Source organism: Netta rufina, assembly GCF_964035555.1.
Source record: "Netta rufina genome assembly, chromosome: 18".
Lineage (NCBI taxonomy): Eukaryota > Metazoa > Chordata > Aves > Anseriformes > Anatidae > Netta > Netta rufina.
The window spans coordinates 9,745,715-9,816,702 of record NC_140142.1 but is presented as its reverse complement, the minus strand read 5'-3'; the positions used below and the strand labels follow the sequence as shown (position 1 = coordinate 9,816,702).

General features: G+C 51.5%; 3 protein-coding genes across 3 annotated transcripts; all 3 read right to left on the bottom strand.

Moving 5' to 3' along the window:
• Positions 1-493: 493 nt before the first annotated feature.
• On the bottom strand, positions 494-1,462 carry LOC311216434 (olfactory receptor 14C36-like; the record flags this gene model as incomplete). Its single annotated transcript, XM_084297969.1, has 1 exon — positions 494-1,462. The coding sequence occupies one exon, from the start codon at positions 1,460-1,462 to the stop codon at positions 494-496; it is 969 nt and encodes a 322-aa protein (XP_084154095.1).
• A 17,132-nt stretch (positions 1,463-18,594) lies between these two features.
• Positions 18,595-31,738, bottom strand: LOC311216431 (scavenger receptor cysteine-rich type 1 protein M130-like; the record flags this gene model as incomplete). The annotated part of the gene is made up of 10 exons (XM_084297967.1): positions 18,595-18,708; positions 21,595-21,788; positions 22,449-22,544; positions 27,836-27,976; positions 28,645-29,000; positions 29,521-29,878; positions 30,004-30,318; positions 30,399-30,725; positions 30,834-31,146; positions 31,574-31,738. 10 exons carry the CDS (start codon positions 31,736-31,738, stop codon positions 18,595-18,597), a joined length of 2,379 nt encoding a protein of 792 aa, XP_084154093.1.
• Positions 31,739-31,964: 226 nt separating this feature from the next.
• LOC311216430 (scavenger receptor cysteine-rich type 1 protein M130-like) lies at positions 31,965-66,517 on the bottom strand (the record flags this gene model as incomplete). Its single annotated transcript, XM_084297966.1, has 7 exons — positions 31,965-32,062; positions 33,044-33,237; positions 33,546-34,134; positions 34,260-34,574; positions 34,655-34,975; positions 35,090-35,395; positions 66,391-66,517. 7 exons carry the CDS (start codon positions 66,515-66,517, stop codon positions 31,965-31,967), a joined length of 1,950 nt encoding a protein of 649 aa, XP_084154092.1.
• Positions 66,518-70,988: the final 4,471 nt, after the last annotated feature.

Below are 70,988 nucleotides of genomic sequence, written 5' to 3'. Positions count from 1 at the left end.
CAGCCCTGGTTATGTAATGCAGTGACCATTCACTGCCTCTGTTGTCAGTAGACATCCATGGGTAAGTCTTAAATCTAGCCCTTGGTCTCTGAAAGATCACAAATGTGATAATGATCCATTCTCTCCTGAACCAAAAGAGGAACAGACCCTTATGAGCAGCAATTACTTGGGCCTTGGCATTGGTTTGGTAAAGACAGCTCAGGCTCAGGCTTTGAGCATAGCATTGGGCTGTTTCCATTTTAGTACAGCAATGTTATGAGAGTCTTCACTGACTCCCTCATGTGTTAAATGCACATTTATACAGCTTTCATATGTGAGCAAACAGGTTCGTGGATTCATAGCAATTTGGGGAATCTAAATATTTAAATATTTATGCAGGGATGCAAGGAGCACAAACAGCCATAATGACTAGATATATATATGTGTGTGTGTGTGTGTGTATAATGAGAACAACAAAAACACAAAAACATGCCTGGAAGAGGATTACTGACGTTCATTTGTGGAGAGTGAAGGGATCTTTATAAGAACTGAAAAACATCCACCAAATCACTTTCCTAACTGCAACCTTCAGCTCCTGGTTCCTCATGCTGTAGATGAGGGGGTTCACTGCTGGAGGCACCACCGAGTACAAAACTGCTAGCAAAAGGTCGAGGGATGGGGAAGAAATGGAGGAGGGCTTCAGGTAGGTAAAAGTGGCAGTACTAAGAAACAAGGAGACCACGGCCAGGTGAGGGAGGCATGTGGAAAAAGCTTTGTGCCGTCCTTGATGGGAGGGCATCCTAATCACAGCCCTGAAGATCTGCACATAAGACACCACAAGGAAAACAAAACACCCAGATGCTACAGTGACACTAATAATAAGAAGCCCAACTTCTGTGAGGAAGGCATCAGAGCAAGACAGCTTGAGGATCTGGGGAATTTCACAGAAGAACTGGCCCAGGGCATTGCCTTGGCAGAGGGGAAGGGAAAAGGTATTGGCAGTGTGCAGCACAGCATAGAGAAAAGTACTGCCCCAGGCAGCTGCTGCCATGTTGACACAAGTTCTGTTGTCCATTATTGTCCCATAGTGCAGGGGTTTGCAGATGGCAATGTAGCGGTCATAGGCCATGATGGTGAGAAGATAAAACTCTGCTGTGACAAAGACAACAAACATAAAGACCTGGGTAGCACAGCCTGCATAGGAAATGGCCCTGGTGTCCCATAGGGAATTGGCCATGGATTTGGGGACAGTCGTGGTAATAGTTCCAAGGTCAATCAAGGAGAGGTTGAGGAGGAAGAAGTACATGGGGGTGTGGAGGCGGTGGTTGCAGGCTATGGCTGTGAGGATGAGGCCGTTGCCCAGGAGGGCAGCCAGGTAGATGCCCAGGAAGAGCCCGAAGTGCAGGAGCTGCAGCTGGCGTGTGTCTGCAAATGGCAGGAGGAGGAACTCTGTTGGGAAGGTTCTGTTGGACATTTGCTGCATCTGGCCATGTGCACCTGTCACTAGAGGAAAAGACAATGACAAGGCAGAATTCTCTGAGCAAAACTCACACCTTCTCTCACAAAAATCACCATTCCCTGAGTTGAATGAGTCAGCTTGTTATCCAACCCACCCAACTGAATGACAGCATTCCTGACAGGTTATAATGGAGTTTGGACACCTTGTTCCCAAGAAGAAATGCTCAGAGCAGTACCCAGCACTCCGTGTCAGAACAGATGTTTACACGCACTTGCTTCCCAGACAAAGGAAGTAGGAGAGCCACGTACAGGTGGAGAAATGAGAATGAATACCACAATGCTCCAACCAGCTGACAGAGAGAAAAGCAGATGGGCATGCAGTGAAACCTACACCCTACCAAGCTTGCATGCCACCTAGAGACATGACACTGCAGGGCAGGTACTCTTAGCCTCATCATTGTGTATCACCTTGCAGGACACAGGCTCCTTTCTTCCTCCGGAGGTCCAGCTGAGGAGATGGTGGTTCATGCACTAAATCCCCAGGCGCTGAGACTGGCTGATGTACTGGGTGGCAGAGGAGAGCAGGGGGTTGCTGCAGAGAAGGTGCCTGCACTGCAGGCCTGGCAGGAAGTGCCTGTATCCCCCCTCTCTTGGTGTTTCAGGCAGCAGCTCCCTCTCCCTCCCTACACAGATCACTGCTGCCTGGAACTGTCCCTACTGGCAGCTCCTTCCCTGTCCCCACATCTCTTCCCTGCCATTGCTCACAGACCCTGTCCCACCTGCAGTGTGCTCAGCTCTGCCCTGCAGACACATCCTTTCCCAAGGCAATTTCCAGGGACATATTCATTGTGTCCAGTGGCTAAGGAGCTGCTGTGACTTGTCCAGAGAGCCCTTCAGGGCAGAAAAGTGAAAGAACAGACCCCATGGAGCTTCTTCCCTTCTGGCAGTGTAGCTGTTTCTCTTCTTTTTCAAGAATCTTCCCCAAAGATGCCCTGGGAGTGCTGTGGAGCTCTGAGCAGCCTGCTCCAGGCATCAGCCCCTGGGCTCCAGCAGGGCCCTGCCCTGCCTTGCCCTTGTTTGAGGGCTACTTCTAAACATGGCTTCTCCCTGCAGTGGCCTGGGCAGCTCCCCAGGCAGGCTGAGTACTGAGCCTCCCAGGCAGCAGAGGCCTCTCCTGGCACACAGCCCCTGGGGCACAGCAGGGACCCTGCTCTGCACCACAGCCATGGCCACCCCTGCCCGCAACCCAGCTGCACAGCCTGGAGCCAGCCCTGTGAGAAGGAACCCTCATCTCCTGTAACTCTGACAGCTTTGGCAGGTAATTCCTGCTCTAGATCTTGTCATTCTCCTCTTATCCAAAAAAACAAAACAAAAAAAAAAAAAAAAAACAACTCCTGAGTCCTCCTGAAAGATCCCATAGGATGTGGGATTTGCCAGCAAATCTGGAGATGGCACCAGGAACAACAGCTGTGTTGCCCTGCAGCCACAGACTTACCCTGTTCAGGGCTGTGAAGATTTCTCCTGCAGTCAGCTCTCAGCATCCCCACTCCACACTGCCTTTAACATCTCCCTCCCTTCTCTCAGCTACCCTTGTCCCCTGCAGGCAGTGCCCCCAGCCCTGCTGCTGTGCTGTGCAGAGGAGCTGCTCCTGGGCAGAGCCGTCTCTCTGCAGTACTGCCTGCTTTCCAGGAGCTCCCCTTGTGCCCAGGATCCCGGCCCAGCTCAGCAGCACAGGGAGCTCTTGACAAGTCCCTGGGCCTCCAGGGGAATCAACTCGGAATCAAACCAATGCAATCACTGTTCTTCCTGCTGTCAGCTAGGGAGAGACACCTATTTCCAGTGCTATCTTTTCTCTTAAATCAAAATAAATGTTTGATATGGGAATCATCTTTTCTTGTCCTTTTATTAGTTAGGACACCCACAAATTTTATTCCATTTCTTTCAAGCACCTGTTAATATTCCGGAGAACAAATCTTTTTCACTGCAAATGAAATCCCTCTGTCTACACAGACTACACAACCCAGCAAGCTCATAGAATCATAGAATATTTGGGGTTGGAAGGAACCTTAAGGTCTAGTTCCAGTCCCCGTGAAATGGGCAGAGTCTCATCCCACTAGACCAGTTTGCCCAAGGTCCCATCCAACCTGACCTTAGACATTACCAGCGATGAGGCACGCACCACTTCTCTGGGCAACCTGTTCTAGAGCCTCACCACCCGCTGCGTGAAGAATTTCTTCTTTAGATCTGATCTAAATCTGCTCTCTTTTAGCTTAAAAGCACTGCCCCTTGTCCTATCACTATACTCCCTGATACAGTCTCTCCAGATATTTATCCTATGTGTCTCCCCCTGTTCTCTTAAGAGTAGGGAGGGAGAGAGTGTCTGTGCGGTGCTTGGCTACCTCCTGGGGATAAAGCACAACACATCTGGGGACACAAACCTGACAAACAAGTGATAAAGGAGGCAGTGAGGGAGCCAGACCTGGTCAGTCACACTGACTGGTGAGAATATGAGAGGATGTTTCTTCCAGCGAGTTTATCTGACCAGGTTTCTTGTCAGTTGAGAAACCAAGGAAAAACAGGGAATACTGGTAAAAGGGGATGTCCTATAAGGAGAGGCTGAGGACACTTGGGTTGTCTAGTCTGGAGAAAAGAAAGCTGAGGAGCAACCTCATTTTTCTCAGCCACTGTCTTAGGAGGGCAAGTGGAGAGGGAGGTGATGACCTCTTCTCACCGGTAAATGATCAGAGAAAGTGTGCAATGGCACATAGATGCACCAGGGAGGTCCAGACTGGAGAGTGGGAAAGTTGTCTGCACTGTGAGGGTGGTCAGACACTGGAATAGGCTTCCTTGAGACCTGCTTTTTTTTTTTTTTTTTTTTTTTTTTCCCAGCCTGTCAGTGTTCAAGAAGCATTTGGACATTGCCCTCATCGATATGCTGTAACTTTTGTTTAGCCCTGGAGAGATCAGGTAGTTGGACCAGACAACCTTTGAAGGTCTCTTCCAACTGAACTATTCTGTTGTAGTCTAGTCTTGTCTAGTCTAGTCACTACACACGTGCGTAGGCCCATTTGTGTATTGGAAGACCACAATAATGCTTCCTGGAGTCTTCTTTTCTTCAGGCTAATCCCAACTCTCTCAGCTGCTCTTCACAGGACATGTATTTGGTGTGCATGGCATGCTTTTGGTAGTCAGGTGGTAGGCTGCAAGGGGTGCTGGATGATGAGGAACATCAATTTGATCACTCTGGGTTAGCTCTCCTGGCTGTGTCCCATCGCAATGTCCTGCACACTTCCAACCTACATGTCATGAGGGGCAGTATTAGAATCAGAAACCCTTGATGCTGTGTAGACACACTCCATGACTGTTTCTAAACCTTCTCAAAGCCAGTTACCCCCTGCACTAAAACACCTCATCCCTGGAGAACCCTGTGCAACAGCTGTCTTGAAGAGTGTTTGTTTTGTTTTCATCTTTCCTTTAACATGTGACCGAGTCTTGGAAGTAAGCAGATGTTACAGAAGTCTTTCTTTGGAAGACAAAGTTGAGGCTGAGCTGAGAAATAAGTACAAAGTATGCGTTTATTGAGTTAATTAAGGAACACTGGGAAAAAAAAAAAAAAAAAGAAAAAAAAAAGATTTTTATTTTATTGGAGGTGTGCAGAATGTTAGGAAATATGGCATTTGTCTTTGCAAGTAATGCTTCTTGCAGCTAGGAGAGGCCTTGTAAGGACATCAGCCAGCTCCCTCTGCTCTCATGGGTAATTCTCATCATGTCCAATAGGCTTGTATATCCCATTAGGTCAAGTATGCCCTGACCTGACCCACTCCCACCATCTTCCTTGCCCCTGTCCTTCCCCCATTCTCTGTGGCCTGGTTTTCCCAAATGCCATTCTTGCCTATACTGACTGACGTGAAGAAGGAATTCAGCACTTCAGCCTTTTCCCTGTCCTGTGTCAACAGATCCTGAGCTTCATTCAACAGTGGGTCCACATAGTCCCATGTGTTTCTTTTGCCACCTGTATACTTCTAGAGGCCCTTCTTACTGCCTGTGACATCCTTGGCCAAATTCCATCAGAGTTGGGCTTTAGCTTTCCAATACTCATCACTACGTGCTTGGGCAAAGCCTCTGTATTCCTCTCAGGTTATCTGTTCTTGTTTCCACTGTCGCTGTGCTTCTTTTCTGTGTTGGAGTTTTGCCAGGACCTCCTGATTCATCCATGCAGGCCTCTTGTAATTTTACCTGACTTCCTCTCTCTTAGAATGGACTGCTCTTGATGTTGGAGGAGGTGATCCTGGAATATTAACCACCTTTCTTGGACTGCTCTTCTCTCCAGAGCCTTATCCCGTAGGACCCTTCCAAGCAGATGGCTGAAGATGCCAAAGACCAGGGATGCGGGCTTGCTATTTGTTTTGTTTCTCATTGTCAATGGAGACACCAAGCATAGTTTGACATGATCCCACAGCTGAGGTATGACAACCCAAAAATGTATCGACGCCCTCAACCAGGAGCACAGATCAGAAGAAGCTGCAGTCTGTGCTTTTTGATGTTCATGAAGTCACTGCCAAGGCATGGTGGGACAAGTCATGCAGCTTGGAATGCTGCAATGGGTGGATACAGACTTTAGGACAGTCAGACTGGAATGATCCAGAGTTAGATTTCCTCATGGAAGCTGCTTGGATATACGGAGCTCCTCTATGTGACCTGTGAAAAGTTCTCTGAGCACTTGTGGGTGCCAATCAGAGAAGGGGTCACTAAGGGTGCTATCATGGTGGGAGAAAATAACCTGCAGCCAGGGCAAGGAAGTGGACATAGTCATTGTTAAGAACCCCGAAGAAGTCTCTTAGAGTAAGAGTCTGGGTCTCCTTGAGGGTTTTTTATTGTCCCTGCCATTTTCCAGAAGGGGAACAGAGCTGCGTGCAAACAGTCCAGGTGGTTTCTGGAGTGTCTTGGGATAGCTTCCTTGTCTAGCTTCCAGATAGTCCAACAGAGGTAATACAAAACTGGATCTGATACCTGCATGCCAGAAAGAGCTGGTCAGGGATGTGATGATCTGTGTCAGCCCTGGCTGTCATGACCCTGAAATTGATGGGTCCCAGATCCCAAGGGGTGTGAGAAAGGAAATAAAAGACTTTTAGTAGGGATCCCAGGTGAGCAGCACACAAGTGCAGAACAGTGGTTGGATGCCTCACAAGTTCTGTGCAGGGGTGAGGAGGCAATAAAGCCCTGGGCTGGTGTCCTCTTGTGGTCCTCAGTGGAAGGGATGGCAGCCCTAGATAGCTGAGAGGACAAGGACCTCAGTTCTGTTGGTGGAGGTCCCAACTGTGATTGTTCATCTGATTTGTGTCAGTATGGAACAGTGCTAGGGCCGCATGGTATGATGAATGTGACCTTCTGTCTTACATACCCTTGTATAACCACAAGTCTAAGAAAAACTGAATGGTTAATGTATAGAGTTCTTGTACCTTGCAAAGGAATTCGTGTCACTAGGGAGCAGTTCTGTCTGTCTCTGGGTCCTGCACTGGCAATTTAATTCTTCCACATATGTGGTTTCTTCCCCTTCCTCCCAGTGTCCCAGTCTCCCCCTCATTATAGTCAAATTAGCAAATCTTCAGAAATATTCCTCAAATCCATGAGCCTATTTGCTTTTGTTATTCTGAACTCTTATTCCTAACAGTTACAGCCTTTTTTGTCTTTGTGGTTGATTTAGCACTGCTATAGATGTGACTGTCCCTGTGAATGGCCTGTGAGGAATGTTTTAACTACTCGTGAAGCATCAATAAGAGAGCTATTTGTGTTTGTATGTTCTTTCTTTGAAGTCTCTGATGTCTGGGGGTTTCAGAACAACTGCTAACAACTAGTGACTGTTATGGCTTCTGAATGGGACACTATGCAAGCCCCTGATATCTGGCCAGGTGGCCAGGAGATTAAGGAGAAGAAAAAAGAAGCTGAAGGATGGCTAGGAGACAAAACTTGCAGAGGACGCTGTGTAAGCTTTTGACATGCTGCCAAGGAGCACAAAGGGGAAGGACAAGAAAAAAAACCTGAGCGGAAGACTACGAGCCTTCAGCATGAAAGACCCCCAGAGAGCCCCGGGGAACCAGCGGAGACTGATGCGCATGCTCCAGTAGGAGGGACTGAATCCCGGAAGCTAATTATAATAACCCAGGTTTTTTAAAAGTAGTAATGAATATGTATTAGTCTAGGAGCATAAAAATCAGCTGCTTGATGTAACTGGGGTGCGTCCTGGTGGAGCAAAGACTCCCGGTGCACCCAGCGCTGTTTGCTTACCTCTATTCCTTTAATAAATTGTAAACTTTGATTATAATCCTATTTTGAAGACTGAGCCATTTATAACACAACCATGCCAGAGACCTCAGCTATTCCCACCACAATCTGTCCAATGCTTTTGCATGTCTGTGCTTGTTTCTCTGCAGATAACTCTTATGTCACTTCAAAATAAGTGATAATAAATCTTTCTCCATTAATTTTCTCCCAGTTTTGGGGAGGAGAGAGAGATGATATAGGGGAGTTTTATAAGATTTAGCTAACTGCCAAGGGACTGCTCCCAGGTTAGTGACAAGGCACAAAGGAAGGCAACAATTTTAGGCAGTATACACTGACAAAATGCCAATACCTATATTCCCAATCTCTGAAGTCCTAATGACAGAGGTGAGAGAAATCACATCACCCATGTGTGCATCTGTTGCTGATAAGGTAGGTTCTGGGCCCTGTTTCAGGCCTGGGATATCAAACAGAGAATGAGATGCATGAATTGACTCACTGTGCTCACTGCCCTCAGCTTGGGAGAATGTGATTCCTGACAGCCACAGTCTGGGTGTCCTACCTAAAAGTGGAAGAGGACAAAGTAATTTTTTGATGAAACTTCTCATGATAGGAGAAATGACATTGCTGGCACTAAGTGTTGCTCCTCAGCTAAGGGAGGGAACATCAGGGATTGCATCAGTCTGATTCAAAGTTGATTCCCCTGGAGGCCCAGGGACTTGTCAAGAGCTCCCTGTGCTGCTGAGCTGGGCCGGGATCCTGGGCACAAGGGGAGCTCCTGGAAAGCAGGCAGTACTGCAGAGAGACGGCTCTGCCCAGGAGCAGCTCCTCTGCACAGCAGCAGGGCTGGGGGCACTGCCTACAGGGGACAAGGGCAGCTGAGAGAAGGGAGGGAGATGTTAAAGGCAGTGTGGAAGGGGGGATGCTGAGAGCTGACTGCAGGAGAAATCTTCAGAGCCCTGAACAGGGTAAGTCTGTGGCTGCAGGGCAACATAGCAGTTGTTCCTGTGCCATCTCCAGATTTGCTGGCAAATCCCACATCCTATGGGATCTTTCAGGAGAACTCTTTGGATATTTATCTTTGGAGAATTCTCTTTGGATAACTCTCAGAGTTTCTTTGGATAACAGAAGAATGACAAGCTCCAGAGCAGGGATTACCTACCAAAGCTATCAGTGGGACAGGACATGAGGGTTCCTTCTCACAGGACTGGCTGCAGGCTGTACAAACAGGGTGCAAGCAAGGGTGCCCAGGGCTGTGGTGCAGAGCAGGGTCCCTGCTGTGCCCCAGGGGCTGTGTTCCGGGGCAGAGCCTCTCCCACCTGCGAGGCTCTGCACTCAGCCTGCCTGGGGAGCTACCCAGGACACTGTGGGGAGAAGCTGTGGCTGGAAGGACCAGAAGGCCAGGGCCGGACAGGTTCCTGCTGCTGGCATGGGGCTGCTACATGGGCCAGGCTCCTCATATCTCCCCAGCACCCCCAGGGCATTTCTGGGGAAGATTCTTGAAAGGGAAGAACAACACCTGCCATAACTGAAGGGATGGCACTCTCTGAGGTCTCATTTTTCAACTTCCTGCTTTGGACGGCAGTCAGGGAGATGATAATGGTGTTGTTAGGATTGTAGAAGGGACCTAAACTCATAGAGCATTATGGTTAAAACAGATTTGTAGGTCTTTGAGGAAACTCATATATTCACTCCACACCATTTAACCTACAGGCAGCACCAGCGCAACCTTCTTTGTTTCTTGTGGGATTGGTGGATGTCCCTTTCATCACTTGTAAATAGGGAGATGCCTCTGGCCAGTGGATACCTGAGATGGACCCCTGGTGTTCTTTACCAGCAGCACTGATTACTGCTGAGATTACAGAGGATCTTCATGGTCTCTGTGGCATCCTTAGGCAGAGAGATGCAGAAATCCAGGCAGGAGCAAGTCTTCTTCAGATGAAGATGCAGTGAGGATACAGCCTTGGTGAGGATGTTTTCTATGAAATAAGGTTTAGTTTTTGCTCAGAAAAGTCTCTCTAACATGTCACTGTCTATTATTCCATGGACAGGCAACCATGCCCTGAGGCAGCAAATGTCCAACAGCAGCTTCCCCACAGAGTTCCTCCTCCTGCCATTCGCAGACACACGTGAGCTGCAGCTCCTGCACTTCGGGCTCTTCCTGGGCATCTACCTGGCTGCCCTCCTGGGCAATGGCCTCATCCTCACAGCCATAGCCTGCGACCACCGCCCCCACACCCCCATGTACTTCTTCCTCCTCAACCTTGCCCTCCTTGATCTGGGCTGCACCTCCACCACTGTTCCCAAAGCCACGGTCAATTCCCTGTGGGACACCAGGACCATTTCCTCCTATGGATGTGCTGCTCAGATTTCTTTTTCTTTTTCTTTTTCATTTCAGCAGAGTTTTCTCTTCTCACCATCATGGCCTATGACCGCTACATTGCCATCTGCAACCCCCTGCACTACGGGACCATAATGGATAGCAGAACTTGTGTCAACATGGCAGAAGCTGCCTGGGGTAGTACTTTTCTCTACGCTCTGTTGCACACTGCCAATACCTTTTCCCTCCCCCTCTGCCAAGGCAATGCCCTGGACCAGTTCTTCTGTGAACTTCCCCAGATCCTCAAGCTCTGCTGCTCAGATGCCTACCTCAGAGAAGTTGGGCTTCTTGTGGTTAGTGCCTGCTTAGCATTTGGATATTTTATTTATGTTGTGCTTTCTTATGTGCAGATCTTCAGGGCAGTGCTGAGGATCCCCTCACAGCAAGGACGACACAAAGCCTTTTCCACATGCCTTCCTCACCTGGCTGTTGTCTCCCTGTTTCTCAGCACTGCCACATTTGCCTATCTGAAGCCCCCCTCTGTATCCTCCTCCTCCCTGAATCTTTTGCTAGCAGTTTTATATTCAGTGGTGCCTCCAGCAGTGAACCCCCTCATCTACAGCATGAGGAACAAGGAGCTCAAGGATGCAGTGTGCGAATTGGTAACTGGATATTTTCAGAACCAATAAACTGCTGTTCTGCCTCTGCATATCACTTATAATGTAGCTCATTACAGGCCTAGAAGTTGGAAATTTGTGTGTGGTTGTGTTGCATTAACTTATATTTGATTTATTTGTGATAGTGTTGAACACAGAAAATGTCATTATTCATTCCCTTCCATTTCAGTATCTACCTGTCCATGTGATTCTGAGACATGGAGTAAACGAGAAGCCAGGCTCTCTGTGTATTTCAATAAAAGAAAGAACCCTGCTGTGATTTGCTTGCCTGAGATCCTTCCTCAGAGACCTGTGGTGGAGCTGCAGGGGCACTTGGATGTGTGGAAAGGTGGAGGGAAAATGAGCCCTGGCACAGCATCACTGCCAGGGAGCCCCAGGAGTTATTTATTTTATTTTATTTTATTTTATTTTATTTTATTTTATTTTATTTTATTTTATTTTAATTTTATTTTATTTTATTCATTTTTTTTTCCAAACTACTCTCTTTCACCTCCCACATTTTTTTCGGAGTCCTTGTGTTACTGTGAGGACTGATTCTTCTTGTTGCTGAAGAGAGTAAGCAGAGCATGGAACATACAGAACGAGTCTGTCCAATGTGGAGGCACCCGGGTGCTAAAGCATTCAAGATGCTAAATCAGGGAAAGGAGAGCTCTGCAACTCCAGGAAACACAGCAGGCATAGGGAAAACAATCTGTTGGATTAGTTGTTATACCTCTGGTAAAATTTCATAGACTGAATACAGTGAACCACCCTGTTATAAATGAAGTCTCAACTCTGAATTTAGTAACATAAAAGAATATTTATAAAAGGCAAGTAAATAGCGCTGGGTGCGCAGGGAGTCTATGCTCTACCAACACACACACGCACCCGTCGAACTTTCCAAATATATATAGGACATTGTTGTTACATATTTACAAGAAACCCGAGTACACCTATACATATGGATATCCTATCCCCGCTTCATGTTATAATTCTCTTTGTGGTGGTCTTTGTGGGTGAAAGGCTCACAGTTTCCCCATCACCATTAGCAACCTTTTGTTCCAGAATGCAGGAGCGGCTTCGACTGTCTCCCTTTTCTTCTGCACATGCTCTGCCCACCACAAGGTTCCCGAAAGCAACAAAACGTGATTGCTTTTCCCGCGTTTCGTTAACCCTTGAAATCACACTAATAATATTATTATCGTATAACATTAAACAATAAATGTTAACAGTTCTAACCAGCAACCCCCCCAGCAACTTCCGTGCCTTAACAGAGGGGAAAACAAGCAATCCCAGATGGCAGGGTGTCACCTCAATCACCCTTCTTTGTTTCCTCTAAACTCTTTCCATTCCTGATGACCTCATCATTAAGAGTCTGATGTTATCACCAACCACTAGGCTTTCCAACCCCCATTGCTACATTCCCAAATCTCCCCCTTCTTTATTAATATCAATCATTTTTCTGACATGAATTACCACTCCATATATAACAACCCCAAAACATCTAATGACATTGGAAATGAGTTGGACTTGATGATCCTTGTGGGTTCCTCCTTGTCAGGCTATTCCATTAGTCTCTGACTCTGAAGAAGGTGATCTGTCTGTGTGCACCCTCCACGGCCAAAATCCACTTGTGTGGGAGGCAGTCAGTGGCAGTGCCCCCCATCAGCTGGCTCTGCCTTCACAGCCTGATCAGCACAGCCCTGCAGAGTGCCCCCATGGCCCCACACACCACAGCCCCCTCGCTCTGCAGAGCAACACCGCCAGCTGGGGGGGCTGTGGGCAGCATGGGCAGAGGCTGCAGGAATGGCTGCTCAGGCCAGCCCAGACGTACTGGACTGGGACAAGGCTGTGCGGGACATGGGGTGTCCCGGGAGCAGAGCAGGGTGCTGTGTGTTTACAGTGGTTCTGCCTGAGGAGCCCCAAGGGCAGCAGTGTGGTGCTGTGCTGTGCTGGGGAGTGGGGCTGGCCTAGGGGGCTGCAGGCTGTCTGAGAAGGTGGTGCAGTGGGGTTTACATCCTGCAGATGGCAGCAGCAGGGACACTGCTAGTGACGTCCTCTTCTCCATTTCCTGTTTGTGTGCCATCCCAGCCTAGGCTGTTCTGCTGGTCTGGTCTGGGATGGGCTGGGGAGAGGACAGGGAGGTGTGGAGAGCTGGGGAGGGTTTGGGCTGGGGTGGCCTCCTGAGAGGACAGCAAATGTCCAATAGCAGCTTCCCCAACGAGTTCCTCCTCCTGTTGTTATATATGGAGTGGTAATTCGTGTTGAGAAAATGGTTGATATTAATAAAGAAGGGGGAGATTTGGGAATGTGGCCATGGGGGTTGGAAAGCCCCATGGTTGAGATAACATTAGACTCTTAATGACGAGGCCATCAAGAATATAAAAGAGTATAGAGGGAACAAAGGAGGGTGGTTCAGGAGACTCCATGCAGTCTCCGGTTTCTTGTTCTCCAGATGGTTCTCTTGTTCTCCAGCCCTTAAGGCATGGATGTTTCTGGGTGTTTGCTGTTGTTGTTACATTCAAAGTTGTTTGACCAATGAAAAGTTGTTTTGAAAAGAACTGCTGTGGAGAGAAGGGTATAAGAGGGGAGCCTGCCCTCAAGATAAAAAAAAAAAAAAAAAAAGGCAACACAATGAAGTTACATCATCAATAAAGAAGCAGAAAAAGAAGTGAAGAGGAACAGGCTGGCAGAATGGAGACCAGGATGGGAACAGGCATTTTGATTGCCTCATGAAGATAGGTTTGGCCAGACTCAGCAAACCGCTCAGAGAAGCTCGTCGCTGGACATAGGCGCACTGGAGCTGGAGAGAAGCTCGAGCTGAGAGAAGTGGACCTGTGCACACAACTGCCTCTCGCTGGTAAGCCGTTGCGCATTATGGGGAATCATACGTCCTTAGGAACAAAGACTGTCCTGGTAAACTTACAGCTTATTCTCCTTATTAACAATTGGACAGTTTATGAGCCTGAAATATGGGACCAAACTGCGGTCAAGGTGTGGGACTCTGCAACTAAAAATGACAACGTTGCGGTGGGATTGCTTGGCACCTGGCGAGCAATCTCTGAGGCCTTAAAGAGCCATGTGGAGCCACAATCACAAACGTGTGGCTTGCCAGATAGTGAGGGAGCTGTAGGCTCCTTTACTGATCTGACTGCTATGCCACAGGCCACTCTGCTGCTACAGCCATCGAAGGCCTTTGCTATTACGCCCCCTGCTGACCTGGACGTGCCTTTTGACCCAGGCCTCATTGGCCTTGCAAAGGAGATGAATATGTTTTTCTTCGATCTGGGAAGAACGGGATACAAAAGGCCTGAAGACCGAGTTGCTTGACAACTTAACGCGAGACATATTGTTCAGAAGCAATGGAAAATGGAGCCTTGTTAGTAATCAAGTAAAGGAATGGAAAATGGAGACTGTTAAGTCATGGAACTTAAAGCATTGTTTGTTACCTTTCCTGAGTGTACGTATGTATAGGCATACTCAGGTTTAGTATGTAAAGCAATGTTCTGTATATTTAGAATGTTTGATGTTCGTGTGTGAATGTTGGTGGAGCGTAGACTCCCCGCACACCCAGTGCTGCTTACTTGCCTTTTATACCTTTTAGAAATATTTGTTTTATAAATATTACAAAATTCAGATTGAGTTGAGACCTCATTTATAACACTGCCATTCACAGACACACGCGAGCTGCAGCTCCTGCACTTTGGGCTCTTCCTAGGCATCCACCTGGCTGCCCTCCTGGGCAACAGCCTCATCCTCACAGCCGTAGCCTGCAACCACCGCCCCCACACCCCCATGTACTTCTTCCTCCTCAACCTCTCACTCCTCGACCTGGGCTGCATCTCCACCACTGCCCCCAAAGCCGTGGCTAATTCCCTGTGGGACACCAGGATCATTTCCTATGCAGGTTGTGCTACCCAGGTCTTTTTCTTTGTTATGTTTGTAGCAGCAGTTTTCTCTTCTCACCATCATGGCCTATGACTGCTACATTGCCATCTGCAAACCCCTGCACTATAGGACAATAATGGACAGCAAAGCTTGTGTCAACATGGCAGCAGCTGCCTGGGGCAGTACTATTCTCTGTGCTGTGCTGCACACTGCCAATACCTTTTCCCTTCCCCTCTGCCAAGGCAATGCCCATGGCCAGATCTTCTGTGAAATTCCCCAGATCCTCAATTCTCTTGCTCAGATGTCTTGATCTGGGAAACTGAACTTGTTGTTTTTACTCCTTGTTCACTTTTTGGGTGTTTCTTTTTCATTCTTTACTCCTATATGCAGATCTTCAGAGCTGTACTGAGGATGCCCTCTGAGCAGGGTCGACACAAAGCCTTTTCCACGTGCCTCCCTCACCTGGCTGTGGTTTCCCTGTTCATCTGTACTGGATTATTTGCCTACCTAAAACCCCCCTCCATGTTCTCCTCCTCCCTGAATCTTTGGCTGGCAGTTCAGTACTTAGTTGTACCTCCACCAGTGAACCCCCTCATCTACAGCATGAGGAACATGGAACTGAAGGTTTCCGTGTGGAAAGTGATGACTGGACATTTTTCTGTAGCAATAAACTGCCCATGTTTTACATATAGCTAAGGTAACTTCTTACAGCTGCAGAGACCCAATATATATATATATATATATATATATATATAATTTTATGTTTTAAAATTCATTTCCTTTATTCACGATAGAATAAGAAATGTATTTTTTCATCCCCTTCCATTTCAGTATCTACTTGTCTCTTGTGACATAGAAACTTGGTGTGAAGGAGCCAGGCTCTCTGTGCATTTGCATTATAGAAAGGATGTAGCAAGAAATCGTTGCCTGAGATCCTCCCTCAGAGACCTGTGATGGAGTTGCAGGGGCACTTGTCTGTGTGCAGATGTGCACGGAAAGAGAATCTTGGCACAGCAGCAATGCCTGGGAGCCAAACAGCTTGGTCTGCCCAGAAGTGCTTTCCTTCACCACCCACGTTCTCCTACAGAGCCCTTGTGTTGCTGTGAGGACTGATTGTTCTTGTCGCTTGCTCACTGTTCTGCTGTGTGGCAGTCCTGTGTCCACAGACAGGGACAGGCCAGTGGCACTTCTCTAACACAGACGGCTCCATACCAGCATCTCCAGCATAAAAGGGGATCTGCTGAGGGCAGTGCCTTAAGGCTCAGATCTTCTCCTAGAGCTGTTGTCATGGATATTGCAAAGGAGTAGACTTGAAGGAGGCTCCTTGCTTAGCTTATTTCTCTTCTATGAGTCTCTGACTCTGAAGAAGGCCGGCTATCTGTGCGCAGCCTCCATGGCCAAGGAACCACTTGTGTGGGAGGCACTCAGTGGCAGTGCCCCCCACCAGCTGGCTCTGCCTTCCCAGCCTGACCAACACGGCCCTGCAGAGTGCCCCCACAGCCCCACGCACAACAGTCCCTCACTCTGCAGAGCAGCACTGCCAGCTGGGGGGCTGTGGGCAGCATGGGCAGAGGCTGCAGGAATGGCTGCTCAGGTCAGCCCAGGCGAGCTGGGCTGGGGCAAGGCTATGTGGGACATGGAGTGTCCCGGGAGCAGAGCAGGGTGCTGTGTGTGTGCAGTGGTGCTGCCTGAGGAGCCCCAGGGCCATCAGTGTCATGCTGTGCTGTGCTGGGGAGCGGGGCTAGCCTACACAGTTGCAGGATGCCTATGGGAGGAGAATCTCCTGCAGATGGCTGCAGCAGGGACACTGCCACTGACCTCCACTCCTCCATTTGCTGCTTTGGGGCCTTCCCAGCCTGGGCTGCTGGGCTGGGCTGGGCTGGGGAAAGGAGAAGTAGGTGTGGAGAGCTGGGGATGGGCTGAGCTGGGCTGGCCTCCTGGGAGAGACAGGGAGGACCAGCAGAGCAGGGGCTGGGCTGGGCTCTTCTTCTCTGGACACCCTGGCAGATGCTGCCGCAGGAGGTCAGCATCAGCCCTAGATCAGCCCTGTTCAACCACCGTTCACAGCACTGGGCTCCAACCCCAGCTCACACAGGCGGTTTCTTTCTTTCTGTGAGAAGAATCCAGAAGTTATCCCATCTTATATAAGGGGCCTGCCGCTGGTCAGAGCTGAGCCAATAAGCAATGTTGTCTGTGCTTCTCTGAGAGAATATTTAAGGAAAGGGAAAGAAAATAAATAAATAAATAAATAAATAAATAAATAAATAAATAAATAAATGCTACATAGCAGCTGGGAGAGAGGGGACTGATAAATAGCCAGGCAGTGGCCAAGTGAAGGAGGGGGAGGAGGTGCTCCAGGTGCCAGAGCAGAAGCTCTCTTGCTGGCTGTGGTGAGGACCGTGGTGGAGGAGGTAGACCCCCTGCAGCCCATGGAGTACCACGGTGGAGCAGATCTCCATGCTGCAGCCCATGGAGGAGACCACAGTGGAGCAGGTGGACCTGCACTGATGGAAGCTGCGGTCTGTGGAGAACCCCCACCAGAGTAGATTCCAGGATGGAGCTGTAGCCCATGGAGAGGAGCCCACATGGGAGCAGGCGACCTGGCAGGAGCTGCTGCCCACGGGGGACAAGGTTGGAGCAGTTTGCTCATGATGAATGGAACCCGTGGTTCGGAGCCATAACTGGAGCAGTTCTTGAAGAGCTGCTGCCTGTGGGAAGCCCACTCAGGATCAGTTCAGGAAGGACGGCATCCCATGGAAGGGACCCAACCTTAGAGCATGGGCAGAGAGTGACTCAGAAGGAGCGGTGGAGACAAAGTGCTATAGATCGCCCATAAGCCCCATTCCCCCATTCCTCTGTGCCGCCTAAGTGGAGGAGATAAAAGAGGGTGGATGGGGGAAAGGTGTTTGGGGTTTCTTTCCTTTGTTCCTCACTTTTCTAGCTTGTTAGTAGTAGACAGTAAATTTTAATATCTTCCTAATCTGAGTCTGTTTTGCCCATGATGATAATTATTAAGCGATCTCCATGTCCTTATCTCAACATTTGAACTGGTTTCATCATATTTTCTCCTCCTTTCCCTTAGAGGAGGGGGAGTGATAGAGCAGCTGTGATGAAGCTCAGATGCCCACCTGTATAAAACCACCATAGAAGGCTGCAGAAAGTGGAAGCAAGGGCAGCTAACCTGAGAGGAATGCAGAGACATCACCTGAGCAGCCAGGGATCAAGTCTGGAAAGCTAAGGCTATGGTAAAATTGAATCTAGATAGGAAGTTCAAGGGCAACAAGAAGGGCTTCTATAAGTACGTCAGTGATAAAAGGAAGACTAGGGAAAACATGGACCCTCTCCAGAAGGAAACAGGAGACCTGGTTACCCGGGATGTGGAGAAGGCTGAGGTACTCAATGAGTTCTTTGCCTCATTCTTCACTGGAATAGCTCCAGCTACACCATCCAAGTCCCAGAAGGCAAAGGCAGGGACTGGGAGAGAGAACCACCTACTGTAGAAGATCAGTTTTGGGAGTATCTGAGGAAACAGAAGGTGCACAAGTCCACGGGACTAGGTGAGATGAATCCCAGAGTCTTGAGGGAACTGGCAGATGAAGTTGCAAAGCCACTACTCATCATATTTGAAAAGTGGTGGCTGTGCAGTGAAGTTTCTACTGATTGTAACACAGAGAACATAACCTCCACTTTTTAAAAGGGAATAAAAGTAGACCCAGGGAAGTCTAGCCCAGTCAGACCCACCTCTGAGCCCAACAAGATCATGGAACAGATCCTCCTGGAAACTCGGCTAAGGCATATGACAAATAAAGAGGTGATTGGTGACAGCCAACATGTCTTCACTAAGGGCAGAGCGTGCCTGACATATCTGTAGGCCTACTGCAATGGTGTTACGGTGTTTGTGGGTAAGAGAAAAGTAACTGACATCATCTACCTGATTCGTGCAAAGTGTTTGACATATCCCTGTGGCATTCCTGTCTCTAAATTGGAGAGACATGGATCTGACAGATGGACCACTCAGTGGATATAAGGAATTGTCTGGATGGTCGCACTCACAGGGTTGTGGTCAACAGATCTATGTCCAAGTGGAGATCTGTTACGAATGGTGTTCTTCAGGGCTTGGTACTGGGACTGGCACAATTTCACATCTTTGTTGGTGACATGGGCAGTGGGATTGAGTGCACCCTCAGCGAGTTTGCTGATGACAGCAATCAGTGTGCTGGAGGGAAGGGGTGTCATCTAGTGGGGCCATGACAGGCTTGAGAGGTGGGCCTGTGTGAAACTCATGAACTTCAACAAGGCTGAGTGTAAAGTCCCACACATGGGTTGAAGCAGTCCTATGCATAAATACAAGCTGGGTGGAGAAGGGAGTGAGAGCAGCCTTGAGGAGAGGGTCCTGGGAGTATGGTGCTTCAAAAACTCAGCGTGTGTAGGCAATATGCACTTGTAGCCCTGAAAGCAAAATCCTGGGCTGCATCAGAATGAACATCGCCAGCAGGTCAGGGGAGATGATTCTCACTTTCTCTTCCTAAATTGTGAGACCCCACTTAACTTACTGTGTTCACCTCTGGGATCCCCAACGTGAGAAAGACATGGACCCATTGGAGCAAGTCCAGAGGAGGGCCACAAAAATGATAAGAGGGTTGGAGCATCTCTCCTATGAAGAGGGAGAAGAGGAGGAATTAAGAACAGAAGGCCCTGGGAAGAACGTAGAGCAACCTTCCAGTAGCTCCAGAGGGCATAAAGGAAAGCTGGAGAGAAAGAATTTATTAGAGGATGTAGTAATAGGACAAGGGGAAAAAGCTTTAAACTCAAAGAAGGTAGATTGAGATCAGATATTCAGAAGAAATCATTTACTCTGAGGGTGGTGAGGCACTGCAGGAGGTTGCCCAGAAAGGTTGTTGGATGGTGTCCCATCCCTAGAAGCATTCAAGGCCAGGCTGGATGGGGCTTTGAGCAACCTGATTTTGAGGAAAGTGTCCCTGACACAGCCAGGACAGCTGACCCAAATGGATCAAACAGATGTTCCAGACCATCCAGCACTCCCTGCAGCCCACCACCCTACTACCAAAAGCATCTCTAAGCCTGCAGCGGAGGCGCCTGCTGGGGAAGAGCTGGGGAGGACCTACCAGCAGGATTAGAGAGGGCAGTTTGGGTACCAAGTCCTGCCCAGGGGTCCAACACTTCTCACCACTCTAATCCTGCAGGAGAGGTTCCTCTGTCTGTGGGTGCTGGGCAGGAATCCTTGGGTTTCTTGAGGGCCCAAGGCTGTAGAAGATGGGCGCTACCAGCGAGTGCATCATGAGGCGTCACACAGAGCCACTTTTGCTGGAAACTGCCTGTGGCTGGCAGGATGGAAATGCCTCTGTCAGTAGGAATAGTGTCTAGGGACTGGGAGTTCTGGCAGCCGTGCAGCCTTGTGAGGAATGTTTTAACAATTTGTGTCCATAAAGAACAATTCTGTTTGAATCCTGTCTGCCTCTGGGCCCTGCACTGGCAATTTAATTCTTGAACCACAGATGCAGTGTGTCCCAGTCTCCCCCTCATTCTAGTCAATTTATCAAGTCTTCAGAAAATACTCCTTAAATTTATGAACCTGTTTGCTTTTGTTATTCCGGACTTCTATTTCTAACAGTTACAGCCTTTTTTCCTGTCTTCTTCGAGATTAACTTAACACTGCTAAAGATGTGTCTGTCCCTGTGAATGGCTGGTGAGGAATGTTTTAATTACTCGTGAAGCGTCAATAAGAAAGCTGTTTGTGTTTGATGTCTGGGAGTTTCAGAACAACTGATAACAACTAGTGACTGTTATGGGATACTATGCGGATCTTTGGTATCTGGCCAGGGGGCCAAGAGATTAAGAGGAAGAAATAAGAATCTGAAGGACGGCTGGGAGACAAGACCTGCAGAAAATGTTCTATAAACTTGGTATGGTGCCAAGTGAGTACAAAGGGGAGAGGAAGACTATGAGCCTTCAGCATGAAAGACCCCTAGAGACCCCCAGAGGAGACTGATGCGCATGCTCCAGTAGGAGGGACTGGATCCTGGAAGCTAATTATAATAACCCAGGTTTTTTTAGAAGTAGTAATGAATATTTATTAGTCTAGGAGCATAAAAATCAGCTACTTGATGTAACTGGTGTGCGTCCTGGTGGAGCGGAGACTCCCGGTGCACCCAGCGCTGTTTGCTTACCTCTATTCCTTTATATTCTTTCAATAAATCCTATTTTTTATTTAATCCTAATTTGAATCCTGAGGCATTTATAACAGCCTGATCCCAACCCTGTTGGTCCCAAGAAATGACCATTCCCCACTATTGCATCTTTGAGCTCTACTCCAATTGGTTAGCCTAAGAGAGACACCCTGACACCTGGGCAGGAAAGCAATGGATCTGTGACAAAGCCCCCCCCCCCCCCCGAATGTTTTAATATAAACATTTGCCAACACAAAGCACAAAAACGGGAATACCAAGACAGGAAATACCAATGTGCGTCTGCTGACTGCTGGAAAAGGGAGACCGTTCCCTGGCACTCACGGCTCTCCCAGTGGCACTGAGCTTTCCTCCCTCCCGGCTGCACCCAGCTGATCAGCAGGGCTGGGCTCTGCTGGCATGGGGCTCTGGGACACTTGTGCAGGTGGCTCTGGTGTCACATCCTGGGTGTCCTCATGGGGACATGCCAGAGACATCTCTTCAGCATCATCATAGCCCATGTGTACCAGAAAAGGGGACAAGATGTCTCCCTCAGCTCCAGGGTCCTCAGCACGTCTCCGGGAGCGCAGGCTTCCCTCTGTAAGCATCAAGACAGGCTGCTGTGGTTGATCCTATGGGGTTCTTCTCAGGGCTGTACAACACCTTCCCCCTCCTCACAAGCCTGAGACATTTGGCACATCCACCAGCCTCCTGGAAATATCTCAGGCCAGGTTCCCCATGTCAGGAGATCAGGCTCTAAATACTTCATGGATTCTCCTGGCCCTGGGGTTGGCACCTAGGAAGTGGCAGTGATGCATTGCCCTCTCACCTGTGGCTGTATCCGTGGGCCCAGCTCCTTCCTCTGGTGTCCTGGGCACTTCCCAATCCCCCTGCCCAGGGACAGGATCCTCCCCAGGGTCAGAAACCTCTCCAGCATCATCATAGCCATCTGCTGGGTCACCTCTAGGCAGGACAGGGACATCTGAAAGGAGAGGGAAGGTGGTGGCAATGAGAAGAGATGTCCTGCAGAGCAGAGGATGGGAGGGTGTGTGGGGACACAGGGCTGACATGCTGCTGGTGTCAGGGCCAAAGCAGAGCCCTCGTCCCTCCAGCTCTGAAAGTGGCACTCAGTGGCACTGCTGTCTGCCTGTCTGCAGGGAGGAGAGATGAAGCCCTTCCTCTCCCTCCCCTTCTATCCCTGGATCTGGCCCCAGACCATCCTCCTCCTCATGTGCCTGGGGTAGGGCTGCAGTTGGGTCAGGGACCCCTCTGAAAAGGAGCCTGCAGAGAGCTGCAGTGGGTGCTGTGTGATGAGCCCTGCTGACCCATCTTGTGGTCAGCACTGCTGGGGATGGGCAGCCACAGAGCTGGGATAGAGTGGGAAGGAGACCACCCCTGCTACCCTAGGATGAGCCCATCTCATAGGGGCTCCCAGAGTTGCCCTGGGACAGCCACTTCACTCAGCCCTTCGTTGTCCCCAGGGTGCAGGGCCAGGCAGAGAGGGGTGTCCCAACTGGGAAGGGCAGAGCTAGTGCAGAGGAAGCTCCTCTGTGGGGGCCAACACCTGGATGCTCTCCCACAGACGCCATGGCCCAACCATTTCAGGGACCATGGGCAGGAGCTGCAGGACACAGCCCTGGTCTGAGGCAGAGAGAAAGTGCCCCTTCATGAACATACACCCACCTGAGAGACTGAACCTCGGCCTCTTCTCCCATGCCAGGCTGTAAGCGATCTCCTCGTACACGGCCTCATGGAAGGGCTCCCCAGCTCTCCCGGAGCCTGAGGACAGAGGCAGAGCTGGTCTGGGGATGGGCCAAGAGTGACAGGACCCCACTGGGCTCCCTCAGCCAAATTCCCTAGGCCAGCACAGGGCTGTCCCCACAGCACAGCCCCACCGTGTTCTTTGGCACTGCAACCACATCCCCAGGGAGGGCAGCATCCCCATGGAGATGGTCTGGGGCAGAGTCAGTCTCACATTTGGAGACAGCCTTTATGCCCCTTTGGTCCCCAGGTCATATCCCAGTGCAGACCCTGCACCAATTCCCACATTTCTCTTCCCCATGGAGCTGCTCCATCTCTGCCCCACACAGCAATAGCACAGCCCATGCCCTGCTGGGGGGTGGCTGACACCACGGTGATGGACTCCACTGCCCCATGCTCCTCCTGCCAGTGCTGCCCAGAGCACTGCCAGCAGTGCATCCTCCCCATCTCACCCAGGCCAGATCTCACATTTCTCTCCTCACCCCAGAACTGATGCCTCAGGCTCTGGGCTCTCTCCATCCCTTGATCACAGAATCACAGAATCACAGAATCACAGAATTTCTAGGTTGGAAGAGACCTCAAGGTCATCGAGTCCAACCTCCAACCTAACGCTAACAGCCCTCCACTAAACCATATCCCTAAGCTCTACATCTAAACGTCTTTTGAAGACTTCCAGGGATGGTGACTCCACCACTTCCCTGGGCAGCCTGTTCCAATGTCTAACAACCCTTTCAGTGAAGAAATTCTTCCTAACATCTAACCTAAAACTCCCCTGGCACAACTTAAGCCCATTCCCCCTCGTCCTGTCACCAGGCACGTGGGAGAACAGGCCAACCCCCACCTCGCTACAGCCTCCCTTGAGGTACCTATAGAGAGCGATAAGGTCACCCCTGAGCCTCCTCTTCTCCAGGCTGAACAAGCCCAGCTCCCTCAGCCGCTCCTCGTAGGACTTGTTCTCCAGGCCCCTCACCAGCTTCGTCGCCCTTCTCTGCACCCGCTCAAGCACCTCGATGTCCTTCTTGTAGCGAGGGGCCCAAAACTGAACACAGTACTCGAGGTGCGGCCTCACCAGAGCTGAGTACAGGGGGACGATCACCTCCCTCGCCCTGCTGGTCACGCTGTTCCTGATACAAGCCAGGATGCCGTTGGCCTTCTTGGCCACCTGAGCACACTGCTGGCTCATATTCAGCTGACTATCCACCATCACTCCCAGGTCCTTCTCTGCCTGGCAGCTCTCCAACCATTCCTCTCCCAGTCTGTAGCTCTGCTTGGGGTTATTGCGCCCCAGGTGCAGGACCCGGCACTTGGCCTTGTTGAACTTCATGCAGTTGACCTCAGCCCATCGGTGCAGCCTATCCAGATCCTCCTGCAGGGCTTTCCTACCCTCGAGCAGATCGACACACGCACCTAACTTGGTGTCATCTGCGAACTTACTGAGGGTGCACTCAATGCCCTCGTCCAGATCATCAATGAAGATATTAAAGAGGACCGGCCCCAGCACCGAGCCCTGGGGGACGCCACTAGTGACTGGCCTCCAACTGGACTTGGCTCCATTCACCACGACTCTTTGGGCCCGGCTATCCAGCCAGTTTCTAACCCAGCGAAGCGTGCGCCAGTCCAAGCCAAGAGCAGACAGTTTCTTGAGGAGAATGCTGTGGGAGACGGTGTCAAAAGCCTTGCTGAAGTCAAGGTAGACCACATCCACAGCCTTTCCCTCATCTACCCAGCGCGTCACTCTGTCATAGAAGGAGATCAGGTTCGTCAGGCATGACCTGCCTTTCATAAAGCCATGCTGACTGGGCCTGATCGCCTGCTTCCCCTGCAATTGCTGCATGATGACTCTCAGGAGGATCTGCTCCATGAGCTTTCCTGGCACTGAGGTCAAACTGACAGGCCTGTAGTTTCCCGGGTCTGCCCTCCGGCCCTTCTTGTAGATGGGCGTCACGTTTGCTAGCCGCCAGTCGATTGGAACCTCCCCTGATAGCCAGGACTGTTGATAAATGATGGAAAGCGGCTTGGCCAGCTCTTGTGCCAGTTCCCTCAGTACCCTTGGGTGGATCCCATCCGGCCCCATCGACTTGTGCACATCTAAGTGCCGTAGCAGGTCACCAACCAGTTCTTCATGGATAATGAGGGCCACATCCTGCTCCCCATCGCCTTCCACCAGCTCAGGGTACTGAGTATCCAGAGAACATCCGGTATTGCCGCTAAAGACTGAGGCAAAGAAGGCATTGAGCACCTCCGCCTTTTCCTCATCTCTTGTAACTAAGTTTCCCCCCGCATCCAGTAAAGGATGGAGATTCTCCTTAGTCCTCCTTTTTGTGTTGATGTATTTATAGAAACGTTTTTTGTTATCTTTAACGGCAGTAGCCAGATTGAGCTCCAGATGAGCTTTGGCCTTCCTAATTTTGTCCCTGCACAGCCTCGCTACTTCTTTAAAGTCCTCCTTAGTGGCCTGCCCACTTTTCCAAAGCTTATAAACCCTCTTTTTCCTCCTAAGATCAAGCCACAATTCTCTGTTGAGCCAGGCCGGTCTTCTTCCCCGCCAGCTCGTCTTTGGGCACGTGGGGACAGACCGTTCCTGCGCCATTAAGACTTCCCTCTTGAAGAGCGCCCAGCCTTCCTGGACCCCTCTGCCCTTCAGAACCACCTCCCAAGGGACTCCACCAACCAGTGTCCTGAGCAGCTCAAAGTCAGCCCTTCGAAAGTCCAATACAGCGGTTTTACTGGTCCCCTTCCTGGCCTCGCCAAGAATAGTGAACTCCACCATTGCGTGGTCACTCTGCCCAAGACAGCTCCCGACGATCACGTCCTCCACCAGTCCTTCTCTGTGAAGAGAAGGTCTAGCGGGGCACCACCCCTGGTAGGTTCACTAACCAGCTGCGTCAGGAAGCTATCTTCCACGCTCTCCAGAAACCTCCTAGACTGCTTTCTCAGGGCTGTGTTGTGCTTCCAGGATATGTCAGGGAAGTTGAAGTCCCCCACGAGTACAAGAGCTGATGATTTAGCAACCTCTGTCAGCTGCCTGTAGAATTCCTCATCCGTCTCCTCATCCTGGTTCGGCGGTCTATAGCAGACCCCGACCAGGACACTAGCCTTGTTGTCCCTGCCGATCCTAACCCAAAGGGACTCGACCTTGTCATTCCCAACCTCGAGTTCTACAACCTCAAAAGACTCTCTAATATAGAGAGCCACACCACCACCCCTTCTATGCTGCCTGTCCCTTCTATAGAGCTTATAGCCAGGCATTGCAGCACTCCAGTCATGAGACTGGTCCCACCACGTCTCCGTGATGGCAACCAAGTCGTAGCCTGCCTGCCGCACGATGGCTTCCAGCTCCTCCTGTTTGTTACCCATGCTGCGTGCATTGGTGTAGATGCACTTCAGCTGGGCCATAGCCTTATCCTCCAGCCTTGCCATTGTTCCCCCTGGCACAGCCCCAACAATCCTAGCCTCAGCCCCATCCCCCTTCCTACCTAGTTTAAAGCCCTCTCAATGAGCCCTGCCAGTTCCTGGCCCAGGATCCTTTTTCCCCTAAAAGATAGGGACCCGTCTGCGGCCATCAGGCCAGGTGCTGAGTAAAGTGCCCCATGATCAAAAAACCCAAGATTTCTGCGTTGGCACCAGTCCCGGAGCCACGTGTTTAACAGGTGAGCTTTCCGTGTCCTCTCTGAACCCCTCCCTGCCACCATAGGGATGGACGAAAACACCACCTGCACCCCCGCTCCATCCACTAACCGACCCAGTCCCCTAAAGTCCCTTTTGATAGCCTTGAGGCTTCTCTCTTCGATGTTATCACTGCCCGCCTGGACTATCAAAAGGGGGTAATAGTCAGAGGGGCGTACCAGGTTAGGAAGCTTCCTGGCAACGTCCCTGACCCTGGCCCCAGGGAGACAGCAGACTTCCCTACGGGTAGGGTCAGGCCGACAAATAGGGCCCTCTGTTCCCCTAAGAGTCGAATCACCAACAACAATAACCCTCCTGTCTTTCTTGGTGGAGGCAGTCCTGAGGCGCGGAGTTGACCTCCTCGCCCCAGGCATCCTCCTGGGAACATTTGCTACCTCTTCCTCACACACCGGCCTCTCAATCTCTAGGGCCTCAAACCTGTTGTGTAAGGGCACCTGGGAAGGTGGGGCCGGAAGGGGAGGGCATCGCCTGCGATGTCGAGCAGGGACTTGTTTCCATTCCTCCTCAGCTCCCAGATCCCCTCCCTCTGCCCGACAGGGACAGGGCAGGGGGTCCGCCCCCATTTGAGAAGTCTCACCTCGGCACCTCCCCTTGAGGCCCTGCAGGGAGTTACTCCAGAAGTCTATCTCCCGCTCACACTCCCTGATGGCCCTCAACCTCTCCACCTCCTCCTTGAGCTCCGCCACCATGCGGACCAGATCATCCACCTGCTCGCACCTCACGCACGCAGTTTCTCTGCCTCCCGCCGATGGTGGCAACAGGCTCAGACACTCCTTGCATCCGGTGACCTGAACTGCGGCATTTTTTAACGGGTAGTCGGTCTGCGTGTGTACCGACTTCTTGGAGAGCGCGCCGTGCCTGGTGGCGACCATTATCACCTAGCTACGGCTGTTGTTAACGAGGTGTTGTTTGTGTGTAGGGGGAGCGCTCCGCCCTTCCTGCGCGCCCTGCCTGCGCGAACTGCCGCGCTAACTGCCGCGCCACTCCCTTCTGACGTGCCACGCCCTGTTTGCCCGTCCTGTTCGCCGCGCTCCTGGTCGCTCGCGCTCCCTAGGGGCAGCTTTTGAATGGCTGGGGAGGGGACGCTGCTGGCTCCGCCTTCGCCTCGTCAGCCTCCCTCACGAGGGCTGCCGGGTCCTGGCGGCTCCCTCCAGTAGGCTCGATGCCGGAAAAAATTAGCCCTGCCTGGCCCGATCCCCCGCTCCGCTGCAGAACGCGTCTGCCCCGGAGCCGATCGCCTCGGCAAATGGCAGTGAAATGGCGGTGGGTCCCGATTTAAATAGCCCGCCGCTGACGCTGCTGGCTCCGCCTTCGCCTCGTCAGCCTCCCTCACGAGGGCTGCCGGGTCCTGGCGGCTCCCTCCAGTAGGCTCGATGCCGGAAAAAATTAGCCCTGCCTGGCCCGATCCCCCGCTCCGCTGCAGAACGCGTCTGCCCCGGAGCCGATCGCCTCGGCAAATGCGATTGATGTTGGTGCCCCATGGTCTGTCAGTCAGTGGGGCAGCACATGGGGCAGGAGGCAGCACACGGCTCTGTTTCTGTGCCCCAGAACACCAACACCCCCAGCACCCCCAGCCCTGCCAGGAGGCATCTGCCCCCCAGGACCACTGGGGAAGGACCCACCTCTGCGCCGAGCCCTGGCGCTTCGCACCTGCCCAGCCAGGAGGGCCAGGAGCAGGCAGAGGAGGGCCCCCAGGATGATGCAGATGACGACAGGCACCGAGAGTCTATCGCTGCTGGTGGTCGGACGGCCCCGTGGGGGATCTGCATGGGCAGGAACATGGCAGGGGCAGCATCAGACAAGGGAGAGGCTGGGGGCAGGACATGCCACTCCTGACCACACAAGGCAGCAGGGTTTGGAGGGGACAGGGCTGGGTGATGGGGCAGCTCCCACCCTGCTGGGTCCATCACAGACTTCTCCCAGCTCCCTTGATTTCCTGGGAGTCTCACAGCCCAGCAAGGAGCCCCTTCCCCTGGCTGTGGGTCACAGTGTGAATATGGACAGCCCCAGCCCCAGGGGAAGGACAGCTTACCTGCTTGTGGGGGGGATGTTGCTGTCCTGGGTGCAGCTGCAGGGGAGCAGAAGGAGAGCTGGGCTGAGAGGCTGGGACTGTGGCACCAGGCAGCCTCCCTAGCAGATGGCCCCTACATGTGCCACCTGAATTGTCCCTTCTGTGGGGCTGGGCAGGGTGGCAGGGACAGGGCCCAGCACCACTGCTCTGGGCTGCTCACAGGACAGTGCAGGCAGCCCAGGGGATGTGCTGGGACATCCAGCCCCACTGAGGCTACTCCCCACCCACCACCAGCCTCCCACTCTGCAGGGACTCCCTTGCTCAGGCCAGCAGTGGGGCCATGCCAGGATCCAGCAGAGCAGACGCCCAAGCCAGCTCCTTGCCAAGTCCCCAGCAATGTCTCCCAGCCCCACTGCTCACCTGAGCAATGCACAGCCGCATCTGCCTTATGCTGGCAGGCACCGCTGTTCCCTGGCTGGGCCCAGCAGTCCTGCAGAGACAGCTCCGTCCCCCTGCACTCCATCAGCCACATGGGGCCCGTCCCCTCTCCAGCAGCAGCCTGGCCCAGGGCATAGACCGCGGGGCCACAGCCCAGCTGCCTGCACGCCACCTCGGCATCCCGCATGTCCCAGGCATTGTCACACAGCGTCCCCCAGGTGCCGCGGTGCCAGATCTCCACTCTGCCCGAGCAGCCGTCCTTGCCTCCCACAGCGTGGATCTTCTCCCTGTCTGGGGAGGCAGCAATGTCCCATGGCACCAGGACAGCTGGGACAGCCCTGCCAGGTGAGGGGGGCACGCGCAGGGGCAGCTCCCTACCTGTGCAGCTGGTGGAGTTGGGGCATTCAGCCACCTGCGTCCTTACTGTCCATGTCCCAAAGGAAAGAGAAGTTGGGCTGAAAAGGGCTGCTCTCGGGGTCATGCAGAAGAAAGCAGGGCTGACCTCTGCTCGCACATCCCCATGCTGGGTCAGGGCAGCAGCAGATCCCCATTCATTCCTCCCACACGTCACTGCATGGGGGATCCAAGTGCTTGGCCCCACAAGGTCCCTGGTTCACAGAGCAGCAGGAGGCTGTCCCAGGAGGGGGGACTCCTGAAAGCCCTGCATGGTCTCCTCTCAGACCTTGCGTGGAGATGCCTCTGCATCCCCTAGGGGCTGAGGGCAGCCCACATGTTGACTGCTGCTGGTGGGCATGGGTGGCTCTGAGAGCTGAAGTCACCTTTGTGCCACCAGCAGCAACAGGGTCTAATGCAGGAAGTCAAAGCCCCTCTGGGTTCCTTCTCTGCATTTCACCATACCCAGTGGGGAAGTGGACCTGGTGCCTTGAGAAACCAGATTTACCATTGCAGGTGATGTGGGTCTCTTCTCGGCTGTCATCACACGACTGCGGATCCCAGGCAGCAGAGGGACACTGCCAGAAGGAGCTGTTGCTCTTCCCACACTCCACGTGATCCAGCCACGCGGTGCCAGACAGCTTGGCAGAGTTAGAATCTGTTTCCAGTTCCCCCTCATTCCCACAGCCCAGCTCCTTGCACACCAGTGACACCGTCTCGGTGGTCATGGAGTTGGAGCAAACGCTGCCCCACGTCCCGTTGTAGAAAACCTGCAGGCGCCCGGAGCAGCCGTCGCTGTTCTCAAGCCTCAGGGCCATGAACTCTGGAAGGAGGAAAGGCCCCAGGGATGTCCTTGGATGTCAGACACTGATGGCCTTGGCCCTACCTGGCTGTACCCTCACCCCAGATTCCAAGGCCCCAGCTGCCAACCACATTCCCAGCACAGACCTGAGCAGATGACTCCCGCGTCCTCCTTGTGCCCGCAGTCGTGCTGCCCCCAGGCCTTGGCAGGGCAGTCCCAGAGAGCAGCTTCGGCCCCGGAGCAGTTGACGCCATCCAGCCAGATCTGCCCGGAGCCCTCCCCAAACCGAGCAGAGCCGGCTGCCTCCAGGGCCCGTCCGCAGCCCAGCTGGCGGCAAACGACGGCGGCGTCGGCCAGGTCCCAGGCGTCATCGCAGACGGTGCCCCAGTGCCCCTGGTAGTAGATCTCCACTCTCCCGGCACAGCGCCCGGCCCCGTCCACCAGCCGCACCCGCCGGCTCCCTGCAGCGGGAAGAACCCCGGCCGTCAGGGGCTGGCTGCCCTCCTGGACCATCAACTGGGGGACGTGCAGCACCACTCACCCCGGCACATGACCCCCACATCCTCCATGATTCCTGCTGCCGGTGTGATCTCGGGCAGGGAGGTGTTGCAGAGGCTCAGGTTAGCCTCGTGCCCTGCACACTGCACACCACGCAGCCCCACAGGTCCTCGTCCTCGCTCGGCCCTCAGGGGGGTGTAGGCTGCCTCTGCCTCTCCGCACTGCAGCTGCCGGCACACCACGCTGGCCTCCTGCATGTCCCACTGCTCATCCAGGACTCTGCCCCACGTCCCGTGCTGGAAGACCTCCACGCGCCCATCGCACCGGCTCCCTCCACCCACCAGCCGTACAGACATGTGGTGAGCCGGGCCTGGTAAGAGCAGAAATTCAGCCTGGCGCTGCCATGGGGTGCAAAGCTTTGGGTGGCCATGTCACACACCACGGGCAAATGGCCTTTGCAGCACTGCCCAGCACTCACCTGAGCAAATGACAGCAGCAGCGTTCTCCTGGGAGCACGGCGAGGCCCCCAGGGCAGTCACCGGGCACTGCCCCAGGTGGGCTTCAGTCCCGTCACAGTGGAACGAGTCTCTCCAGACGGGGCCGGTTCCTCTCCCAAAATGCCCTCCTCCAGGAATGGACTCAGCAAAGCCACAGCCGAGGTGCCGACAGAGAACGTGGGCGTCCGAGAGGTCCCAGCGGGAGGCACAGAGGGTCCCCCACGTCCCCAGCACCTCCACCTCCACCCTGCCCTCACACGCTTTGCTGCCGTTCACCAGCCTGAACCCTGTGTACTCAAGGACAAAGGAGGGTGAGAGAGGCCACATTTGTGCTCTTGTTCCCACAGGAGCTGCAGGAGAGGCCAAAGGGACAGTGTGCCTTTCTCCTCCTGCAGCACTCTAATTTTGGGGATGCAGACCACCACCTAACCCCACCTGTCTCCCACCCAGCACAGCCCAGTGCCCACCCTGCTCTCCTGCTCCCACCACAACCCCCATAAGCATTATTACATCTCAAGTCCTTACGTGTGCAGGTGACATGAGTGCCATTGCTGTGGGTGCAGGCCTTGTCCTTGGGGGCCCCCCAGGGGCAGAAGAGGATGGTGGATTCATTCCCCACACACTGCAGCTCTCTGTCCCAGACAGGACCGGCCCCTTCTCCCAGCTGAGCTGCCCCATGGACAGACAGGGCTGTGCCACACTGCAGCTCCCTGCACACCACCTCGGCAGCTTTGGCACCAAAATGGGAGTGACAGACAGCTTTCCACTGGTCCCTGTCGTGGACCTCCAGACTTCCTGAGCAGGGGCTGTCCCCTCCAACCAGCCGGACAAATCCTGGAGCAACCAAGGAGACCTGTGAGTTCCCAGAGCCCTCTGGCACTTCCATGCCCACCTCCCACCTCATCCCTGAGGTGGCCACATGCAGAGCCCCACGGCCAGCCCAGCAGCTCTCCGTGGGTGCTGATGGCACAAAGAGTTCAGGGCCCCCCTGCTGCTCCTCAGAAACCAGCCCAGCCCCTGGGCTGCCTGCAATGAAACACGCACAGCATGTGGGCCCAGCGAAATGGGCCCAAGCACTGGGGGCTGCTGCAGCTGGCTCTGTCCCACCGGGCTCAGGCCAGGCTGAGGAACCCCTTGGAGTTGCCAGAAAAGCCCCCTGTTCCCAGGGGCTCCTGGGGCTCTTGGGGAACTGCTGTTACATGGGGCACATCTGGGGAGCAGGTAAAGGGGGGTCCTCAGGCAGGGAGAGTGTGTGTCGCTAATCATTCACAACCCCAGCCACCAGCCACACATGGAGAAAAAGTGCAGGCAGAGAGCAGCCCTGGGTTGATACGAGCTCTCGGTATGAGTGCAGACACCGAGGAGAGACAGGAGGTGCTGGCACAGCCCCTGGGGCACAGGGCAGGCAGGAGAGGCTGGGCAGTGGGTCAGCATAGCCTAGAGGGGCCGTGTCCCTGGAGGCTGGTTCTCATGGGGTGACCCTGGGACAGGAACAGAGTGCCATTTGCCACCCTGCTCCTCTGCTCAAGCCCAGTGCTCCTGCCCTCTGAGCAGCCTCTCTGCTTTGGCCGACATTCTCTTGTCTGCTCGGGGTACAACCCAAAAGTCCTGGGCCATTGCACGCCCTTCCCTGAGGCTGCTGGTGGCTGGGGGAGCTGCTCTAGATTCCCCTGGCATAGGGACCAGCCTGCCAGACAGGGCCTGGGTGAATGGGAGGAGAAAGGTGGGAACGAGGCAACACAATGGGGAAGGGTGAGGGCTTTCCTCTCCCAGCCCCGGGCACCTCCCCAGGGTTGGCTACTCCAGCTTCAGGGCGAGGCTCAGTGTGCTCCCACTGGGCTTTCCCCAGGGACTAGGGACACCAGCAGTGACAAACCCAGCTCAGAGTGCAACTTGACACACAGAGCCATGTTCTGGTGTCCACTTGTTGCTTCCTGAGGTCACAGCCACGTCCCTTAGAAGTGTCCTCATCCCAGAGATAGGGAACAAGTTCAGTCCTTACCTGAGCATGTCACTCCAGCATCCCGTCTGTGATAGCAGCCTGTTTGACCCCAGCCATTGTGTGTGCAGTCAGACAGGGCAGACTCAGTGCCATTACATTCAACATCATCCATCCAAATGGAACCAGATCCTGGCCCAAAGTGTGCATTCCGAGGAGCTTCAAGGGCAACCCCACAGCCCAGCTGCCTACAAACCACTGCAGCATCGAAGATGTCCCAGCGGTCACTGCACACGGTTCCCCACTGGCCCTGATGTTTCACCTCCACTCTTCCAGCACAGCGACTGCCACCATCTGCCAGCCTCACCTCTGCAGTTCCTTCAAACACCAACACAGGAAGGGTCAGGAGAGCTTCGAGCCCCACAATATGGGTCTGCGAGTGCTCCCTGCCCAGGCAGAGTCACAGGCCCCAGGGTGGGAGCCCTGTCCCCACAGACTGTCACTGGGGTGTTCAGTGGGGTCCTTCCTCTGCCCATGTGCTGCACTGGTCTGGGAGTGCACTACTCCAGCCTTCCTGGGCAGTTTGCTACCCCTCAGCCCCATACCCCCTCTTTCCACCCCAGTGGCCTCCTGGGCAGTTTGCTACCCCTCAGCCCCATACCCCCTCTTTCCACCCCAGTGGCCTCCTGCCCATGCCCACCCACACACCACCCCCTGTCTAGAACAGAGTTCCCACTCCTGCCCAACCCAGTACCCTCTCCAAAGCCCCATGACTCTAGCCCCATATTTCTTCCTGTCCATCTTCTGCCCCAGGCACTTCTCAAATGCACAAAACCCACAGGAGCTGCTGGCAGCCTGGCCGTTGACTTCTGCTGGTGAATCTGGGTGGCTCTGAGAACTGAAGTCACCGTTGTGCAACCAGCAGCAACAAGGTCTAATGCTGGAAGTTGGAACCTCTGGGTTCCTTCTCTGAATTTCACCATACCCAGTGGGGAACAGGACCTGGTGCCTTGATGGCTCGGATTTACCATTGCAGGTGATGTGGGTCTCTTCTCGGCTGTCATTACACGACTGCGGATGCCAGGGAGCAGAGGGACACTGCCAGAAGGAGCTGTTGCTTTTCCCACACTCCACGTGATCCAGCCACGCGGTGCCAGACAGCTTGGCAGAGGTAGAATCTGTTTCCAGTTCCCCTTCATTCCCGCAGCCCAGCTCCTTGCACACCAGTGACACGGTCTCGGTGGTCATGGAGTTGGAGCAAACGCTGCCCCACGTCCCGTTGTAGAAAACCTGCAGGTGCCCGGAGCAGCCATCGCTGTTCTCAAGCCTCAGGGCCATGAACTCTGGAAGGAGGAAAGGCCCCAGGGATGTCTTTGGATGTCAGCCACCGATAGACTTGGCTCTAACGGGCTCTACCCTCACCCCGGCCTCACTGGCCCCAACACCCCTCCCCACTCCCAGCACAGACCTGAGCAGATGACTCCCACGTCTGCCTTGTGCCTGCAGTCATACTGCCCCCAGGCCTTGGCAGGGCAGTCCCAGAGAGCAGCTTCAGCCCCGGAGCAGTTGACGCCATCCAGCCAGATCTGCCCGGAGCCCTCCCCAAACCGAGCAGAGCCGGCTGCCTCCAGGGCCCGTCCGCAGCCCAGCTGGCGGCAAACGACGGCTGCGTCGGCCAGGTCCCAGGCGTCGTCGCAGACGGTGCCCCAGCGCCCCTGGTAGTAGATCTCCACTCTCCCGGCACAGTGCCCGGCCCCGTCCACCAGCCGCACCCGCCGGCTCCCTGCAGCATGGAGAACCCCGGCCGTCAGGGGCTGGCTGCCCTCCCAGCCCCACACCTGGGGGACGTGCAGCACCACTCACCCCGGCACATGACCCCCACATCCTCCATGATCCCTGCTGCCGTTGTGCTCTCAGGCAGGGAGGTGTTGCAGAGGCTCAGGTCAGCCTCGTGCCCTGCACACCGCACCCCACACAGCCCCACAGGGCCTTGTCCTCGCTCGGCCCTCAGGGGGGTGTAGGCTGCCTCTGCCTCTCCGCACTGCAGCTGCCGGCACACCACGCTGGCCTCCTGCATGTCCCACTGCTCATCCAGGACTCTGCCCCACGTCCCGTGCTGGAAGACCTCCACGCGCCCATCGCACCGGCTCTCTCCGCCCACCAGCCGCAGGGGCATGGGGCGAGCTAGGCCTGGTAAGAGGAGAAATTCAGCCTGGCACTGCCGTGGGGTCCCCAGCTGTGGGTGGCCGTGTCACACACCAGGGGCAAATGGACTTTGCAGTACCGGCCAGCACTCACCTGAGCAAATGACAGCAGCAGCGTTCTCCTGGGAGCACGGCGAGGCCCCCAGGGCAGTCACCAGGCACTGCCCCAGGTGGGCTTCAGTCCCGTCACAGTGGAACGAATCTCTCCAGACGGGGCCGGTTCCTCTCCCAAAATGCCCTCCTCCAGGAATGGACTCAGCAAAGCCACAGCCGAGGTGCCGACAGAGAACGTGGGCGTCCGAGAGGTCCCAGCGGGAGGCACAGAGTGTCCCCCATGTCCCCAGCACCTCCACCTCCACCCTGCCCTCACACGCTGTGCTGCCGTTCACCAGCCTGAACCCTGTGTACTCAAGGACAAAGGAGGGTGAGAGAGGCCACATTTGTGCTCTTGCTCCCACAAGATCTGCAGGAGATGCCAAAGGGACAGCGTGCCTTTCTCCTCCTGCAGCACTCTCATTTTAGGGCTGTAGACCACCACCTCACCCCACCTGTCCCCCACCCAGCACAGCCCAATGCCCACACTGCCCACAACCACAGCCCCAGTGGACACCATCCCTGCCCAATTCCTTACGTGTGCAGGTGACATGAGTGCCATTGCTGTGGGTGCAGGTCTTGTCCCTGGCAGCACCCGTGGGGCAGAAGAGGATGGTGGATTCATTCCCCACACACTGCAGCTCTCTGTCCCAGACAGGACCGGCCCCTTCTCCCAGCTGAGCTGCCCCATGGACAGACAGGGCTGTGCCACACTGCAGCTCCCTGCACACCACCTCGGCAGCTTTGGCACCAAAATGGGAGTGACAGACAGCTTTCCACTGGTCCCTGTCGTGGACCTCCAGACTTCCTGAGCAGGGGCTGTCCCCTCCAACCAGCCGGACAAATCCTGGAGCAACCAAGGAGACCTGTGAGTTCCCAGAGCCCTCTGGCACTTCCATGCCCACCTCCCACCTCATCCCTGAGGTGGCCACATGCAGAGCCCCACGGCCAGCCCAGCAGCTCTCCGTGGGTGCTGATGGCACAAAGAGTTCAGGGCCCCCCTGCTGCTCCTCAGAAACCAGCCCAGCCCCTGGGCTGCCTGCAATGAAACACGCACAGCATGTGGGCCCAGCGAAATGGGCCCAAGCACTGGGGGCTGCTGCAGCTGGCTCTGTCCCATCGGGCTCAGGCCAGGCTGAGGAACCCCTTGGAGTTGCCAGAAAAGCCCCCTGTTCCCAGGGGCTCCTGGGGCTCTTGGGGAACTGCTGTTACATGGGGCACATCTGGGGAGCAGGTAAAGGGGGGTCCTCAGGCAGGGAGAGTGTGTGTCGCTAATCATTCACAACCCCAGCCACCAGCCACACATGGAGAAAAAGTGCAGGCAGAGAGCAGCCCTGGGTTGATACGAGCTCTCGGTATGAGTGCAGACACCGAGGAGAGACAGGAGGTGCTGGCACAGCCCCTGGGGCACAGGGCAGGCAGGAGAGGCTGGGCAGTGGGTCAGCATAGCCTAGAGGGGCCGTGTCCCTGGAGGCTGGTTCTCATGGGGTGACCCTGGGACAGGAACAGAGTGCCATTTGCCACCCTGCTCCTCTGCTCAAGCCCAGTGCTCCTGCCCTCTGAGCAGCCTCTCTGCTTTGGCCGACATTCTCTTGTCTGCTCGGGGTACAACCCAAAAGTCCTGGGCCATTGCACGCCCTTCCCTGAGGCTGCTGGTGGCTGGGGGAGCTGCTCTAGATTCCCCTGGCATAGGGACCAGCCTGCCAGACAGGGCCTGGGTGAATGGGAGGAGAAAGGTGGGAACGAGGCAACACAATGGGGAAGGGTGAGGGCTTTCCTCTCCCAGCCCCGGGCACCTCCCCAGGGTTGGCTACTCCAGCTTCAGGGCGAGGCTCAGTGTGCTCCCACTGGGCTTTCCCCAGGGACTAGGGACACCAGCAGTGACAAACCCAGCTCAGAGTGCAACTTGACACACAGAGCCATGTTCTGGTGTCCACTTGTTGCTTCCTGAGGTCACAGCCACGTCCCTTAGAAGTGTCCTCATCCCAGAGATAGGGAACAAGTTCAGTCCTTACCTGAGCATGTCACTCCAGCATCCCGCTTGTGAGTGCAGTCAGATAACCTCTGTTTTAAATACTTGCAGTTAGTCAGGGCAGACTCCATGCCATTACAGTGAATAGGATTCACCCAAATGGAACCAGATCCTGGCCCAAAGTGTGCTTTCTGATGAGCTTCAAGGGCAACCCCACAGCCCAGCTGCCTACAAACCACTGCAGCATCGGACATGTCCCAGGAGTCACCACACACGGTCACCCATTGGCCCTGGAGTTTCACCTCCACTCTCCCAGCACAGCGTCTGCTGCCATCCACCAGCCTCAGCTCCGCAGCCCCTTTAAAAACCAACAGGAGAACGGTCAGAAGAGCTTTGAGCCCCACATTGTGTCTGCGAATGCCCCCAGCCCAGGAAGAGTCACAGGCCCCAGGGTGGGAGCCCTGTCCCCATAGGGTGCCCCTTGGTCATTTGGGACCCAATCCCTCTCCTCCCCATGGGCTATGCTGGGATGAGGGTACCACGCTCCAGCCCTCCTGGGATATTTGCTGTCCTACAGCCCTCAGCACCTCCTCCCACCCCAGTGTCCCCCTTTCCCTGCTAATGCCTACCCCCACACCACCTCCAGCCCTGCACAGGGCTGCATCTCCTCCCCAGCCCCATGTCCCTCAAATATCCCCCTGCCCTTGAGCACATTCCATTGCCCATTGTCTGCCACAGGCACCTCCCAAACCCACTATCAAACACAGGACCTCTTGTGTGCCTACAGAGCACAGAGTTGTTCACAAGGATATCAACAGTCCACATCCCTTCCCCGTCGCTGCTGTCAGACCTGTGCCTCTCCCACAAAGATAGGCACAGATTAAAGCATGCGACTGGGAGACTGAGAACATCGTCCCTCTCATTTCAGTGGTGCCTGGAAAACAACCCCACTCCCAGAGGGATCCCAATGACCCCACTGGTGCCCACTCACCCAAGGCTATGAAACAGACGAGCTGGCACTTACCTCTGCATGGATGCACCCAGAGGAGCAGCCACAGCACCCAAGGGGATAGGAGTCCTTCTGTCCCCATCCTGAGGGTCCTGTCCTGACAGCAAGGCCCTGCTGATGGAACTTCTGGGGACCCACAGTGAAACGGCGATGATGGGAGGGCAATATATCTGTGCAGATGCTGTCCCAGCTGCAGGAGGAGCCAATCGAAGCAGCAGGCACCTTTTTAGAAGTTATCGGCACTTATCTCCCCTCCGACGCAGCCCAGCTCTCCAATGAACTTCTCCAGCGCTCTTCATGACCATATATGAGGGACGGCTCCACTGTGGCTCTCACGTCACTGCGGTGGGACATCATCGTGGGGTAAGGCTGGGTGTGGGGGCAGATGGCTCTGACACCCCTTGCAGCCTGCTGTGGGAGCACGGAGCATCTCCTAAGCTGTAGCATCCAAGAGCCCAAGGTGTGATTGTCCGGCTGTCCTTGCGCCATGGAATCCTTGGGTCTGTGCCTGCAGCAGGGCTGTGTCAGGCTGGGAAGGGACCAGCCCCTGCCTCTGCTACAGCCCCCTCTGTGCTGGCAGCAGCAGCTGGGAAAGGCCCTTGGGCAGGGCCAGAGCCCCGTTATGGGGGTGCTGCCTGTCCCGTCCCTCCCCAGGGAGCCTCCTGTGGCGTCCCGGCAGCAGCCAGAGCTGGTCCAGGGCCTGCCCTGGCAGCAGAGCTGCAGCCCAGAGCCTCAGGCGTCTCCCTGGCTCTCAGCGTGTCACCCAGGGGCCGTTATTCCCCGCGGCGGGTCGGGAGCTGGAGCCTGCCTGCCACTGCAGGTGCACAAACCGCAGCCCACGTGACATGGCGCCCGGGCAGGAAGACGGTGGTTTTCTCCTGGCCCCGTGCCCAGGCATGGCCCTGTGGTGCCTCCCAGCCTCCGCACAGCTCCAAGCCCGGCAGAGTCCAAGAAGTGTTGGGACAATGCTCTCAGACGTATAGTTTATTATATATATATATATGTATATATATATATACACATATATATATACACACACATATATATACATATAGTATTTTTAATGGATCACAAAATTTTATAAATACATACAAAATATATTTTTTACTTATACACTATTATTTTATATTATTATGTTTTTCATTAGATTACATGTTATTAATAATATTTTATATATTATTTATATATATATATAAATATATAAATAGATTTTATATTATATATATTTATATATATTTATATATATTTATATATAATAATATTTTATATATTATTTATATATACTATTATTATTTTTATATAATAATATTATTAATAATATTTAATATTTTATATATTTTAATAATATTTTATATTTTAATATTTTATATTTCATATTATATGTTATGTATATTACCAATAATATATATCATATTACATTATGTTATTTGATATATCTTTATATTACATACAGTATTGTAGTATATTATATAGTATTATGTTATATTACACAGTATATTATATAATAATAATAATTTTATAATTTTTATTTTATTTTATTACCTTAATTTTATACACATTACATATATATAATGTTTATTTTATATATGTATTATACTTTTAAATATTTTTTATTTATTTATAGCTTTTATAATTATTAAATATATATATATATATATATTTTTGTCTGGTGGCTGGAGTTGGACTCTCTGATCTTCAGTTCTTTCCAACTCGAGATATTTCATTATTCTGACCAACCCAGCTCCAGGTGATGCCATAGCATCTTCACTTGCCATGGGCCTGCTCCTGGCCTGTAGTCAGGCAGCAATGACCTCACAAACACCTACACAATTCTTGGTCTGCCAGCTCCTCAGGCACCAGTGGCCTCACAGGTACAATGCATGGGCCTTGCCCTGACCTATCAGCTAATTGATCACCAATGACCTCCCCACAGACCTACACAAGCCATGTGCTTATTCCTGGCCTACTGGCTTCTCAGGCACCAGGGTCCTCCCAGCATCTAGCACAGGCCATATTTGCTCTCGGCCTGTCAGCTACTCAGGCACCACTGGTATCGCAAGAATATTCACCTGCCATGGGCCTGCTCGTGGCCTATCAGATCTTCAGCTGACAGTGACCTCATAAGCACAGATGATCTATTGGAAGATGTCAGAGTCCCTGCCCATGACAGGGGGTGGGTGCTCATGCTCAGCTGGCTGTTGACCAACATCCCCAGGTGCTTTTCTGTTGGCATCTGTCCAGCCACTCTTCCCCAAGCCTATGCTGCATAGGATTGATATGATCCAAGTGAAGGAGCTGGCACTTAATCATTGTTGAATGTCATGTGATTGGACTCAGTCCATCAATCTAGCCTTTCCAGATGCCTCTTAAAGCTTTCCTTCCTGAAGAAGATCAACTGTCCCAACTAACTTGTTATCATCTGCAAATGTACTAAGGGTGTACTTGATCCTCTCAGTCAGATCATCCATCAAAATAGTAAACAAAGCTGGACCCAGTACAGAGGCCTGGGGAATGCCACCCACGACCATCCACCAACTGGATTGATCTCTCTTCACTCAGACTCTTTGAGCATGGCCATCCAGACAGTTCTTCAGCCAGCAAACTGTACACCTGTCCAAGCCATGGGCAGACGGATGGGTTGTCATTCTGCAGGGCTGCTGCTACTGAGTCCACACTGAGAAGATGTAGCTCCTTCCATTAGGCTTTTTGTGATGCCCTGTTCTCAGTCCTTTCAAACCAACTAAGCATGAATTTGGTGCTTGTGATGAGCTAGTTCTCAGCTCATGTTCCAGTTACTTGCTAGCATGTATCATTGTTGTTGAGTTTGTACAGCACTGGCATTCTTGCATTCCCTTTTGTCTCTGTTTGCTTGAGTCTGCATTGTCAATGGTAGTTAGGAATACTGGAGGAGTGGCTGCGGGGAAGCATGAGGTTGCTTCTGTCATGGTGGGACCTCGGTCAGCATTCACAGTGCAGTGACTCAAGCTGTGACACAGACAGGAATTCTATCCTTTGAGGGAATCCCAAAGGTAATTCCTTCTTGAAGGGTGATGCCATCCTGAGTTGTGTCCTTGCCTATGCAGCATCTGTCAAATGGCTGATATAAGTTTCTCCTCAGAAGAAAGTCCCTATCATCTCATGATAGGCTGTCTAGAGCTGGGCTCCTCTCCACAGTTCTGACACAGAGTCTTCTCTTGCAGGGGCTCTCCAAGGGCTGCAGCCTCCTTCAGGCCACATCCACCTGTTCCCACATGGGGTCTTCCATCAGCTGCAGTGTGGAGATCTGCTCCAACATGGTGCACCACAGGTCTCATGGAGAACTTCTCCAACACCTGTAGCATCACCTCACCCTCTTTCTTCACTGGCCTTGGTGTCTGCAGGGTTGTTTTCTCTCACAGTTTCTCCATCTTCTCTCCCAGCTATTCCCTCATGTCATTTTCAACCCCTTTCTTTAAAAAGCTCTCACAGATGTACAAACAGCATTACTCATTGGCTGAGTTTTGCCAGCAGCATGTCCCCTTTGGAGCCAGCTGGAAGTGGCTCTTCTCTAAGAAGGGGCAGCTTCTGGACTCTCCTCACAGACACCAGCCCTGCAGCTGCCCCTGCTACAAAACCCTTTCCATGTATGTCCAATACAACCTCCCACCCGCAAAGTAAAATCAGAGCCCAGACAAGCAGCAGCAGACCCATGAGCTGGCAATGGCAAGGCACATCAAGGCCTTCTAGCAGAGGCAAACCCTGGGAGAACTGCTCTGAGGTTTTTTGGCTCTGCCCTCCATGGATGAGATAAAACAAGGAGGGTTTTGGCAGGGGTTGAGCTATTCCTCACTTGTGCTTAGGTGGGAGGTTAGAAACCAGCCCAGGTGTTTGTACCAAACCCAACACACCCACACACATCCCAGAGCAACAGGGACTGCACTACCACAGGCCACCTCTGCACACCTGTGCATTTCCCTACAGGACACATTGGGTGACACACACCTTGGACGTTCCAGGACCAAGGGATCTCTGCAGAGATACTGTAGCTTGGCTCAGGGCATGTGCTAAACCTGCTCTGAGCTGGAAAGCTCCCCAAAGTGCTCAGTGCAGTATTTCCAGCCTGTAGAATTCAAGTAATAGTTAAACAAGCTTTGAGAATGTGCCCCGACACCAACCTGTACAGCCATGGGCTTCCTGCTGCCTCCTCAGACCCTGAATCACAGCTGATCTCAGCAGAACATCCCCACCCATCTCCTCCTTGACTTCTGTGACCTGACCACATCCATATCATCTCACCTGCCTCCTCCAAGACCAAGCAATTGCTGTAGGACCTCTCAAGCTCTGCCCAGCCTCATGAGGTCGAACTCCTTCAGTTAGGTGACTAGACCACAGGAATGCAGGATTTGGGGATTAGGTGTTCAGGTTAAGGTTTAGGGATTAGATCTTGCCTTCCAGGGTTAGTAGTTGGGCAGAGTATTAGAGGGAGGCCTGTGTTTACTGCTTTGGGTTCTAGTCTGTGTGTAGTGTAGAGACTATGTTATTTGTTGGGATTTTCTTCAGGGCTCTGTTGAGGAATCATGTCATGGAATTCAGTGCTAAGGATGAAAGGCTGAGTAATAGGGTGAGAATTGATCTAAGAGTGTATGGTAAGGCCTTATGGATTTAGGATTTGCTAACCCACGCCAGGTGAGGTTTGAGGTTAGGAGTAAGAGTAGTGGATTCCTTGCAGAGAGAGGGATAGCATTTAGATGTAGGGGTAGGGCTTATGGTTACTGCTTAGAAATATTGCCAGGGCTTGACATGGATGTTTTCCTAGTAAGTGTTGCAGCTCACAGCCTTACCTGAACACCTCTCACCTCTTCCAGATCTTTCCTTTCTGTTAGCCAAGCCCCTCTTGTCTCCACGAGATTTCCCACCTTTACTCACCCAGCTTTCCCCTGTCCTCACAAGATACATCACCCTGTTGGGGGCAGCTTTCTGAGGGCCTTTGTGACCTCAGAGGCTCTGCCTCCATGCTGTTGGCCAGCCATGTGCTGGGACAGAAGTGACCTCACAGCCAGCATCCACAGTGCTACAAGGAGCTTTTGTGCTCAGGAGGCCTCTTCCCAGCCCAGCCCATGAAGCAGATGAGGTCATTGGCAGTGTCCTTGCTGCAGGAGATGCCCTGACACTCCCCCCCACCCCCACCCCAACTTGGCCCTGGAGCTCCTCAGGCAGCACCACTGCACACACTCAGCACACTGCTCTGCTCCCAGGACATCCCATGTCCCACACAGCCTTGCCCCAGCCCAGCACATCTGGGCTGGCCTTAGCAGCCATTCCTGCAGCCCCTGCCCATGATGCCCATAGCCACTGAGCTGGCAGTGCTGCTCTGCAAAGCGAGGGGGCTGTGGTGCATGAGGCCTTGCATTGAACTTGTGTGATTGCATCTTATTACACAGATGCTATGAGAAAGTCTTCACTGACTCACTTAAAGTGTTGTTGCACATTTATACAGCCTCCATATGAGACAGAACAGTTTCATTCATTCATAGTAATGGGGGGAATTAAAATATTTATGTAGGAATGCAATGAACACAAACAGTCATAATGACAATGAAAAGGAAAGAAGGGAAGGGAAGGGAAGGGAAGGGAAGGGAAGGGAAGGGAAGGGAAGGGAAGGGAAGGGAAGGGAAGGGAAGGGAAGGGAAGGGAAGGGAAGGGAAGGGAAGGGAAGGGAAGGGAAGGGAAGGGAAGGGAAGGGAAGGGAAGGGAAGGGAAGGGAAGGGAAGGGAAGGGAAGGGAAGGGAAGGGAAGGGAAGGGAAGGGAAGGGAAGGGAAGGGAAGGGAAGGGAAGGGAAGGGAAGGGATAAACATAAGCCTGGAAGGGGATGTACTAGGATTCATTATTGGAGAGTGAAGGGATCTTTATGAGTATTGAAAAATATCCCACATATTTGTTTCCTGACTGCAACCTTGAGCTCCTTGTTCTTCATGCTGTAGATGAGGGGGTTCACTGCTGGAGGCACCACCGAGTACAGAACTGCCAGCAAAAGGTTGAGAAATGGCAAAGAGATGGAGGGGGGCTTCAGGTAGGTAAATATAGCAGTGCTGAGAAACAGGCAGACAACAGCCACGTGAGGGAGGCATGTGGAAAATGCTTTGTGCCGGCCCTGTTGTGAGGGGATCCTCAGCACTGACCTGAAGATTTGCACATAGGACAGCACAAGGAAAACAAAACACCCAAATGATAAAAAAACACTAACCACAAGAAGCTCAATTTCCTGGAGGTAGGCATCAGTGCAGGAGAGCTTGAGGATCTGGGGAATCTCACAGAAGAACTGGTCCAGGGCATTGCCTTGGCAGAGGGGGACGGAAAAGGTATAAGCCATGTACAGCACAGCATAGAGAAAAATACTGCCCCAGGTAGCTGCTGCCATGTTGACACAAATTCTGCTGTCCATTATTTTCCCATAGTGCAGGGGTTTGCAGATGGCAATGTAGCGGTCATAGGACATGATGGTAAGGAGAGAAAACTCTGCTGTGAGAAAGACGGCAAACATAAAGACCCGGGTAGCACAACCTGCATAGGAAATGGCCCTTTTGTCCCAGAAGGAATTGGCCATGGCTTTGGGGACAGTGGTGGTAATAGTGCCCAGGTCAATGAGAGAGGTTGAGGAGGAAGAAGTACAGGGGGTGTGGAGGCGGTGGTTGCAGGCTATGGCTGTGAGGATGAGGCCGTTGCCCAGGAGGGCAGCCAGGTAGATGCCCAGGAAGAGCCCAAAGTGCAGGAGCTGCAGCTCCCGTGTGTCTGCGAATGGCAGGAGGAGGAACTCTGTTGGGAAGCTGCTGTTGGACATTTTCTGCCTCTGGGCATGGTTGGCTGTCCATGTTGGAAAAGACATAGACAATTAGGACAGGGTTTTTGAGCAAAACCCACTTCATTTCTCACAGACCCTTTGCACACCCACTTTCATTCTCCCCATCTCAGGATGGTATCGTTACAGCTACCCAGCCGGCAATCTGCTCTCTGTTGGTTGAGTGCACTGTGAGGAACCTGGAGGCTTCTTCACAGAGAGCCCCCCACTTCTGGGGAGGTTCCTGTTGGTGGATGGCCTGAGATTTGAGAAGGGAATTTGTAGCTTTGTCCATGTGGGACTAATCTCCAAGCCCAGCATTCAGAATTTATGTTGGCACCCATGGCCATCAGCCCCCGAGACAAGATCACTGGGAGGGATTCTTCTGCTTACAATCATAGAATCGTTAAGGTTGGAAAAAACCTTCAACATCATCTGGCCCAACCATTCTCCTATCACCAATATCACCCACTAAACTATGGCCTTAAGTATTACGTCCAAGCTTCCATAAAACACCCCCAGGGACGGTGACTCCAACACCTCCCTGGCAAGCCATTCCCATGCCTGAGCACTCTTTCTGGGAAAAACATTGCTCCTAATTTCCAACCTGAACCTCCCTGGTGCAACTTGAGGCAATTCCCCCTTGTCCTACTGCTGGTTATCTGCGCAAAGAGGCTGACCCTCAGCACCCCACAACTTCCTTCCAGGTTGTCGTGGTTTAACCCGGCTGGCAGCTAAACACCACGCAGCCGTTCGCTCACCCTCCCCCCTCCCTCTCTGGGATGGGGGAGAGAAATGGAAAGTGAAGCCCGTGAGTTGAGATAAAGACAGTTTAATAAGACAGGAAAATAATAATAATAATAATAATAATAATAATACAATGATGATAATAGTACTACTAATAATTATATGTACAAACAAGTGATGCACAATGCAATTGCTCACCACCCGCTGACCGATGCCCAGCTTAACCCCGAGCAGTCCGGCCCCCTCCCCCCGGCTAGCCACCCCTATATATTGTTTAGCATGACGTCAGATGGTATGGAATACCCCTTTGGCTAGTTCGGGTCACCTGTCCTGGGTCTGTCCCCTCCCAGCTCTTACTGCACCCCCAGCCTGCCTGTTGGCAGGACAGAGCAAAAGTCTGAGGTGTCCTTGGCTTGGTATAAGCACTGCTCTGCAACAATTAAAACATCGGGGTGTTATCAGCACTCTTCTCATCCTAAGCCAAAACACAGCATTCCACCAGCTACTAGGAAGAGAATTAATTCTGTTCTAACTGAAACCAGGACATCTATCCACCCCTTATTCCATACCATTTATGTCATGCTCAGGTTACACTCTTTTCCATACATTCTAATTAGTCACCTATAGTAGTCATGGTAGTGGTAACATACAGTATTATATAGCAATTAACATGGTACAATTCAGTTCATGGGCTATTCTCACCCAGTATTAAATCTCCTTGAGGTACACACCGGACCTCTCCGTTCTTTTGCATCACCCACCAAGTGTATCCAGGTCCCTGAGCGAAAACAATTCCACGAATGGGTTTGCCTTTTCCTGAGGCAGGAGTAGCCCAGACTGTTTTACCCAGCATATTTTTTACATGCACTACAGGAACTTTATCCCCATCTACAGTACGTAACAGGTTTGATTGGGCAGGTCCAGCTCGGTTGGCAGATCCCCTAGTATTGACTAGCCAGGTGGCCTTTGCCAAATGCGTATCCCAGTTTTTGAATGTCCCAGCGCCCATTGCTTTCAATGTAGTCTTTAACAGTCCATTGTATCGTTCAACTTTCCCGGAGGCTGGTGCATGATAGGGGATGTGATACACCCATTCAATACCATGTTCTTTGGCCCAAGTGTCTATAAGGTTGTTTCGGAAATGAGTTCCATTGTCTGACTCTATTCTTTCTGGGTGTCCTGGTTTCAGTTAGCACAGAATTAATTTTCTTCCTAGTAGCTGGTGGAATGCTGTGTTTTGGCTTAGAATGAGAAGAGTGCTGATAACACCCCGATGCTTTAATTGTTGCAGAGCAGTGCTTATACTAAGCCAAGGACATCTCAGCCTTTGCTCTGTCCTGCCAACGGGCAGGCTGGGGGGTGCAGTAAGAGCTGGGAGGGGACAGACCCAGGACAGGTGACCCACACTAGCCAAAGGGGTATTCCATACCATCTGACGTCATGCTAAACAATATATAGGGGTGGCTAGCCGGGGGGAGGGGGCGGGACTGCTCGGGGTTAGGCTGGGCATCGGTCAGCGGGTGGTGAGCAATTGCATTGTGCATCACTTGTTTGTACATACTATTATTACTTTCGTATTATCCCCATTGTATCATCATTATTATTATTGTTATTATTATTTTTGTTATTTTTTTTTCCTGTCTTATTAAACTGTCTTTATCTCAACTCACGGGCTTCACTTTCCATTTCTCTCCCCCGTCCCAGAGAGGGAGGGGGGAGGGTGAGCGAACGGCTGCGTGGTGTTTAGCTGCCGGTCGGGTTAAACCACGACAGTCTTTTTGGCGCCCAACGTGGGGCCCGAAAGGTTGAGATAACGGCAGATCTGATCAGAGTGTGTTAAACTAAAATTGGTGTAAGGATTAGACCTGCTTAATAGTCACTTGTCATGATGCTGATTGCTTTAATCACAACTCTGCTGCGCCTGTTTTCCAAATTGAGTATTATAGTACATTATTTTCCGTATTTGCTCTCTGTAGTGTTGTTTCTCCTCTCCGGGCCCTGGTTTCAGACCATTATGGTACTAAGTGTTATAGCAATGGCTTATGAGACGATAAGATATCTGGTCATGACTCTAACTTGGTATTTATACTCAGTAACATCGTGGACTCTGTACTTTGGAAACAGCATCTTGGGAACTATTAGCAATTATACCTATTGTTTTTCTCCATTAGAGAGTCAATCTGTGGAGGGGAAAGGGGAGGACATTTTTCCTTACTTGCTTACTCTCCCTTTCTCCTTCACCACCCCTGTATCCTCCTGGGTCACTCTCCCTTCCTCCTTCACCACCCTCTTATCCCCTGAGCTTGTCACAATAGCTCTCCAAGATATTGAATATTTCTGGAATACTCAGAATACCATAGTCTTGTTGTTCTGCCTCATGAATGCACTTCAGGTTCTGCTTAAAGTTAAACAACTACTTATGAAGCTCATCCGGAGTTCTGCCCGGAGGCAGTATAGTTGTGGGTGGCAGGGAGTATGGGTGGATATGGGCAGGCATCTAGAGCAGTTGGCACCCCCAGTGTGTTGGAAATTCACCCCTGAACAATGGCAAAATCCTCAAAAACTGGCAGAATGCTTGAAAAAAAGGTGTAATGATTCTGGCAGTTCCAAAGTAACACAAATCATTGTAACGTGCTGGGGCCTGGCTCATGCCTATCGAGCTGCCATTGATACTGCTGTCAACTTAGTGACAGACCCTGCGGCCACTCCAAACCCTGTGACAGATCCAACGGCCACTGTGACCCCTACGGTGGATTCTGCAGCCGCTCCAGTCCCAGCTCCTGCAGCCGCTCCAGTCCCAGCTCCTGCAGCCGCTCCAGTCCCAGCTCCTGCAGCTGCTCCAGTCCCAGTTCCTGCAGTCGCTCCAGTTCCAGCTCCGGCCGCTACTCCAGTCCCAGTTCCTGCAACTGCTCCAGCTCCAGCTCCTGAAGCCGCTCCAGCTCCAGCTCCTGCAGCTGCTCCAGTCCCAGTTCCTGCAGTCGCTCCAGTTCCAGCTCCGGCCGCTACTCCAGTCCCAGTTCCTGCAACTGCTCCAGTCCCAGCTTCTGAAGCCGCTCCAGCTCCAGCTCCTGAAGCCGCTCCAGCTCCAGCTCCTACTGCTGCTCCAGTCCCAGCTCCTGCAACTGCTCCAGCTCCAGCTCCAGCTCCTGTAGCCGCTACAGCTCCGGTTCCTGCAACTGCTCCAGCTCCTGTAGCCGCTCCAGCTCCTGTGGCCGTGTCAGAGAAACGAGCTGTAGCAGTGCAAGTTGACCCTGCAGAGGGCATTCCAACCCCTGTGGCAGACCCTGTAACAAAGTCAGAGAAACGAGCAGTAGCAGTGCAAGCTGCCCCTGTAGAGAAGGTGAAAATATGGTACAGAAATTCAAGTCGTTTAGAACGCAGAGAGTCTTCTGCCAATCCAGGTAAGGCTTCTGCCAAAACTAAGTATAGAGATGACGAAGATGATGACGACGCTGGGCCGTCAAGGATTCAGGAGGAGGAAGATGAGGATGCCGAAAGAGCAACAGTAACTACCCGAAGCCTAAACGAGCGCGAGCTACGAGATGTGCGAAAAGATTTTGGTCGCTGTATAGGTGAGCAGCTTGTCACCTGGCTGCTCCGGTGCTGGGACTCTGGAGCCAATTGTGTGGAATTAGACGGCAGGGAAGCCAAGCGGCTGGGATCCCTTGCTCGAGACGCCGGCATTGACAAAGCAATTGCAGATGGAGCACGACCCACCAGCCTCTGGAGGCATCTCCTCTCAGCTGTGAGGGAAAGGCATCCCTTCAAGGAAGATATTTTATGTCTACCAGGCAAGTGGACCACTATGGAGAAGGGAATCCAGTACCTGAGGGAATTAGCCGTACGGGAAGTGATTTATGAGGATCCAGACCTCAAACAAACATCCACAGATCCAGATGAAGTCAAGTGTACACGACCCATGTGGCGGAAGTTTGTACGGAGTGCACCATCATCATATGCCAGCTCATTGGCAATAATGGCCTGGAAAGAGGATGAGGAACCCACAGTGGGTGAAGCGGCTAAACAACTCCGGCAGTACGAAGAAAGTCTCTCCTCTTCCTTACAGGCCTGCGTCTCAGCTGTGGAGAAACTTTCTGAAAAGGTTCACCAACTTGACGAGAATCTATTGTCCTCCCCACCTGAACCAACCAGTGCCCACCGACCAAAGGAGAACACTTGGGAGAAACTTTCTGAAAAGGTTCACCAACTTGAAGAGAGATTATTCTCCTTCGCACCTGTACAAAGCAGTGTCTCAGCTGTCAGGGGTAGGCGTTCACCCACACAAGGAAGACGATATGGTGGGTACTCACCCCGTGCCACCCTGTGGTTTTACTTACGAGACCATGGAGAGGACATGAGAAAGTGGGATGGAAAATCTACCGCGACCCTAGAGGCACGGGTACGTGAGTTGCAAAAGAAAACAATCAGGAAAAAGGGAGTCTCCGAAAAGTTTGCTGCTCCAACTTCCAGCAGACAGTCCTTCAAACACAGAAACGAGGAAGATTCTGACCAGGATTAGGGGGGCCCTGCCTCCAGCCAGGGGGAGGAAAGGGACAATCGAGTTTATTGGACTGTGTGGATTCGATGGCCTGGCACATCACGCGCACAGAAGTATAAGGCTTTAGTAGACACCGGTGCACAATGCACTATAATGCCATCGAGCTATAAAGGACCAGAGCCCATCTATATTTGTGGAGTGACAGGGGGATCTCAGCAGTTGACTGTATTGGAGGCTGAAGTGAGTCTGACTGGGAATGAGTGGGAAAAGCACCGCATTGTGACTGGTCCGGATGCTCCATGTATCCTTGGCATAGACTATCTTAGAAGAGGATACTGCAAGGACCCAAAAGGGTTCCGGTGGGCTTTTGGTATTGCTGCCTTAGAGACAGAGGGCATTAAACAATTATCTACCTTGCCTGGTCTCTCAGAGGACCCCTCTGTTGTGGGGTTGCTGAGGGTCGAAGAACAGCAAGTGCCAATTGCTACCACAACTGTGCACCGGCGGCAATATCGCACCAACCGAGACTCCCTGATTCCCATCCATAAGCTAATTCGTCAATTGGAGAGCCAAGGAGTGATCAGCAAGACTCATTCACCTTTCAATAGTCCCATATGGCCAGTGCGAAAGTCTAATGGCGAGTGGAGACTAACAGTGGACTATCGCGGCCTGAACGAAGTCACGCCACCACTGAGTGCTGCAGTGCCGGACATGCTGGAACTTCAGTATGAACTTGAATCGAAGGCAGCCAAGTGGTACGCCACAATTGATATCGCTAATGCATTTTTCTCCATCCCTCTAGCAGCAGAGTGCAGGCCACAATTTGCCTTCACTTGGAGGGGAGTCCAATATACTTGGAATAGGCTGCCCCAGGGGTGGAAACACAGCCCTACCATTTGCCATGGGCTGATCCAGTCTGCACTAGAGCAGGGGGAAGCTCCTGAACACCTGCAGTACATCGATGACATTATTGTGTGGGGTGACACAGCAGAGGAAGTTTTCGAGAAAGGGAAGAAAATAGTCCAAATCCTTCTGAAAGCCGGTTTTGCCATAAAACAAAATAAAGTCAAAGGACCTGCACGAGAGATCCAGTTTTTAGGAATAAAATGGCAAGATGGACGTCGTCAAATCCCAATGGATGTGATCAACAAAATAACAGCTATGTCTCCACCAACTAACAAAAAAGAAACACAGACTTTCCTAGGTGTTGTGGGGTTTTGGAGAATGCACATCCCAAATTACAGTCTGATTGTAAACCCACTCTACCAAGTAACTCGCAAGAAGAATGAGTTTGAATGGGGCCCTGAACAACGACAAGCCTTTGAACAAATCAAGCAGGAAATAGTCCATGCAGTAGCCCTTGGGCCAGTTCGAACAGGACCAGATGTAAAGAATGTGCTCTACACTGCAGCCGGGGAGAACGGCCCCACCTGGAGCCTCTGGCAGAAAGAACCTGGGGAAACTCGAGGTCGGCCTCTGGGGTTTTGGAGCAGGGGATACAGAGGATCTGAGGCCCGCTATACTCCAACTGAAAAGGAGATATTGGCAGCATATGAAGGAGTTCGATCTGCTTCGGAGGTGGTCGGTACTGAAGCGCAGCTCCTCCTAGCACCCCGATTACCGGTACTAGGCTGGATGTTCAAGGGAAGGGTCCCCTCTACGCATCATGCAACTGATGCTACATGGAGCAAGTGGGTTACACTGATTACTCAGCGGGCTCGAATAGGAAACCCCAGTCGCCCAGGAATATTGGAAGTGATCATGGACTGGCCAGAAGGCAAATACTTTGGGATATCATCAGAGGAGGAGGTGGGTCGTGCTGAAGAAGCCCCACTGTACAACCAGTTGCCAGAGAATGAAAAGAAATATGCCCTGTTCACTGATGGGTCCTGTCGTATTGTGGGGAAGCATCGGAGATGGAAGGCTGCTGTATGGAGTCCTACACGACGAGTTGCAGAAGCTGCTGAGGGAGAAGGTGAATCGAGTCAGTTTGCAGAAGTGAAAGCCATTCAGCTGGCTTTAGACATTGCTGAACGAGAAAAATGGCCAGTTCTCTATCTCTACACCGATTCATGGATGGTAGCAAATGCCCTGTGGGGATGGTTACAGCAATGGAAGCAAAACAACTGGCAGCGTAGGGGCAAACCTATCTGGGCTGCTGCATTGTGGCAAGATATTGCTGCTCGGGTAGAGAACCTGGCTGTGAAAGTACGCCACGTAGATGCTCATGTGCCCAAGAATCGGGCTACTGAAGAACATCAGAACAACCAGCAGGTGGATCAGGCTGCTAAGATTGAAGTAGCTCAGGTGGACCTGGATTGGCAGCATAAAGGTGAATTATTTATAGCCCGATGGGCCCATGACACCTCAGGCCATCAAGGTAGAGATGCAACATACAGATGGGCTCGTGATCGAGGGGTGGACTTGACCATGGACGCTATAGCACAGGTTATTCATGACTGTGAAACATGTGCTGCAATCAAGCAAGCCAAACGGTCAAAGCCTCTTTGGTATGGAGGACGATGGCTGAAATAGAAATATGGAGAGGCCTGGCAGATTGATTACATCACACTCCCTCAAACTCGCAATGGCAAGCGCCACGTACTTACAATGGTGGAAGCAACCACCGGATGGCTGGAAACATATCCTGTGCCTCATGCTACCGCCCGGAACACCATCCTGGGCCTTGAAAAGCAAGTCCTATGGCGACATGGCACCCCAGAAAGAATAGAATCAGATAATGGGACTCACTTCCGAAACAACCTTATAGACACTTGGGCCAAAGAACATGGTATTGAATGGGTGTATCACATCCCCTATCATGCACCAGCCTCCGGGAAAGTTGAACGATACAATGGCCTGTTAAAGACTACCTTGAAAGCAATGGGCGCTGGGACGTTCAAAAACTGGGATACGCATTTGGCAAAGGCCACCTGGTTAGTCAATACTAGGGGATCTACCAACCGAGCTGGACCTGCCCAATCAAACCTGTTACGTACTGTAGATGGGGATAAAGTTCCTGTAGTGCATGTAAAAAATATGCTGGGTAAAACAGTCTGGGCTACTCCTGCCTCAGGAAAAGGCAAACCTATTCGTGGAATTGTTTTCGCTCAGGGACCTGGATACACTTGGTGGGTGATGCAAAAGAACGGAGAGGTCCGGTGTGTACCTCAAGGAGATTTAATACTGGGTGAGAATAGCCCATGAACTGAATTGCACCATGTTAAATAGTATATTATACTGTATGTTATCACTACCATGATTACTATAGGTGACTAATTAGAATGTATGGAAAAGAGTGTAACCTGAGCATGACATAAATGGTATGGAATAAGGGGTGGATAGATGTCCTGGTTTCAGTTAGCACAGAATTAATTTTCTTCCTAGTAGCTGGTGGAATGCTGTGTTTTGGCTTAGAATGAGAAGAGTGCTGATAACACCCCGATGCTTTAATTGTTGCAGAGCAGTGCTTATACTAAGCCAAGGACATCTCAGCCTTTGCTCTGTCCTGCCAACGGGCAGGCTGGGGGGTGCAGTAAGAGCTGGGAGGGGACAGACCCAGGACAGGTGACCCACACTAGCCAAAGGGGTATTCCATACCATCTGACGTCATGCTAAACAATATATAGGGGTGGCTAGCCGGGGGGAGGGGGCGGGACTGCTCGGGGTTAGGCTGGGCATCGGTCAGCGGGTGGTGAGCAATTGCATTGTGCATCACTTGTTTGTACATACTATTATTACTTTCGTATTATCCCCATTGTATCATCATTATTATTATTGTTATTATTATTTTTGTTATTTTTTTTTCCTGTCTTATTAAACTGTCTTTATCTCAACTCACGGGCTTCACTTTCCATTTCTCTCCCCCGTCCCAGAGAGGGAGGGGGGAGGGTGAGCGAACGGCTGCGTGGTGTTTAGCTGCCGGTCGGGTTAAACCACGACACTGGGGTACCATGTCGCCATAGGACTTGCTTTTCAAGGCCCAGGATAGTGTTCCGGGCGGTGGCATGAGGCACAGGATATGTTTCCAGCCATCCGGTGGTTGCTTCCACCATTGTAAGTACGTGGCGCTTGCCATTGCGAGTTTGAGGGAGTGTGATGTAATCAATCTGCCAGGCCTCTCCATATTTCTATTTCAGCCATCGTCCTCCATACCAAAGAGGCTTTGACCGTTTGGCTTGCTTGATTGCAGCACATGTTTCACAGTCATGAATAACCTGTGCTATAGCGTCCATGGTCAAGTCCACCCCTCGATCACGAGCCCATCTGTATGTTGCATCTCTACCTTGATGGCCTGAGGTGTCATGGGCCCATCGGGCTATAAATAATTCACCTTTATGCTGCCAATCCAGATCCACCTGAGCTACTTCAATCTTAGCAGCCCGATCCACCTGCTGGTTGTTCTGATGTTCTTCAGTAGCCCGATTCTTGGGCACATGAGCATCTACGTGACGTACTTTCACAGCCAGGTTCTCTACCCGAGCAGCAATATCTTGCCACAATGCAGCAGCCCAGATGGGTTTGCCCCTACGCTGCCAGTTGTTTTGCTTCCATTGCTGTAACCATCCCCACAGGGCATTTGCTACCATCCATGAATCGGTGTAGAGATAGAGAACTGGCCATTTTTCTCGTTCAGCAATGTCTAAAGCCAGCTGAATGGCCTTCACTTCTGCAAACTGACTCGATTCACCTTCTCCCTCAGCAGCTTCTGCAACTCGTCGTGTAGGACTCCATACAGCAGCCTTCCATCTTCGATGCTTCCCCACAATACGACAGGACCCATCAGTGAACAGGGCATATTTCTTTTCATTTTCTGGTAACTGATTGTACAGTGGGGCTTCTTCAGCACGACCCACCTCCTCCTCTGATGATATCCCAAAGTATTTACCTTCTGGCCAGTCCATAATCACTTCCAATATTCCTGGGCGACTGGGGTTTCCTATTCGAGCCCGCTGAGTAATTAGTGCAATCCACTTGCTCCATGTAGCATCAGTTGCATGATGCGTAGAGGGGACCCTTCCCTTGAACATCCAGCCTAGTACCGGTAATCGGGGTGCTAGGAGGAGCTGCGCTTCAGTACCGACTACCTCTGAAGTAGATCGAACTCCTTCATATGCTGCCAATATCTCCTTTTCAGTTGGAGTATAGCGGGCCTCAGACCCTCTGTATCCCCTGCTCCAAAACCCCAGGGGCCGACCTCGAGTTTCCCCAGGTTCTTTCTGCCAGAGGCTCCAGGTGGGGCCGTTCTCCCCGGCTGCAGTGTAGAGCACATTCTTTACATCTGGTCCTGTTCGAACTGGCCCAAGGGCTACTGCATGGACTATTTCCTGCTTAATTTGTTCAAAGGCTTGTCGTTGTTCAGGGCCCCATTCAAACTCATTCTTCTTACGGGTTACTTGGTAGAGCGGGTTTACAATCAGACTGTAATTTGGGATGTGCATTCTCCAAAACCCCACAACACCTAGGAAAGTCTGTGTTTCTTTTTTGTTAGTTGGTGGAGACATAGCTGTTATTTTGTTGATCACATCCATTGGGATTTGACGACGTCCATCTTGCCATTTTATTCCTAAAAACTGGATCTCTCGTGCAGGTCCTTTGACTTTATTTTGTTTTATGGCAAAACCGGCTTTCAGAAGGATTTGGACTATTTTCTTCCCTTTCTCAAAAACTTCCTCTGCTGTGTCACCCCACACAATAATGTCATCGATGTACTGCAGGTGTTCAGGAGCTTCCCCCTGCTCCAGCGCAGACTGGATCAGTCCATGGCAAATGGTAGGGCTGTGTTTCCACCCCTGGGGCAGTCGATTCCAAGTATATTGGACTCCCCTCCAAGTGAAAGCAAACTGTGGCCTGCACTCTGCTGCTAGAGGGATGGAGAAAAATGCATTAGCGATATCAATTGTGGCATACCACTTGGCTGCCTTCGATTCAAGTTCGTACTGAAGTTCCAGCATGTCCGGCACTGCAGCACTCAGTGGTGGCGTCACTTCGTTCAGGCCACGATAGTCCACTGTTAGTCTCCACTCGCCATTAGACTTTCGCACTGGCCATATGGGACTATTGAAAGGTGAATGAGTCTTGCTGATCACTCCTTGGCTCTCCAATTGACGAATTAGCTTATGGATGGGAATCAGGGAGTCCCGGTTAGTGCGATATTGCCGCCGGTGCACAGTTGTGGTAGCGATTGGCACTTGCTGTTCTTCGACCCTCAGCAACCCCACAACAGAGGGGTCCTCTGAGAGACCAGGCAAGGTAGAGAATTGTTTAATGCCCTCTGTCTCTAAGGCAGCTATACCAAAAGCCCACCGGAACCCTTTTGGGTCCTTGCAGTATCCTCTTCTGAGATAGTCTATGCCAAGGATACATGGAGCATCCGGGCCAGTCACAATACGGTGCTTTTCCCACTCATTCCCAGTCAGACTCACTTCAGCCTCCAATACAGTCAACTGCTGAGATCCCCCTGTCACTCCACAAATATAGATGGGCTCTGGTCCTTTATAGCTCGATGGCATTATAGTGCATTGTGCACCGGTGTCTACTAAAGCCTTATACTTCTGTGCGTCTGATGTGCCAGGCCATCGAATCCACACAGTCCAATAAACTCGATTATCCCTTTCCTCCCCCTGGCTGGAGGCAGGGCCTCCCTAATCCTGGTCGGAATCTTCTTCGTTTCTGTGTTTGAAGGACTGTCTGCTGGAAGTTGGAGCAGCAAACTTTTCAGAGAATCCCTTCTTCCTGATTGTTTTCTTTTGCAACTCACGTACCCGTGCCTCTAGGGTCGCGGTAGATTTTCCATCCCATTTTCTCATGTCCTCTCCATGGTCTCGTAAGTAAAACCACAGGGTGGCACGGGGTGAGTACCCACCATATCGTCTTCCTTGTGTGGATGAACGACTACCCCTGATAGCTGAGACACTGCTCTGTACAGGTACGGAGGAGAATAATCTCTCTTCAAGTTGGTGAACCTTTTCAGAAAGTTTCTCCACAGTGTTCTCTTTTGGTCGGTGGACACTGGTTGGTTCAGGTGGGGATGAAGATAGATTCTCTTTAAGTTGGTGGAACTCTTCAGAAAGTTTCTCCACAGCTGAGACGCAGGCCTGTAAGGAAGAGGAGAGACTTTCTTCGTACTGCCGGAGTTGTTTAGCCACTTCATCCACTGTGGGTTCCTCATCCTCTTTCCAGGCCATTATTGCCAATGAGCTGGCATATGATGATGGTGCACTCCGTACAAACTTCCGCCACATGGGTCGCGTACACCTGACTTCATCTGGATCTTTGGATGTTTGTCTGAGGTCTGGATCCTCATAAATCACTTCCCGTACGGCTAATTCCCTCAGATACTGGATTCCCTTCTCCATAGTGGTCCACTTGCCTGGTAGACATAAAAGTTCTTCCTTGAAGGGATACCTTTCCCTCACAGCTGAGAGGAGACGCCTCCAGAGGCTGTGAGATTGTGCTCCATCTGCAATTGCTTTGTCAATGCCTGCATCTCTAGCAAGGGATCCCAGTCGCTTGGCTTCCCTGCCATCTAATTCCACACAATTGGCTCCAGTGTCCCAGCATCGGAGCAGCCAGGTGACAAGCTGCTCACCTATACAGCGACCAAAATCTTTTCGTACATCTCGTAACTCACGCTCGTTTAGGCTTCGGGTAGTTACTGTGGATTTTTCGGCATCCTCATCTTCCTCCTCCTGAACCCTTGATGGCCCAGCGTCATCGTCGTCTCCGTCGTCTCTATACCTAGATTTGGCAGAAGATTCTCTGCGTTCTAAACGACCTGAATCTCTATACCATTTTTTCACCTTCTCTACAGGGGCAGCTTGCACTGCTACTGCTCGTTTCTCTGACCTTGTTACAGGGTCTGCCACAGAGGTTGGAATACCCTCCGCAGGGTCAACTTGCACTGCTACAGCTCGTTTCTCTGACCCAGCTACAGGAGCTGGAGCGGCTGCAGGAGCTGAAGCAGCTGCAGGAACCGGAGCTGGAGCAGCTGCAGGAGCTGGAACTGGAGCGGCTGCAGGAGCTTGAACTGGAGCAGCTGCAGGAACCGGAGCTGGAGCGTCTGCAGGAACTGGAGCTGGAGCGGCTGCAGGAGCTGGGACTGGGGTGGCTGCAGGAGCTGGGATTGGAGCATCTGCAGAAGCTGGGACTGGAGCGGCTGCAGAGTCCACCGTAGGGGTCACAGTGGCCGTTGGATCTGTCACGGGACTTGGAGTGGCCGCAGGGTCTGTCACTAAGTTGATAGCAGTATCCATGGCAGCTCGATAGGCATGAGCCAGGCCCCAGCATGTTACAATGATTTGTGTTACTTTGGAACTGCCAGAATCGCGACACCTTTTATTCAAGCATTCTGCCAGTTTTTGAGGATTTTGCACTTGTTCAGGGGTGAATTCCCAAAACACTGGGGGTGCCAACTGGTCTAGATGCCTGCCCATATCCTTCCATACTCCCTGCCACCCACAACTATACTGCCTCCGGGCAGATCTCCGGATGAGCTTCCTAAGTAGTTGTTTAACTTTAAGCAGAACCTGAAGTGCATTCAGGAGGCAGAACAACAGGACCATGCTGGTCTGAGTATCCCAAGGATATTCAATATCTTGGAGAGCTATTGTAATAAACTCGGAGGATAAGAGGGTGGTGAAGGAGGAAGGGAGAGTGATCAAGGAGGGTACAGGGGTGGTGAAGGAGAAAGGGAGAGTGATCAAGTAAGAAAAATTATCTTCCCCTTTCCCCTCCACAGATTGACTCCCTAATGAAAAAAGGCAACAGATACAATTGCTAATAGTTTCCAAAATACAGTTTCCAAAGTATAGAATCGAAGATGTTACTGAGTACAAATACCAGGTTAGAGTCATGGCCAGATATTTCATCATCTCATAAGCCACTGATACAACACACAGTACCATAATGGTCTGAAACCAGGGCCCAGAGAGGATAAACAACATGACAGAGAGCACATACGGAAAATAACGTGCTATAATACTCAATTTGGAAAACAGGCGCAGCACAGTTGAGATTAAAGCAATCAGCATTATGACAAGAGACTATTAAGCAGGTCTAATACTTATACCAATTTTAGTTTAACACACTCTGGTCAGATCTGCCGTTATCTCAACCTTTCGGGCCCCACGTTGGGCGCCAAAAAGACTGTCGTGGTTTAACCCGGCTGGCAGCTAAACACCACGCAGCCGTTCGCTCACCCTCCCCCCTCCCTCTCTGGGACGGGGGAGAGAAATGGAAAGTGAAGCCCGTGAGTTGAGATAAAGACAGTTTAATAAGACAGGAAAATAATAATAATAATAATAATAATAATAATAATAATAATAATAATAATAATAATAATAATAATAATACAATGATGATAATAGTACTACTAATAATTATATGTACAAACAAGTGATGCACAATGCAATTGCTCACCACCCGCTGACCGATGCCCAGCTTAACCCCGAGCAGTCCGGCCCCCTCCCCCCGGCTAGCCACCCCTATATATTGTTTAGCATGACGTCAGATGGTATGGAATACCCCTTTGGCTAGTTCGGGTCACCTGTCCTGGGTCTGTCCCCTCCCAGCTCTTACTGCACCCCCAGCCTGCCTGTTGGCAGGACAGAGCAAAAGTCTGAGGTGTCCTTGGCTTGGTATAAGCACTGCTCTGCAACAATTAAAACATCGGGGTGTTATCAGCACTCTTCTCATCCTAAGCCAAAACACAGCATTCCACCAGCTACTAGGAAGAAAATTAATTCTGTTCTAACTGAAACCAGGACACAGGTAGTTGTAGAGTCCTTCCTCTTCACCTTCTTCAGTGACCAAGTGATCGAGCCTGTAACCACTGAGACAAAACCTGTTCTCACCTCAGCCTGTTCTCTGCTCTTTCTCTCCAGGCATGAGAATTGGAGAGGGCAGGCTGGAGGAAACAACACTGTCACTGTGCTGTGTGCCCTTGGCGAATTGTACCCATCATACAGAGAGGCTGTGCAGTAGCTTCATGCTCATTCTTCAGAAGATGGGCTGTGACACGGGGTCATACTGATGCCATTCCATAGGGCTTAGCTTCTCCCACTACAACTACTCCACACCTGTGCAATGTTCTCAAACGGGTAACCATACTTGTCTTCGGGCCGATGTGAAGTGCCCTAAGGATCAGTACTTGCGAAGGCAGAGCCAGATCATTTCTCAGTCCTCTTGACTGCTCTGCCAGGAGCTCCACAGGTTAGAAGGGCCCTTTGGCACCTTGTTCCCCTGCAGACACCTCCTCTGCAGGATGCTGAGCACCAGTGTCTGATCCTCAGCTGAACTCCTCCCCACCACTCCAAGGAGCTGACACACCCAAGAGCCCCAGCTGAAGAGAAAGTCTGAAACAGGCAGAGGGAGAAGGACAAGCAGCATGACCGAGAGAGGGGAGAGACAGATGAGCAAGCAGAAAGGGGTTGCCCTGCCAAGCCATGCCTGCTGCCTGCCAGGCAGCACCATGGCAGAGCAGTGGCTCTCAGCCCATTGCTGAGCACTGGGACAGGGCACATAACAGGAAAGGAAGATCTGCCTTCTTCTGGGGCTCTGGCTACACAGGAGGCAGCTGCTACCCAGGACCCCCCAGCCCAGAGGGCAGTGGCTCTGCTGGGTGGGAGAGGAGAGCTGAGGGGGGTTGCTCAGGGACGGAACCTGCACTGCAGGGGATGGCAGGAGGTGCCTATATGTCCTCTGCAGCAGGGTTTCCCTTTGCAGTTCCCTCTCCCTGCTGATCTCTGCTGCCTGCAGCCGTTCCTGCCAGGAGCTGCTTCTCTGTCGCCACATCTGTGCCCTGCCAGTGCTCCCAGAACCCATCCCATCTGCTGTGCTCAGCTCTGCCCTTCACCCTCTCAGTGTGTGCATGTGCTGAACAGCAGGTCACAAAAGCCCTGATGAAACTGGGAAGGTGGTGCTGCTGCATTATGAAGGACTCTTGGTACTGAATGCTCTTTCTGAGGTTCCTCATAAAATCTGGGGTGACATGAAATCTCTACTCTGTACAGCTCTGTTTCCATTCCCATCCTGACGAACCAAAGCGAGGTGAAAGCACAGCTTCAGGAAAGCCTCAGACTTGACCTTCCTTTTAAGAGTCTGCTCTGACATGGTCTGGGGGTGCCATGGAGCTGTGAGCTGCCTAACCCAGGCAGAAGTCTGAAGGCATCAGCAGGACCCTGCCATGCCCGTCCCTGCCCAGGGGCCTCTTTCCACACGCAGCTTCTTCCCGCAGCACCCTGGGCAGCTTCCCAGGCAAGCTGAGTGCTGAGCCTGGCAGGCGGCAGAGGCCCTGCCCCAGCACACAGCCCCTGGGGCACAGCAGGGACCCTGCTCTGCACCACAGCCCTGGCCACCCCTGCCTGCACCCTGCCTGCACAGCCTTCAGCCAGCCCCATATGAATGAACCCCCATGTCCTGTACTTCTGACAGCTGTGCCTGGTTAACCCTGCTCTGGAGTATGTCATTTATACAGTAGAGACAATAGAGTCCTTCTGAAAGATCCCATAGGCTGTGGGAAATGTCAGCAAATCTGGAGATGGCACCAGGAACAACAGCTTCATTGCCCTGCAGCCAGAGACTTACCCTGTTCAGGGCTGTGAAGATTTCTCCCACAGTGAGCTCTCAGCATCCCCCCTCCACACTGCCTTTAACATCTCCCTCCCTTCTCTCAGCCACCCTTGTCCCCTGCAGGCAGTGTCCCCAGCCCTGCTGCGCTGTGCAGAGGAGCTGCTCCTGGGCAGAGCTATCTCTCTGTCTCACTGCCTGCTTGCCAGGAGCTCCCCTTGGGCTCAGGAGCCCAGCCCAACTCAGCAGCACAGGGAGCTCTTGACAAGTCCTTGGACCTCCAGAGGAATCAACTTTGAAACAGGCTGATGCAATCACTGATTTTTTTCTCTCAGCTGGGGATGATCACTTATTTCCAGTTGTGTGTTTTCCCCTAATTTGAAAGAAGGGTTTGGCGTGAGAGTACTCTTTTCTTGTCCCATTATGAGATCAGACACCCACAAAGTGACAGGGAGGCTGCATCCCATCTCTTCCAAATGTTTGTTGATATTAAGTGGGAAATTTTTTGACATAAACTGAAATCCCTCTGTGTACATAAGCTACACAACCAATTGCTGGCCTGCAGGATCATTGTATGCTAGAATCCTTTGGGTCTGAATGGACCTTAAAGACCATCTAGTCTCAACCCCCGTGCCATGGGCAGGGAAACTTCTCCTAGGCCAGGTTGCTCAAGGTTCCGTCCACCCTGATCTTTGGCCAGTTTGGTTAGGCTTTGGAACAGGTTGTTCAGGGACGTGGTGAAGTCACCTTCCCTGGGGATGTTTAAGGAAAGCTTCATGCCTGGGACACTGTTTTGAGCGTAATATCGATGGTTGGGTGATGGTTGATTTGGAGGTCTTTTCCAACCTTAATGGTTCTATGATTCTATGAATTGTAGGCCTCCAGGATCTAAGAACCATAGAATGCTTTGGGTTAAGGACATTAAAGACCATCTAGTTCCAGCCCCCTTTTCATGGATAGGGGCTAATCCCACGAGATCGGGTTTTTCAAGCTCTCATCCACCTTTATGTTGAACACTACCAGGGAGAGGGCATCTACAACTTCTTTGTGTAATCTTTTCCAGTGTCTCAACACCCTTTGTGTGAATAATTTCTTCCTTAGATCTGATCTAATTCTACTCTCTTTTAATTTAAAACTTGTTGTCCTAGCACTACACTCCCTGAAAAAGGGTCTTTCCAGCTCTCTCCTATTTTTCTCCATCTGTTCTGCTAAGGAGGGTGAGGGCGAGAGTGGCTGTGGGGAGCTTGGTTACCTCCTGGAGATAAAGCACAACACATCCAGAGACACAAACATGACCAACAAGTGATAAAGAAGGCAGTGAAGGGAACCAAACATGGTCAGTCACACTGGCTGGTGAGAACATGCGAGAGAGAGAAAACACTTCTTGCAGTCAGGGTATCTGATCAGGGACCTTGTCATTTGGGAAACCAAGGGAAAATGGGAAATGCTGGTAAAAGGACATGTCCTAGGAGGACAGCCTGAGGACCCTTTGGCCATCTAGTCTGGAGAAAAGAAGGCTGAGGACTGACCTCATTGCTCTCAACAACTTCCTGAGGGGGAGAAGTGTTGAAGGAGGGGATGATCTCTTCTCTCTTGTAACTGATCACACAACATGTGGGAATGGCACATAGATGCACCAGGGGACGTTCAGATGGGGCATTAGGAAATTTTTCTGTACTTTGAGGGTGATCAAACACTGGAACAGGCTTCCTAGAGACCTGGTTGATGCCCCATGTCTGTCAGTGCTCAAGAGGCATTTGGACAATACCCTCATACATAGTCTCTAATTTTTGTTTAACCCTTAAGAGGTCAGGAAGTTGGACTAGATGACCTTTGAAGGTCCCTTCCAACTGAACTATTCTGTTCTAATCACTACAGACTTGGCTAAGCCCCATTTGTGTATTGGAAGGCCACAATAATGTCTACTGGAGTCTTCTCAAGGCTAAGCAATCCTAACTTTCTCAGGCTGCCTTCACTGGAGGTGCCCTTCTTGTGCATGGCATACTTTTGTTAGCGGTGTAGTGGGCTGCAGGGAGTGCTTCAGTTAGTTGTCCTTGCTGTGCCAAAGAATCATAAAATGGCTTAGGTTGAATGGAACCTAAAAGATCTTCTTGTTCCGATGTCCGTGCCTTAAGCAGGCATGCCACCTACTAGATCAGGTTGCCCAGGGCCTTCTCCGGTTTGGCCTTGAACACCTCCAGGGACGGGGGATCCATAGTTTCTTTGCACAACCTCTTCCAGTGACTCACTATCCATGCAGTCAAGAATTTCCTCCTAACATCTAGTCTAAATCTATCCTCAGTTACTTGAAGACCTTTCCCCTTGTCCTATCATTATCAACTCGAGTAAAGAGTCCATCTCCACCCTTTTTTAAGAGCCCTTTAAGAACTGAAGGGACACAATGAGGTCTCCTCAGAGCCTTCTCTTCTCCAGACTGAACATCCCCAGCTCTCTCAGCCTTTTTTCATAGGAGAGGAGCTCCAACCCTCTGATCATCTTTGTGTCCCTCCTCTGAACTTGCTCTAACAGGTCCACATCTTTCTTGTGCTGGGGTCCCCAAACCTGAATGGAGTACTCCAGGCGGGACCTCACAAGGGCAGAGTAGAAGGGGACAATCACCTTACTCGGTCTGCTGGCCATTCCTCTTTTGATGCAGCCCACGATGCAAACTTCACAATGTTTTGCACACCCCCAACCTACATGTCATGGGGGGCAGGATGAGAAACGGAAACCCTTGATGCTGTGCAGACATGGTTCATCGATATGTGAGTATCTAATATTTAATCTAAATCTACCCTTTTTTACTTGAAAGCCTTTGCCCCTTGTCCTATCACTACATTCCCTGGTAATGAGTCCTTCCCCAAGTTTCCTGTAGGCTCCCTTTATGTACAGGAAGGTTGCTGTAAGGTATCCCCAAAGCCTTCTCTTTTCCAGTAAATAATAATGATAATGATAATGATAATGATAATGATAATGATAATGATAATGATAGTCGTCATCATCATCATCATCATCATCATAGTTCTCCCAGTCTCCTCTCTTAGCAGACGTGCTCTAGGTCATTTTTGTGGTCCTCCTCTGGTCCTGCTCTACTAAGTCCATGTGTCTACTGAGGTGAGCTGAGACATGAATAAAAAGATAGGCATTTATTTAACTATTTAAGCAACACTAGCAAAATCTGTTTTTGTCTTTTATTGGTGGTATGAAGAACATTGCAAATGGCTACACATCTGCCTGTCAATGGCAAATGGTGAATAATAAAATAATAAGTTCTGTTCTTTGTTTGTTTGTTGGTTGGTTGTTTTGTTGTTGTCGTTGCTTGTGTGCACATCTAGCTGTTAAACTGTCTTTTTTCCAGCCCACTTTTTTTTTTTTTTTTCACTTTTACCTTCAGTTCTTTTCAAAACACCCCACTAGGTAGGAGGAATGAGCTCGTAGCCCTGTGGTGCTTAGCTGCCTACCAGGTTTAATCTACCTCGCAACTTTACTGAAGTCAAAGTGTATCGATATCCACTGCTCTGCCCTCTTCTGCCAGGCCTGTTATTTCATCAGGGGCATTTCATGTCCCAGTTGGTCAAGAGTGACTTCCCCTACATGAAGATATCACAACTGCTCGTGATGATATTATTGTTGCTCCTGTGCCTGGAATAGGGTTCCAGGATGAGCTGGTCCATCACCTTTCCTGGGATGGAGTGGAGCCTAAGCAGCCTGCACTTCCCTGGGCCCTCCTCCTTGCCATTCTTGCAGCAAAGATGGACATTTGCTTTCCTCCAGTCTTGGGGCACTTCTGCTATTCACCAGGATTGATCCAAGATGACCAAGGGTGGCCTTGAAATGACATCAGCCAGCTCCTTCCACTCTCATGGGTGAATCCCATCAGGTCCAATAGAATCACAGAATCTTAGAATGGTTTGGCTTGGAATGGATTTTATACATCATCCAATTACAACCCCCCTGCCATGGGTAGGGACACCTTCCACTAGATCAGGTTGCTCAAAGCCCCATCCAATCTGGTCTTGACCAATTCCAGGGATGAGGCATCCACAACTTCTCTGGGCAATCTGTTCCAGTGCTTCACCCTCCTCAGAGCAAAACATTTCCTCCTTAAATCTAATTGAATCCTACCCTTCTTTAGGTTAAAACCATTAGTCCTTGTCCTATCACTATACTCCCTGACAAGGAGTCCCTTCCCAGCTTTTTGTAGGCTTCCTTTAGGTATTGGAGGGCTGCTATACAGTCACCCTGGAGCCCTCTCTCCTCCAGGCTGAACAACCCCAACTCCCTCCCAGCTCTCCTCTCCAATAGGAGAGGTGCTTGAGACCCTTAATCATCTTTGTGTCCCTCCTCTGCACTCATTCTAATACTTCCATGTCCTTCTTGTGCTGGGGACCCCAGAGATGAATGCAGAACCCCAAGTGAGTTCTCACAAAAGCAGAGCAGAGGGGGAGAATCACCTTCCTTCACCTGCTGGCCATGCTTTCTTTGATGTAGCCCAGGATAATGTTGTTTTTCTGTGCTGCAGGCACACATTGCTGGCTCATATTGAGCTTCTCATCCACCAGCACCCCCATGTCCTTCTCCTCAGGGCTACTTTCAATCCATTCTCTACCCAGCCTGTAAATATGTTTGGGATTGCCCCAGTCCAGATTCAGGACCTTGCACTTGGCCTGGCTGAACTTCATGAGGTTCACACAGGTCCACCTCTCAAGTCTGTCAAAGTCCTTCTGGATGGCTTCCCTTCCTTCCAGCATGTTGACTTCTCCACATAGCTTGCTGTCATAAACAAACTTGCTGAAGGTGCATTTGATCTCACTGGCCATGTCACCAACAAAGTTGTTAAACAGTGCCAGTCCAATACTGACCTGTGAGGAACACCACTCGTTACTGATCTCCACTTGGACATTGAGCCATTGACTGCAACTCTTTGAATGCAACTATCCAGCCAATGCCTTACCCACTGAGTGGTCCACTCGTCAAATCATTGTCCAGTTTAGAGACAAGGATATCATGGGGGACAGCATCAAATGATTTCCACAGTTCCAGGTAGATGATGTTAGTCCTTCCTCTATTCGCCAGTTCTGTAACCCTTTTGTAGAAATCCAGCAGATTTGTCAGATATCACCAGATTTGTCAGACAATCCATAAACTTGTATATATCCCATTTTGTCAAGTATGCCCTGACCTGATCCACTCCCTCCAAGTGCCCATGCCCCAGACCTTCCTACGTTCTCTGTGACCTGGGATTCCTCAAGGTCAGTCTTGCCAGTAATGACTGAGGTGAAGAAGGAAGTGGGTCCACATTTTCCGGAGCCTTCCTTTTGCTACCTATATACTTTCAGAAGCCCTTCTTACTGCCTTTGAAATCCTTGGCCAAGTTCAATTACAGGTAGGTTATAGCTTTCCTAAACTCACAGGATTCTTCCATGCAGATAGGTGAGGAGGCCAAAGACGGCTCTCCCGATGGTCAAGATTTTGAGCTTGCTATTTGTGAGCTACACTACCCTCCCCTCTGAATCAGCTCCACCATCTCATGGTCGCTGAAGGAAACCATGATGCAATTAGACAAATATGACTTAACTGCTCTCATGGAAACGTGGTGGGATGGTTCACACAACTGGAAGCACTGAGGGTTACAAGCTCTTCAGAAGAGATAGGCAGCGAAGAAGGGGAGTAAGTGTTGCCCTGTATGTTAGGGAAAGGATTGATTGCAAAGAGATGCCTCTGAGAAACAACCATGGACAGGTTGAGAGCTTGTAGGCAAAAGTTAAGGACCGCACCAATAAAAGACACCTTGTGATTGGGGTCTTCTCCAGGTTACCTGATCAAGAAGAGCTTGTGGATGAGGCCTTCATGCTTCAACTACAAGAAGTGCCATGCTCGCATGCTCTCATCCTGATGGGGGAATTCAACTACTCGGGTGTCTGATGGAAAAGCTACAAAACATGCTGTAAGCAAATCAGGAGACACATAGAGAGCATTGAGGATAAGTTCCCAGTCCAGGTATACAGAGCAACTAGAGAAGTGTTACTGGCACTGGTGCTCACTAGTGCTGACAAACTCATTAAAGAGGTTAAGATTGGAGGCAGTCTGGGCTGCAGTGACAATATCCTCGTTGAGTTTGTGATCTCAAGGAATGTGGGCCTGGCGAAGAACAAAGTCAGGACCTTGAACTTCTGAAGAGCCAACTTCAAGCTACTTAAAGACCTTGTGGACGAGATCCCCTGGAATACTGTCCCTAGGGACAAAGAAGCTGAACAGAGCTGGCAACTCTTTAAGAATGTTATCCTTAGAGCTTAGAAACTCTCCATCCTCCTGCATAAGAAAGTGGGCAGGAAGGGCAGACAACTGGGGCAGCTCAGCAAGGACCTGATGGCCAAACTGAGGCACAAGAAGGAAATGCACAGGCAGTGGAAACGGAGACATGTGGCCAGGGAAGAGTACAGGGATGCAGTCTGGATATACAGGGATGGGATCAGGAATGCCAAGGCACAGATAGAACTGAGCTTGGCAAGGGATGCAAAGAATGACAGAAAGGGATTCTAGAGGTACCTTGGCCAGAAAAGAAAGGCGAAGGAGAGTGTGTCCCTTCTGATGGATGAGAAGGGTGAATTGGTAATAGCAGATATGGAGAAGGTTAAGGTACTCAACAATATCTTTGCCTTGGTCTTCACTGCCAGTCAGGCTTCCCAAGTCTTTCTTTTCCTTGAACCTGTAAATGGAGGCTGAGGGAGTCAAGTCTCACCCGCTGTAAGTGAAGAGCGAGTTTGAGACCACCTGATGAAAGTAAAGACATACAAGTCTATGGGGCCTGATGACTTGCATCCCAGGGTCCTGAAGGAACTGGCTGATGCAGTGGCCAAGATTCTCTCCATCATATTGAAAAAGGTCTGGCAGTCAGGTGACTGGGAAAAGGGAAACATCATTCCCATTTTTTAAAAAGGGTAGAAAAAGGACACGGGGAACTACAAACTGATGAGCCCCACCTCTGTGCCTGACAAGATCTTGGGAAAGATCCTCCTGGAAGCAATATCAAGGCAGGTGCAAGAAAAAGAGAAAGAAAAACGTGATCCAAGACAGCCAGAATGGCTTCACTAAAGGCAAATCATGCCTGACCAATCTGCTGGTTTTCTACAATGAACTGACTGCATCAGTTGACAAAAGAAGACTGACCGATGCCATCTACATGGACTTCTGTAAGGCATTTGACATGGTCCCACATGACATCCTGGTCTCCAAATTGGAGAATCCATCCTGGTCCAAATGTCTGGACCAGAAACTTCCCCTCAACATGCTCTAGGAGTCTCTTGAATTGCTTGAGGGTAAGGAATTGCTCAGTGGGTAAGGAATTGGCTTGAAGGTCACACCAAGAGAGTGGTGGTCAATGGCTCCATCTCCAAGTTGGAGGCAGGTGAAGAGAGGTTTACCTTGGGGGTCTCTCCAGGGACTGGGACTATTGAAAATCTTTATCAATGAAATAGACAGTGGGATTGAGTGCACCATCATCAAGTTTGCAGATGACATCAAGCTGAGAGTGCAGTTGATTGAACTGAAGGAAGAGAAGCCACTCAAAGGGACCTGGGCAAGCTTGAAAAGTGGGCCCATTGTTAACATAATGATGTTCAACAAGTCCAAATGCAAGATTCTGCACCTGGACCAGGGCAACCTCAGCCATGAGTACAGACTAGGAGAAGAAATCCTTGAGAGCAGCTCTGCAGAGAAAGGTCACTCATGGAACAAATACTTTTTCAGATATGAGGTGCAATAGTGCTGGAAAAGAGTTTCTTTCCTCAGTGGAGGGAAATAATATTAGTGATCGTTTCAGTCTGCTTCAGGCTGTATTCCCCTGGAGGCCCAGGGACTTGTCAAGAGCTCCCTGTGCTGTTAAGCTGGGCCAGCCTCCTGAGGCCAAGGGGAGCTCCTGGCAAGTGGGCAGTGCTGTAGAGAGACAGCTCTGCCCAGGAGCAGCTACTCTGCACAGCACAGCAGCAGGGCTGGGGGCACTTCCTGCAGGGGACAAGGGCAGTGAGAGAAGGGAGGGAGATGTTAAAGGCAGTGTGGAGGGGGGATGCTGAGAGCTCACTGCAGGAGAAATCTTCAGAGCCCTGAACAGGGTAAGTCTCTGGCTGCAGAGCAGCACAGCTGTTGTTCCTGGTGCCATCTCCAGATTTGCAGACAAATCCTACAGCCTGTGGAGCTTTCAGGGTGACTCTCAGAGCTTCTTTGGATTAGATGAGAATAACAAGGTCCAAAGCAGGGATTCCCTGCCACAACTGTCAGAGGGACAGGACTTGAGGGTTCCTTCTCACAGGGCTGGATGCAGGCTGTGCAGCCAGTGTGCAGACGGGTGTCCAGGGCTGTGGTGCAGAGCAGGGTCCCTGCAGTGCCCCAGGGGCTGTGTTCTGGGGCAGGGCCTCTGCTGCCTGCCAGGCTCAGCACTCAGCCTGCCCGGGGAACTGCCCAGGACACTGCGGGGAGAAGCTGTGGGTGAAAGGAGCTCCCGCAGCAGGGAAGGGCAGGGCAGCATCGTTCTGGTGCTCAGAGGCTGCCTGGGCAGGCTGGTTACAGCTCCACAACATCCCCAGGGAATCTTTCAGGGAGATTCTTGAAACGGAAGAGAAATGCCTGCACTAGAAGTAGGGAAGAAACTCTCCTGGGTCTCTACTTTCAATTTCCTGCCCTGAAGGACTTGCAGGACAGGTCAGAGCTGCTGTATATCTGCTGAACATGAAGAGATATCCCTGGACAGTTCTCTGGGACAGGAGGTGTGTGCAGAACAAAGCTGAGCACACATCAGGTGGGATAGGGTCTGTGAGCAATGGCAGGGAGGAGATGTGGGAACAGGGAAGGAGCTGACAACAGGGACAGCTCCAGGCAGCAGAGACCTGGGCAGGGAGCGAGAGGGAGCTGCTGCCTGAAACACCAAGGGAGGGGGGATTCAGGTACTCCCTGCCAGGCCTGCAGTGCAGGCACCTTCTCTGCAGCAACCCCCTGCTCTCCTCTGCCACCCAGCACAGCCTCTGCCCTCAGGGGCTTTAGGGAATGAGCCAGCTCCTCCTCAGGTAGACCTCCAGAACAGGAGAGGAGCCTGTGTCCTGCAGTGTGATAAACAATGTTGAGGCTAAGAATGCCTTCCCTGCAGTGTCACTTCCATAGCTGAAATGCAAGCTCAGAGAACGGTGATTTCTGTGAGAGAAGCAGGGGAGTTTGTTCAGAGAAGTTTCAGTAACTCATCTCTGTGTTTGTTTTTTTTTGTTTGTTTGTTTGTTTTTTTTTTTTTTGTTTTTTGTTTTT